Here is a 72,089-nt window from a genome sequence, read left to right as displayed (position 1 = left end):
TGCTATGTTTATGTTGTGGGTATGTGTGGCTGTGTCTCTATATATACTGCAGATATATGCTAGGTTTATGTTGTGGGTATGTGTGTCTGTGTCTCTATATAGATATATGCTATGTTTATGCTGTGGGTATGTGTGTCTGTGTCACTATATATACTGCAGATATATGCTATGTTTATGCTGTGGGTATGTGTGTCTGTGTCTCTATATAGATATATGCTATGTTTATGCTGTGGGTATGTGTGTCTGTGTCACTATATATACTGCAGATATATGTTATGTTTATGTTGTGAGTATGTGTGTCTGTGTCTCTATATATACTGTAGATATGTGCTATGTTTATGCTGTGGGTATGTGTGTCTGTGTCTCTATATAGATATATGCTATGTTTATGCTGTGGGTTTGTGTGTCTGTGTCTCTATATATACTGCAGATATATGCTATGTTTATGTTGTGGGTATGTGTGTCTGTGTCTCTATATATACTGCAGATATATGCTATGTTTATGTTGTGGGTATGTGTGGCTCTGTCTCTATATATACTGCAGATATATGCTATGTTTATGTTGTGGGTATGTGTGTCTGTGTCTCTATATATACTGCAGATATATGCTATGTTTATGTTGTGGGTATGTGTGTCTGTATCTCTATATAGATATATGCTATGTTTATGTTGTGGGTATGTGTGTCTGTGTCTCTATATATACTGCAGATATATGCTATGTTTATGTTGTGTGTCTGTGTGTCTGTGTCTCTATATAGATATATGCTATGTTTATGCTGTGGGTATGTTTGTCTGTGTCTCTATATATACTGCAGATATATGCTATGTTTATGTTGTGAGTATGTGTGTCTGAGTCTCTATATATACTGCAGATATATGCTATGTTTATGTTGTGGGTATGTGTGTCTGTGTCTCTATATATACTGCAGATATATGCTATGTTTATGTTGTGGGTATGTGTGTCTGTGTCTCTATATAGATATATGCTATGTTTATGTTGTGAGTATGTGTGTCTGTGTCTCTATATAGATATATGCTATGTTTATGTTGTGGGTATGTGTGTCTGTGTCTATATATACTGCAGATATATGCTATGTTTATGCTGTGGGTATGTGTGTCTGTGTCTATATATACTGCAGATATATGCTATGTTTATGTTGTGGGTATGTGTGTCTGTGTCTATATATATACTGCAGATATATGCTATGTTTATGTTGTGGGTATGTGTGTCTGTGTCTCTATATATACTGCAGATATATGATATGTTTATGTTGTGTGTCTGTGTGTCTGTGTCTCTATATATACTGCAGATATATGCAATGTTTATGTTGTGGGTATGTGTGTCTGTGTCTCTATATAGATATATGCTATGTTTATGTTGTGGGTATATGTGTATGTGTCTCTATATATAATGCAGATATATGCTATGTTTATGTTGTGAGTATGTGTGTCTGTGTCTCTATATATACTGCAGATATATGCTATGTTTATTTTGTGGGTATGTGTGACTGTATCTCTATATATACTGCAGATATATGCTATGTTTATGCTGTGGGTATGTGTGTCTGTGTCTATATATACTGCAGATATATGCTATGTTTATGTTGTGGGTATGTGTGTCTGTGTCTATATATACTGCAGATATATGCTATGTTTATGCTGTGGGTATGTGTGTCTATGTCTCTATATATACTGCAGATATAAGCTATGTTTATGTTGTGGGTATGTGTGTCTGTGTCTCTATATATACTGCAGATATATGCTATGTTTATGTTGTGGGTATGTGTGTCTGTGTCTCTATATATACTGCAGATATATGCTATGTTTATGTTGTGGGTATGTGTGTCTGTGTCTCTATATATACTGCAGATATATGCTATGTTTATGCTGTGGGTATGTGTGTTTATCTCTATATAGATATATGCTATGTTTATGTTGTGGGTATGTGTGTCTGTGTCTCTATATATACTGCAGATATATGCTATGTTTATGCTGTGGGTATGTGTGTCTGTGTCTCTATATATACTGCAGATACATGCTATGTTTATGTTGTGGGTATGTGTGTCTGTGTCTCTATATATACTGCAGATATATGCTATGTTTATGCTGTGGGTATGTGTGTCTGTGTCTCTATATATCTGCAGATATATGCTATGTTTATGTTGTGAGTATGTGTGTCTGTGTCTCTATATATACTGCAGATATATGCTATGTTTATGTTGTGGGTATGTGTGTCTGTGTCTCTATATATACTGCAGATATATGCTATGTTTATGCTGTGGGTATGTGTGGCTGTGTCTCTATATATACTGCAGATATATGCTATGTTTATGCTGTGGGTATGTGTGTCTGTGTCTCTATATATACTGCAGATATATGCTATGTTTATGCTGTGGGTATGTGTGTCTGTGTCTCTATATATACTGCAGATATATGCTATGTTTATGCTGTGGGTATGTGTGTCTGTGTCTCTATATATACTGCAGATATATGCTATGTTTATGCTGTGGGTATGTGTGTCTGTGTCTCTATATATACTGCAGATATATGCTATGTTTATGTTGTGGGTATGTGTGGCTGTGTCTCTATATATACTGCAGATATATGCTATGTTTATGTTGTGGGTATGTGTGTCTGTGTCTCTATATATACTGCAGATATATGCTATGTTTATGCTGTGGGTATGTGTGTCTGTGTCTCTATATAGATATATGCTATGTTTATGCTGTGGGTATGTGTGTCTGTGTCTCTATATATACTGCAGATATATGCTATGTTTATGTTGTGGGTATGTGTGTCTGTGTCTCTATATATACTGCAGATATATGCTATGTTTATGTTGTGAGTATGTGTGTCTGTGTCTCTATATATACTGCAGATATATGCTATGTTTATGTTGTGGGTATGTGTGTCTGTGTCTCTATATATACTGCAGATATATGCTATGTTTATGTTGTGGGTATGTGTGTCTGTGTCTCTATATATACTGCAGATATATGCTATGTTTATGTTGTGGGTATGTGTGTCTGTGTCTCTATATAGATATATGCTATGTTTATGCTGTGGGTATGTGTGTCTGTGTCTCTATATATACTGCAGATATATGCTATGTTTATGTTGTGAGTATGTGTGTCTGTGTCTCTATATAGATATATGCTATGTTTATGCTGTGGGTATGTGTGTCTGTGTCTATATATACTGCAGATATATGCTATGTTTATGCTGTGGGTATGTGTGTCTGTGTCTATATATATACTGCAGATATATGCTATGTTTATGCTGTGGGTATGTGTGTCTGTGTCTCTATATATACTGCGGATATATGCTATGTTTATGTTGTGGGTATGTGTGTCTGTGTCTCTATATATACTGCAGATATATTCTATGTTTATGCTGTGGGTATGTGTGTCTGTGTCTCTATATATACTGCAGATATATGCTATGTTTATGCTGTGGGTATGTGTGTCTGTGTCTCTATATATACTGCAGATATATGCAATGTTTATGTTGTGGGTATGTGTGTCTGTGTCTCTATATATACTGCAGATATATGCTATGTTTATGCTGTGGGTATGTGTGTCTGTGTCTCTATATATACTGCAGATATATGCTATGTTTAAGTTGTGGGTATGTGTGTCTGTGTCTCTATATATACTGCAGATATATTCTATGTTTATGCTGTGGGTATGTGTGTCTGTGTCTCTATATATACTGCAGATATATGCTATGTTTATGTTGTGGGTATGTGTGTCTGTGTCTCTATAAATACTGCAGATATATGCTATGTTTATGTTGTGGGTATGTGTGTCTGTGTCTATATATATACTGCAGGTATATGCTATGTTTATGTTGTGGGTATGTGTGTCTATGTCTCTATATATACTGCAAATATATGCTATGTTTATGTTGTGGGTATGTGTGTCTGTGTCTATATATATACTGCAGATACATGCTATGTTTATGTTGTGGGTATGTGTGTCTGTGTCTCTATATATACTGCAGATATATGCTATGTTTATGCTGTGGGTATGTGTGTCTGTGTCTCTATATATACTGCAGATATATGCTATGTTTAAGTTGTGGGTATGTGTGTCTGTGTCTCTATATATACTGCAGATATATTCTATGTTTATGCTGTGGGTATGTGTGTCTGTGTCTCTATATATACTGCAGATATATGCTATGTTTATGTTGTGGGTATGTGTGTCTGTGTCTCTATAAATACTGCAGATATATGCTATGTTTATGTTGTGGGTATGTGTGTCTGTGTCTATATATATACTGCAGGTATATGCTATGTTTATGTTGTGGGTATGTGTGTCTATGTCTCTATATATACTGCAAATATATGCTATGTTTATGTTGTGGGTATGTGTGTCTGTGTCTATATATATACTGCAGATACATGCTATGTTTATGTTGTGGGTATGTGTGTCTGTGTCTCTATATATACTGCAGATATATGCTATGTTTATGCTGTGGGTATGTGTGTCTGTGTCTCTATATATATACTGCAGATATATGCTATGTTTATGTTGTGAGTATGTGTGTCTGTGTCTCTATATATACTGCAGATATATGCTATGTTTATGTTGTGGGTATGTGTGTCTATGTCTCTATATATACTGCAAATATATGCTATGTTTATGTTGTGGGTATGTGTGTCTGTGTCTATATATATACTGCAGATATATGCTATGTTTATGTTGTGGGTATGTGTGTCTGTGTCTCTATATATACTGCAGATATATGCTATGTTTATGTTGTGGGTATGTGTGTCTGTGTCTCTATATATACTGCAGATATATGCTATGTTTATGTTGTGGGTATGTGTGTCTGTGTCTCTATATATACTGCATATATATGCTATGTTTATGCTGTGGGTATGTGTGTCTGTGTCTCTATATATATACTGCAGATATATGCTATGTTTATGTTGTGAGTATGTGTGTCTGTGTCTCTATATATACTGCAGATATATGCTATGTTTATGTTGTGGGTATGTGTGTCTGTGTCTCTATATATACTGCAGATATATGCTATGTTTATGCTGTGGGTATTTGTGTCTGTGTCTCTATATATACTGCAGATATATGCTATGTTTATGTTGTGGGTATGTGTGTCTGTGTCTCTATATAGATATATGCTATGTTTATGTTGTGGGTATGTGTGTCTGTGTCTCTATATATACTGCAGATATATGCTATGTTTATGCTGTGGGTATGTGTGTCTGTGTCTCTATATAAACTGCAGATATATGCTATGTTTATGTTGTGAGTATGTGTGTCTGTGTCTCTATATAGATATATGCTATGTTTATGTTGTGGGTATGTGTGTCTGTGTCTCTATATATACTGCAGATATATGCTATGTTTATGTTGTGGGTATGTGTGTCTGTGTCTCTATATATACTGCAGATATATGCTATGTTTATTTTGTGGGTATGTGTGTCTGTGTCTATATATACTGCAGATATATGCTATGTTTATTTTGTGGGTATGTGTGTCTGTGTCTATATATACTGCAGATATATGCTATGTTAATGCTGTGAGTATGTGTGTCTGTGTCTCTATATATACTGCAGATATATGCTATGTTTATGTTGTGAGTATGTGTGTCTGTGTCTCTATATATACTGCAGATATATGCTAGGTTTATGTTGTGGGTATGTGTGTCTGTGTCTCTATATAGATATATGCTATGTTTATGCTGTGGGTATGTGTGTCTGTGTCTCTATATATACTGCAGATATATGCTATGTTTATGCTGTGGGTATGTGTGTCTGTGTCTCTATATATACTGCAGATATATGCTATGTTTATGCTGTGGGTATGTGTGTCTGTGTCTCAATATATACAGGGAGTGCAGAATTATTAGGCAAATGAGTATTTTGACCACATCATCCTCTTTATGCATGTTGTCTTACTCCAAGCTGTATAGGCTCGAAAGCCTACTACCAATTAAGCATATTAGGTGATGTGCATCTCTGTAATGAGAAGGGGTGTGGTCTAATGACATCAACACCCTATATCAGGTGTGCATAATTATTAGGCAACTTCCTTTCCTTTGGCAAAATGGGTCAAAAGAAGGACTTGACAGGCTCAGAAAAGTAAAAAATAGTGAGATATCTTGCAGAGGGATGCAGCACTCTTAAAATTGCAAAGCTTCTGAAGCGTGATCATCGAAGAATCAAGCGTTTCATTCAAAATAGTCAACAGGGTCGCAAGAAGCGTGTGGAAAAACCAAGGCGCAAAATAACTGCCCATGAACTGAGAAAAGTCAAGCGTGCAGCAGCCAAGATGCCACTTGCCACCAGTTTGGCCATATTTCAGAGCTGCAACATCACTGGAGTGCCCAAAAGCACAAGGTGTGCAATACTCAGAGACATGGCCAAGGTAAGAAAGGCTGAAAGACGACCACCACTGAACAAGACACACAAGCTGAAATGTCAAGACTGGGCCAAGAAATATCTCAAGACTGATTTTTCTAAGGTTTTATGGACTGATGAAATGAGAGTGAGTCTTGATGGGCAAGATGGATGGGCCCGTGGCTGGATTGGTAAAGGGCAGAGAGCTCCAGTCCGACTCAGACGCCAGCAAGGTGGAGGTGGAGTACTGGTTTGGGCTGGTATCATCAAAGATGAGCTTGTGGGGCCTTTTCGGGTTGAGGATGGAGTCAAGCTCAACTCCCAGTCCTACTGCCAGTTTCTGGAAGACACCTTCTTCAAGCAGTGGTACAGGAAGAAGTCTGCATCCTTCAAGAAAAACATGATTTTCATGCAGGACAATGCTCCATCACACGCGTCCAAGTACTCCACAGCGTGGCTGGCAAGAAAGGGTATAAAAGAAGAAAATCTAATGACATGGCCTCCTTGTTCACCTGATCTGAACCCCATTGAGAACCTGTGGTCCATCATCAAATGTGAGATTTACAAGGAGGGAAAACAGTACACCTCTCTGAACAGTGTCTGGGAGGCTGTGGTTGCTGCTGCACGCAATGTTGATGGTGAACAGATCAAAACACTGACAGAATCCATGGATGGCAGGCTTTTGAGTGTCCTTGCAAAGAAAGGTGGCTATATTGGTCACTGATTTGTTTTTTGTTTTGTTTTTGAATGTCAGAAATGTATATTTGTGAATGTTGAGATGTTATATTGGTTTCACTGGTAAAAATAAATAATTGAAATGGGTATATATTTGTTTTTTGTTAAGTTGCCTAATAATTATGCACAGTAATAGTCACCTGCACACACAGATATCCCCCTAAAATAGCTAAAACTAAAAACAAACTAAAAATTACTTTCAAAAATATTCAGCTTTGATATTAATGAGTTTTTTGGGTTCATTGAGAACATGGTTGTTGTTCAATAATAAAATTAATCCTCAAAAATACAACTTGCCTAATAATTCTGCACTCCCTGTACTGCAGATATATGCTATGTTTATGTTGTGAGTATGTGTGTCTGTGTCTCTATATATACTGCAGATATATGCTATGTTTATGTTGTGGGTATGTGTGTCTGTGTCTCTATATATACTGCAGATATATGCTATGTTTATGTTGTGGGTATGTGTGTCTGTGTCTCTATATATACTGCAGATACATGCTATGTTTATGTTGTGGGTATGTGTGTCTGTGTCTCTATATAGATATATGCTATGCTTATGTTGTGGGTATGTGTGTCTGTGTCTCTATATAGATATATGCTATGTTTATGTTGTGGGTATGTGTGTCTGTGTCTCTATATAGATATATGCTATGTTTATGTTGTGGGTATGTGTGTCTGTGTCTCTATATATACTGCAGATATATGCTAGGTTTATGTTGTGGGTATGTGTGTCTGTGTATCTATATAGATATATGCTATGTTTATGCTGTGGGTATGTGTGTCTGTGTCTCTATATATACTGCAGATATATGCTATGTTTATGTTGTGGGTATGTGTGTCTGTGTCTCTATATAGATATATGCTATGCTTATGTTGTGGGTATGTGTGTCTGTGTCTCTATATATACTGCAGATATATGCTATGTTTATGTTGTGGGTATGTGTGTCTGTGTCTCTATATAGATATATGCTATGCTTATGTTGTGGGTATGTGTGTCTGTGTCTCTATATATACTGCAGATATATGCTATGTTTATGTTGTGGGTATGTGTGTCTGTGTCTCTATATAAATATATGCTATGTTTATGCTGTGGGTATGTGTGTCTGTGTCTCTATATATCTGCAGATATATGCTATGTTTATGTTGTGGGTATGTGTGTCTGTGTCTCTATATATACTGCAGATATATGCTATGTTTATGTTGTGGGTATGTGTGTCTGTGTCTCTATATAGATATATGCTATGTTTATGCTGTGGGTATGTGTGTCTGTGTCTATATATATACTGCAGATATATGCTATGTTTATGTTGTGGGTATGTGTGTCTGTGTCTCTATATAGATATATGCTATGTTTATGCTGTGGGTATGTGTGTCTGTGTCTATATATACTGCAGATATATGCTATGTTTATGCTGTGGGTATGTGTGTCTGTGTCTCTATATAGATATATGCTATGTTTATGTTGTGGGTATGTGTGTCTGTGTCTCTATATATGCTGCAGATATATGCTATGTTTATGTTGTGTGTCTGTGTGTCTGTGTCTCTATATATACTGCAGATATATGCTATGTTTATGTTGTGGGTATGTGTGTCTGTGTCTCTATATATACTGCAGATATATGCTATGTTTATGTTGTGGGTATGTGTGTCTGTGTCTCTATATATACTGCAGATATATGCTATGTTTATGTTGTGGGTATGTGTGTCTGTGTCTCTATATATACTGCAGATATATGCTATGTTTATGTTGTGAGTATGTGTGTCTGTGTCTCTATATATACTGCAGATATATGCTATGTTTATGTTGTGGGTATGTGTGTTTGTGTCTCTATATATACTGCAGATATATGCTATGTTTATGTTGTGGGTATGTGTGTCTGTGTCTCTATATATACTGCAGATATATGCTATGTTTAAGTTGTGGGTATGTGTGTCTGTGTCTCTATATATACTGCAGATACATGCTATGCTTATGTTGTGGGTATGTGTGTCTGTGTCTCTATAAAGATATATGCTATGTTTATGTTGTGGGTATGTGTGTCTGTGTCTCTATATAGATATATGCTATGTTTATGCTGTGGGTATGTGTGTCTGTGTCTCTATATATACTGCAGATATATGCTATGTTTATGTTGTGAGTATGTGTGTCTGTGTCTCTATATATACTGCAGATATATGCTATGTTTATGTTTTGGGTATGTGTCTGTGTCTCTATATAGATATATTCTATGTTTATGCTGTGGGTATGTGTGTCTGTGTCTCTATATATACTGCAGATATATGCTATGTTTATGCTGTGGGTATGTGTAACTATGTTTATGTTTTGGGTATGTGTCTGTGTCTCTATATAGATATATTCTATGTTTATGCTGTGGGTATGTGTGTCTGTGTCTCTATATATACTGCAGATATATGCTATGTTTATGTTGTGGGTATGTGTCTGTGTCTCTATATAGATGTATGCTATGTTTATGCTGTGGGTATGTGTGTCTGTGTCTCTATATATACTGCAGATATATGCTAGGTTTATGTTGTGGGTATGTGTGTCTGTGTCTCTATATATACTGCAGATATATGCTATGTTTATGCTGTGGGTATGTGTGTCTGTGTCTATATATACTGCAGATATATGCTAGGTTTATGTTGTGGGTATGTGTGTCTGTGTCTCTATATAGATATATGCTATGTTTATGCTGTGGGTATGTGTGTCTGTGTCTCTATATATACTGCAGATATATGCTATGTTTGTGCTGTGGGTATGTGTGTCTGTGTCTCTATATATACTGCAGATATATGCTATGTTTATGCTGTGGGTATGTGTGTCTGTGTCTCTATATATACTGCAGATATATGCTATGTTTATGTTGTGAGTATGTGTGTCTGTGTCTCTATATATACTGCAGATATATGCTATGTTTATGTTGTGGGTATGTGTGTCTGTGTCTCTATATAGATATATGCTATGTTTATGCTGTGGGTATGTGTGTCTGTGTCTCTATATATACTGCAGATATATGCTATGTTTATGTTGTGGGTATGTGTGTCTGTGTCTCTTTATAGATATATGCTATGTTTATGCTGTGGGTATGTGTGTCTGTGTCTCTATATATACTGCAGATATATGCTATGTTTATGTTGTGGGTATATGTGTCTGTGTCTCTATATATACTGCAGATATATGCTATGTTTATGTTGTGGGTATGTGTGTCTGTGTCTCTATATATACTGCAGATATATGCTATGTTTATGTTGTGAGTATGTGTGTCTGTGTCTCTATATATACTGCAGATATATGCTATGTTTATGCTGTGGGTATGTGTGTCTGTGTCTCTATATATACTGCAGATATATGCTATGTTTATGTTGTGGGTATGTGTGTCTGTGTCTCTATATAGATATATGCTATGTTTATGTTGTGGGTATGTGTGTCTGCGTCTCTATATAGATATATGCTAGGTTTATGCTGTGGGTATGTGTGTCTGTGTCTCTATATAGATATATGCTATGTTTATGTTGTGGGTATGTGTGTCTGTGTCTCTATATATACTGCAGATATATGCTATGTTTATGTTGTGGGTATGTGTGTCTGTGTCTCTATATAAATATATGCTATGTTTATGCTGTGGGTATGTGTGTCTGTGTCTCTATATATCTGCAGATATATGCTATGTTTATGTTGTGGGTATGTGTGTCTGTGTCTCTATATATACTGCAGATATATGCTATGTTTATGTTGTGGGTATGTGTGTCTGTGTCTCTATATATACTGCAGATATATGCTATGTTTATGCTGTGGGTATGTGTGTCTGTGTCTCTATATATACTGCAGATATATGCTATGTTTATGTTGTGGGTATGTGTGTCTGTGTCTCTATATATACTGCAGATATATGCTATGTTTATGTTGTGAGTATGTGTGTCTGTGTCTCTATATATACTGCAGATATATGCTATGTTTATGCTGTGGGTATGTGTGTCTGTGTCTATATATATACTGCAGATATATGCTATGTTTATGTTGTGGGTATGTGTGTCTGTGTCTATATATACTGCAGATATATGCTATGTTTATGCTGTGGGTATGTGTGTCTGTGTCTCTATATAGATATATGCTATGTTTATGCTGTGGGTATGTGTGTCTGTGTCTCTATATATACTGCAGATACATGCTATGCTTATGTTGTGGGTATGTGTGTCTGTGTCTCTATAAAGATATATGCTATGTTTATGTTGTGGGTATGTGTGTCTGTGTCTCTATATAGATATATGCTATGTTTATGCTGTGGGTATGTGTGTCTGTGTCTCTATATATACTGCAGATATATGCTATGTTTATGTTGTGAGTATGTGTGTCTGTGTCTCTATATATACTGCAGATATATGCTATGTTTATGTTGTGGGTATGTGTGTCTGTGTCTCTATATATACTGCAGATATATGCTATGTTTATGTTGTGGGTATGTGTGTCTGTGTCTCTATATATACTGCAGATATATGCTATGTTTATGTTGTGGGTATGTGTGTCTGTGTCTCTATATATCTGCAGATATATGCTATGTTTATGTTGTGAGTATGTGTGTCTGTGTCTCTATATATACTGCAGATATATGCTATGTTTATGTTGTGAGTATGTGAGTCTGTCTGTGTCTCTATATATACTGCAAATATATGCTATGTTTATGTTTTGGGTATGTGTCTGTGTCTCTATATAGATATATTCTATGTTTATGCTGTGGGTATGTGTGTCTGTGTCTCTATATATACTGCAGATATATGCTATGTTTATGCTGTGGGTATGTGTAACTATGTTTATGTTGTGGGTATGTGTGTCTGTGTCTCTATATATACTGCAGATATATGCTATGTTTATGTTGTGGGTATGTGTCTGTGTCTCTATATAGATGTATGCTATGTTTATGCTGTGGGTATGTGTGTCTGTGTCTCTATATATACTGCAGATATATGCTAGGTTTATGTTGTGGGTATGTGTGTCTGTGTCTCTATATATACTGCAGATATATGCTATGTTTATGCTGTGGGTATGTGTGTCTGTGTCTATATATACTGCAGATATATGCTAGGTTTATGTTGTGGGTATGTGTGTCTGTGTCTCTATATAGATATATGCTATGTTTATGCTGTGGGTATGTGTGTCTGTGTCTCTATATATACTGCAGATATATGCTATGTTTGTGCTGTGGGTATGTGTGTCTGTGTCTCTATATATACTGCAGATATATGCTATGTTTATGCTGTGGGTATGTGTGTCTGTGTCTCTATATATACTGCAGATATATGCTATGTTTATGTTGTGAGTATGTGTGTCTGTGTCTCTATATATACTGCAGATATATGCTATGTTTATGTTGTGGGTATGTGTGTCTGTGTCTCTATATAGATATATGCTATGCTTATGTTGTGGGTATGTGTGTCTGTGTCTCTATATATACTGCAGATATGTGCCATGTTTATGTTGTGGGTATGTGTGTCTGTGTCTCTTTATAGATATATGCTATGTTTATGCTGTGGGTATGTGTGTCTGTGTCTCTATATATACTGCAGATATATGCTATGTTTATGTTGTGGGTATATGTGTCTGTGTCTCTATATATACTGCAGATATATGCTATGTTTATGTTGTGGGTATGTGTGTCTGTGTCTCTATATATACTGCAGATATATGCTATGTTTATGTTGTGAGTATGTGTGTCTGTGTCTCTATATATACTGCAGATATATGCTATGTTTATGTTGTGGGTATGTGTGTCTGTGTCTCTATATATACTGCAGATATATGCTATGTTTATGCTGTGGGTATGTGTGTCTGTGTCTCTATATATACTGCAGATATATGCTATGTTTATGTTGTGGGTATGTGTGTCTGTGTCTCTATATAGATATATGCTATGTTTATGTTGTGGGTATGTGTGTCTGCGTCTCTATATAGATATATGCTAGGTTTATGCTGTGGGTATGTGTGTCTGTGTCTCTATATAGATATATGCTATGTTTATGTTGTGGGTATGTGTGTCTGTGTCTCTATATAGATATATGCTATGTTTATGCTGTGGGTATGTGTGTCTGTGTCTCTATATAGATATATGCTATGTTTAAGTTGTGGGTATGTGTGTCTGTGTCTCTATATAGATATATGCTATGTTTAAGTTGTGGGTATGTGTGTCTGTGTCTCTATATAGATATATGCTATGTTTATGCTGTGGGTATGTGTGTCTGTGTCTCTATATATATTGCAGATATATGCTATGTTTATGTTGTGGGTATGTGTGTCTGTGTCTCTATATAGATATATGCTATGTTTATGATGTGGGTATGTGTGTCTGTGTCTCTATATATATTGCAGATATATGCTATGTTTATGTTGTGGGTATGTGTGTCTGTGTCTCTATATAGATATATGCTATGCTTATGTTGTGGGTATGTGTGTCTGTGTCTCTATATATACTGCAGATATATGCTATGTTTATGTTGTGGGTATGTGTGTCTGTGTCTCTATATATACTGCAGATATATGCTATGTTTATGTTGTGGGTATGTGTGTCTGTGTCTCTATATATACTGCAGATATATGCTATGTTTATTTTGTGGGAATGTGTGTCTGTGTCTATATATACTGCAGATATATGCTATGTTTATTTTGTGGGTATGTGTGTCTGTGTCTATATATACTGCAGATATATGCTATGTTTATTTTGTGGGTATGTGTGTCTGTGTCTATATATACTGCAGATATATGCTATGTTTATTTTGTGGGAATGTGTGTCTGTGTCTATATATACTGCAGATATATGCTATGTTTATTTTGTGGGTATGTGTGTCTGTGTCTATATATACTGCAGATATATGCTATGTTTATGTTGTGGGTATGTGTGTCTGTGTCTCTATATATACTGCAGATATATGCTATGTTTATGTTGTGAGTATGTGTGTCTGTGTCTCTATATATACTGCAGATATATGCTAGGTTTATGTTGTGGGTATGTGTGTCTGTGTCTCTATATATACTGCAGATATATGCTAGGTTTATGTTGTGGGTATGTGTGTCTGTGTCTCTATATATACTGCAGATATATGCTATGTTTATGTTGTGGGTATGTGTGTCTGTGTCTCTATATATACTGCAGATATATGCTAGGTTTATGTTGTGGGTATGTGTGTCTGTGTATCTATATAGATATATGCTATGTTTATGCTGTGGGTATGTGTGCCTGTGTCTCTATATATACTGCAGATATATGCTATGTTTATGCTGTGGGTATGTGTGTCTGTGTCTCTATATATACTGCAGATATATGCTATGTTTATGTTGTGGGTATGTGTGTCTGTGTCTCTATATAGATATATGCTATGCTTATGTTGTGGGTATGTGTGTCTGTGTCTCTATATATACTGCAGATATATGCTATGTTTATGTTGTGGGTATGTGTGTCTGTGTCTCTATATAGATATATGCTATGCTTATGTTGTGGGTATGTGTGTCTGTGTCTCTATATATACTGCAGATATATGCTATGTTTATGTTGTGGGTATGTGTGTCTGTGTCTCTTTATAGATATATGCTATGTTTATGTTGTGGGTATGTGTGTCTGTGTCTCTATATAGATATATGCTATGTTTATGCTGTGGGTATGTGTGTCTGTGTCTCTATATAGATATATGCTATGTTTATGCTGTGGGTATGTGTGTCTGTGTCACTATATATACTGCAGATATATGCTATGTTTATGTTGTGGGTATGTGTGTCTGTGTCTATATATACTGCAGGTATATGCTATGTTTATGCTGTGGGTATGTGTGTCTGTGTCTCTATATAGATATATGCTATGTTTATGCTGTGGGTATGTGTGTCTGTGTCTCTATATATACTGCAGATATATGCTATGTTTATGTTGTGAGTATGTGTGTCTGTGTCTCTATATATACTGCAGATATATGCTATGTTTATGCTGTGGGTATGTGTGTCTGTATCTCTATATATACTGCAGATATATGCTATGTTTATGTTGTGGGTATGTGTGTCTGTGTCTCTATATATACTGCAGATATATGCTATGTTTATGTTGTGGGTATGTGTGTTTGTGTCTCTATATATACTGCAGATATATGCTATGTTTATGTTGTGGGTATGTGTGTTTGTGTCTCTATATATACTGCAGATATATGCTATGTTTATGTTGTGAGTATGTGTGTCTGTCTGTGTCTCTATATATACTGCAGATATATGCTATGTTTATGTTGTGGGTATGTGTCTGTGTCTCTATATAGATATATGCTATGTTTATGCTGTGGGTATGTGTGTCTGTGTCTCTATATATACTGCAGATATATGCTATGTTTATGCTGTGGGTATGTGTGGCTATGTTTATGTTGTGGGTATGTGTGTCTGTGTCTCTATATATACTGCAGATATATGCTATGTTTATGTTGTGGGTATGTGTCTGTGTCTCTATATAGATATATGCTATGTTTATGCTGTGGGTATGTGTGTCTGTGTCTCTATATATACTGCAGATATATGCTAGGTTTATGTTGTGGGTATGTGTGTCTGTGTCTCTATATATACTGCAGATATATGCTATGTTTATGTTGTGGGTATGTGTGTCTGTGTCTCTATATATACTGCAGATATATGCTATGTTTATGTTGTGGGTATGTGTGTCTGTGTCTCTATATATACTGCAGATATATGCTATGTTTATGTTGTGGGTATGTGTGTCTGTGTCTCTATATATACTGCAGATATATGCTATGTTTATGTTGTGGGTATGTGTGTCTGTGTCTCTATATAGATATATGCTATGTTTATGTTGTGGGTATGTGTGTCTGTGTCTCTATATATACTGCAGATATATGCTATGTTTATGTTGTGGGTATGTGTGTCTGTGTCTCTATATATACTGCAGATATATGCTATGTTTATGTTGTGGGTATGTGTGTCTGTGTCTCTATATTTATATATGCTATGTTTATGCTGTGGGTATGTGTGTCTGTGTCTCTATATAGATATATGCTATGCTTATGTTGTGGGTATGTGTGTCTGTGTCTCTATATATACTGCAGATATATGCTATGTTTATGTTGTGGGTATGTGTGTCTGTGTCTATATATACTGCAGATATATGCTATGTTTATGTTGTGGGTATGTGTGTCTGTGTCTCTATATAGATATATGCTATGCTTATGTTGTGGGTATGTGTGTCTGTGTTTATATATACTGCAGATATATGCTATGTTTATGTTGTGGGTATGTGTGTCTGTGTCTCTATATAGATATATGCTATGTTTATGCTGTGGGTATGTGTGTCTGTGTCTCTATATATACTGCAGATATATGCTATGTTTATGTTGTGGGTATGTGTGTCTGTGTCTCTATATAGATATATGCTATGTTTATGCTGTGGGTATGTGTGTCTGTGTCTCTATATATACTGCAGATATATGCTATGTTTATGTTGTGGGTATGTGTGTCTGTGTCTCTATATAGATATATGCTATGTTTATGCTGTGGGTATGTTTGGCTGTGTCTCTATATATAGTGCAGATATATGCTATGTTTATGTTGTGAGTATGTGTGTCTGTGTCTCTATATATACTGCAGATATATGCTATGTTTATGTTGTGGGTATGTGTGTCTGTGTCTCTATATATACTGCAGATATATGCTATGTTTATGCTGTTGGTATGTGTGTCTGTGTCTCTATATATACTGCAGATATATGCTATGTTTATGTTGTGGGTATGTGTGTCTGTGTCTCTATATAGATATATGCTATGTTTATGCTGTGGGTATGTGTGGCTATGTTTATGTTGTGAGTATGTGTGTCTGTGTCTATATATATACTGCAGATACATGCTATGTTTATGTTGTGGGTATGTGTGTCTGCGTCTATATATATACTGCAGATACATGCTATGTTTATGTTGTGGGTATGTGTGTCTGTGTCTCTATATATGCTGCAGATATATGCTATGTTTATGTTGTGGGTATGTGTGTCTGTGTCTATATATATACTGCAGATATATGCTATGTTTATGTTGTGAGTATGTGTGTCTGTGTCTATATATATACTGCAGATATATGCTATGTTTATGCTGTGGGTATGTGTGTCTGTGTCTATATATATACTGCAGATATATGCTATGTTTATGTTGTGAGTATGTGTGTCTGTGTCTATATATATACTGCAGATATATGCTATGTTTATGTTGTGAGTATGTGTGTCTGTGTCTATATATATGCTGCAGATATATGCTATGTTTATGCTGTGGGTATGTGTGTCTGTGTATATATATATACTGCAGATACATGCTATGTTTATGTTGTGGGTATGTGTGTCTGTGTCTCTATATATACTGCAGATACATGCTATGTTTATGTTGTGGGTATGTGTGTGTGTCTCTATATAGATATATGCTATGTTTATGCTGTGGGTATGTGTGTCTGTGTCTCTATATATACTGCAGATATATGCTATGTTTATGTTGTGGGTATGTGTGTCTGTGTCTATATATATACTGCAGATACATGCTATGTTTATGTTGTGGGTATGTGTGGCTGTGTCTATATATAACCCTTTAACAAATAAGAGAATGGGGAGTTAATTTGGATAGAATGAGAAGAGACAAAATGTATGAAAATAGAGAAAGTATTCATAGAGAGGAGAGAGAAATATGGCTAAAAGGAGTAGCAATGAATAGTAAAGAAAGCTGGGATTGCAGTGTAAATAAACCAGATATGTTGCATTTAGTTCTCAAGGGATGACACAGGTCAGGATTTCACAATCTCTCTGCATGAGCAAAGCTTCATTAATCAGGTTTAGGTACTTTGATGAATGCATCTCTTCTTTGATTAACCAACAACCATTTAACCCTACAGTTGCTAAATGGTTAATCCTTTCTGGTTTACAGACCTCATAGCAATAGCAATCTCTATTTCCATGATAATGTGTTTGATAAAAACAAGGTATAAGAAAAACACAAACACGGAATGTAACCAGTGGTATAGATCACTGAAAACACATTACTTTAAATCTAATTAAAAAGTATATTTTATAATTCTTTATTTTATAAAAGTTACATCATTTTTAAACAGTTGCCATTAAATTTGTACAATACCCAAAATTAAAACCAACCCAACAAATGGGTGATCACTTCCTCAACAAACAATACGTAGACAAAAGTATGTCAGAAACACGGCACTCGGGTGAGGGATCCTTTACAATGTTACAGCACTATATTAAGCAGACAATCCAATAGCTCTTATACTCACCTCCATCCCAAAAAGAGGATAAAAAAATGCTTCCACAAAGAGACCTGAGCGTTCCTTACTTGAGGTTGATCCTATTCCAGTTGAAAAACGTATAAACCAAAAAGGTACCAAAAAATCCACATACAGTTTTTCATAAAGATTTTTTTAGAAAAAAATATATTTTTCAACTAGAATAGGGGCCCCCCCCCCCCACAGCTATTTATTCTACTGGAGTTATATAAGGGAAATCCAAATGTATACACATAATCGAGAACTTGTCATTTTTATACATTATTATTTCTGTTATATACATATATATCTGTCTTGTCTTCAAATGTACTAATAATATTTCATTTGTACTGTGACATATGAATTAAATGTGTAATATTCAATGTTTGTATATTTGCACAATTCAAAAAACACGTACCGTATTGGATTTCAAGCAAATTTGGTAATATAAGTCAACTCCATTTGAAGAACGTTTAGATTTGGCACACACTGTAACATGTATGGTTGCACACGCATACAGGAATATGTATACCCACACACATAGACAGTAATAATGATGGCAGTGTGTACAGCACACACAAGTAACATATACAGCGATACATTTACACTGTGAGGTTTGTGAATTGCAGTGCACACATGGGAATATGTATGGCAGTAAGATATATATATGGCAGTGTGTGACTGTATTGCACACATAGATATGTTTTGCAGTAATTCTACACACAGTCTATAACAGGTCTTTATGGGATAATTCAGTTGGTGACTTAAGATCCATAGTCAAAAATTGTCAACTTAAATAATTATTATTTTAGTAAGAATGATTAATTATGTGGTGTTGACCCTCTAATATGAGATCTGGGTATATTTAGGTTCATAGTTACTTGGTCTCTGTGCTTAAATTTAGGACTAGTTATCTACATTCAGATTTGGGGCTGCTCCTCTATATGATCATATACTATGCAGCTGTAGACTTTTAGGGTTATTAATGTTCTTTACTTATATTGGGGACCACTGCCTCCCAAAATTTATATTTAGTATGCTGCTCTGATTTGTGGGACACAGCCACCCTAGACTCAGAATATAGTTTGTGGTTCTATGCTTATATGGAGCATTGACTCTCTTTGCTCAGATTTGTTCTCCATGCCACTGCCTTCACAGAGTGATTTTGTGATGCTACAAGGCCAAATTCAGATCTGAAAGTGCTCTGTCCCATCATTAAGACTTGGGTATGCTATCTCTATATGTCCTGTTGCGGCTTTGTACACTGGGATACAGAGATGTGGGTCTTTCCCCTGTAATGTACGTTTTAGGAATGATGATTACCTTCATTCATGTTCAGAGGTGCTGAGTCTTCATGCTCCAGTCTAGTTCTCTATAACAGCCAGTAATATAATAGGAACAGTTCATTATGGGTACTGGCACAGATACCCAATGAAATGTATCCTTATTACAATTCTTGGCATCATTTTTTCTCCTTTTATGGTTTCCAGTCCAAGCTGCACTTAACCTTGCCAGAGCCCTGCTGAATGTATCTAACTACCTGCTAGATAAATTAGCTTATCAATATTCAGTAAGGGATTATTGCATGTTAGACAGCTATTACCTGCAGGAGGACATGTATAAAGCCATTGAGATTTATATTGTACAACAAGAGTGCACTGATCTGTAGTGTTCGATATGTATGATGTTCTAATGATGTGTATACACATAATCACTGTTGTGTGTGTGCAAATACATGGTGTGAGTTTTTTCACTGCTCAGGATCTGCTATGGGCTATATTTACTAAAATAAGCTCCATCACAAGTCATCTCTAAGGACAGCTTAGGAATCATGGCATCATGGAGGGTAGCTTGTGGAGAAACCTGTGTCAGTCAATATAGCACAATATAGACAGAGAATATATAACAAATGTCTCCTCCAGTAACTAGTAATCTGGATAAGGTGCCCCAGGGATGTCCAGTCAGCTATATTACACAAGTCCAACACATTTACAGTGCAGAGGAATAGTGCCCTGTACACCAGTTATTTGCCGTAATAAGAGAATGTGAGTTGCTGAATATCCTTAAGGCTTTACTGGGAACAGATTGCATTCTCATCTCAGATTTGAGGCCACATAGATTTTCCATCTCTTATTTTGTTTTCTATAGAGTAGAACATAAGCCAGACAGGATGGTGTCTTTGTAAAGCAGCAGCATTGCAAAAAGTTTCCATAGAATGGGTAAGTTAGCAGGTTTCAGTAGATGAGACAATGCAGCGGCTTAGAAATGATGCTCCCACAGTCAGCATCAGCTGGGCTTGCACCTCCCTTTTTAGATTTCTTGGTGATATTTTAACAACTGTTGCTGTAGAGCCATCTACGATGATGTGCATTATGTATCCCTGTGTTAGGGAGATAGTTGTTAGGTTGCTTTCTGTAAGTGCAGTGTCACTTGGTTGCAGATAAGGAGGGGAACAATCTTTATGTGCAAAGTCCTTGATAAAAAACATCCATTGTGATCCAGACATGACGAGAGATGCACAATATATATATATATATAATGTAAACCCACAGACCAGTAATAAACTGCCCTTTGCACTACCAGTGTCTCTAGTCCATTAACTGTGTAGTGGAAGCAAAGTAGTCTCTTTCTTATATCCTTGGAATGCACAAAATCTTCACAGGCAAAAATTAGACCAACAATAAAGAAAAAAATAAAAATAATTCCAGGACAAGAAATTCCAGTGTTTTGGGACAAGGAATGGAGGAAGGCAGCATACATGTGTGCGTGCACGTGCGTGTAAGATGATGGTGCATGGGGTGTAAGTTGGCATAGACGGGAACCACAACATCTCTCTTTGCTTTGAAGTGTGTTTTGAGAGATATGCATCTGTATGTCTCAATGCAGTGCATATATCAGTAACCCTGATGTTTGTGTATCCTATATTCTAGTGCTGCCATATGTGCGTTTAACTGTGCTATGATGTATTACACTACTGGTTTCTAAACAAGTGCATTGCTGAGTGTTATTGCATGCTGTTATGAACAAATAATAGTGTTATAAACACCATAAGTAAGGGTATTCTGCATTTTTTTGTGTATGTATCACAGCATAGCTCCGCAGAACTGCATAGCACAATTCTGTGTTAGTATACTAGATGTCATGTTGTGAACCAGTATATAGGAATGTTGGATATACATGTGCCTGCAATCTCTCCTGGTTTCATGGGCCCTGCTATTGTGATTCATATAAAACGATAAGATTATATTCATATATATCCAAATACAAAAGTAAGCTCTGATCATGTAATCATCACTCCCCCTTGTCCCTGCCTTAGGTCTCTCCCCAGCTCAGGGGTTAGGGCATGAATGTGCGTCCATCTGCATGTGTCTGTGGGTCCATTACACCCCTCTCACACATACCACTCCTTCTTCGAAATGAAGGACCCATCATTTTGTGGCACCAAGTTGTCAGGCAGATCCTCTGGCTCATACTGGTACCCTAGCGTTCTATCCTCACCGTAGCCACGCCTGTCCCCCTCTTCCACTGTAAAATATGGGCGTTTTGATTCATCATCATATTTAGGACCCAACTTGCGCCCCTCTAGTCCCTCATCATCCTCCTCTTCATAACTGCTGCTCCCTATTGGACCTGGCTTTTTCTCATCATCAGAATCCTCTGGGTACTGCAGACTCTGGGCCATGGGTGGGTGCTGTGCCACTCCCGCTTTGCTGTATCCATTACCATAGACATGCTTCTTGGTGTTGTAGTCCCCCTTGAAGGTGTGATGCCTTCTCCTCACCAACAGAAAAATGATGACTGAAACGATCACAAGGAACACGACTCCTCCCACTATGCCCCCGATCACTGCCATTGAGAACATGGAGGTTGCGCTCCGCTCATGCTGCCCTGGAGGAGTCGGGGTGAAAGGGAATTCTGGGTAGGAAAAGACAAGGAGAGGGACAAAGTCAGGCTCAGGCTACATGCTAAAAACCCAAGAGCAGTGACGCAAACCGAGATGGTTGACCACTGTCACCCATGCTACTATCTCTGGTTATTGTATATTTTTACCCAAACTGGTCCTATCACTACTTATCCTAAACTAAAGTTTGGTTCACAAAGACATCTTCGGTTAGTCAGTCATAATCCACTGGGACACTTGAAACCAATTTAACATTCACTTTCAATAGATAAAATAGAATTATAAATTGTATTAAATATATGTCTGGGTTATGCATTTATCCATACTAACAATACTGACGTCAGACATGAATGTCTGTTTGATTTGCATCAATAAAAACGTTTGAGTTAAAATATAATACTACCAAATGGGTAAAGACTGAGTGGGTAATGCCAAACATTTTCAATTATATTTACTATGTTTTCATGTTTTATTTGCAACATTTTGAGAGTTTAACGTATTATTAAAGGAATATTCTAGTACAAAATTAATCTTTCATGATTCAGATAGATGCAATTTTAAGCAACTTTCTAATTTACTCCTATTATCAAATTTTCTTTATTTTTTTGTATCTTTATTTGAAAAAGCAAGAATGTAAGCTTAAGAACCGGACCATTTTTGATTCAGCACCTGGGTAGTGCTTGCTAATTAGTGGCTACATTTAGACACCAATCCGCAAGCACTACCCAGGTGCTGAACCAAATATGGGCCGGCTCCTAAGCTTACATTATTTCTTTTTAAAATAAAGATACCAAGAGAATGAAGAAAAATTAATAAAAAGAGTAAATTGGAAAGTTGCTTAAAATTGCATCTATCTGAATCATGAAAGTTGACTAGACTATCCCATTAATATAACAGAACAAAGTTTAAGTTGGTATACAGCATCCCTATATCTATTATATTAATGAATTATGTCCTCCCATCTTTTTCTGGTATTACTTTAATTTCAAAACCTGCATATTCCACACACAAAAAAAGTTCACATATCAGGTTGCTACTCAAAATATTCCTGTTTCTATATTAAACATGAATGTCTTAATACAGCAAGATGAAATTACAGCTATTTTTTTTGTTTTGTTACTGCCTTTGTTGCCCACACGGTTGCGTCCCTGCTTGGGTGAAAAAGGTAGGAGTGGGAAAAGGAGGAAAAAGTTTAGGTTGTTGGGAAGGAGGTAAAGGGAGATAATGGGTTCCATCCAAAGCCATGAGAATGCTGGACAAACAATAATGACAACCAGTTGGAAGATTAGAATCATCCACCAAAAGATAAACCAAACAGACCTTCACCAGCCACCAAGCAGACAGAAAACTATGTGAAAGAAGAAGCCAATAAGAAGACAGTATCGAAGATGCATTCCAATCAGCAGTCATCATAAAATCACACAAACCTAGACAGAAAAAAAACCTTTCATATCTATACCCATGGGAAGACCAGAGATAAGTTCCTTGAAAGGTTATTGAGATAGAAAAGCCATCAAAAAGAGACTAGACAAGAGCTAATAAAGAAAGTAGCCAAAGCTAAAATAGGAGACCAGCACAAATGTGACCCATGCAATTTACTCTATGCCAAACAGATTCATAACATCTAAGAAACCAGAGATCCCAACACAGTGACCAATAAACTTGTTACTTAAGGTCTTTTGTGTGCATGTACTATCTAACTTCCTGTTTGTACGGCTAGAAAGACATCAGGGTCTGTCTCCTATACTGAAGCACTGGTTATTAAAGGCTTACTCATGCGCACAGAACATTGTCACTCTCACCATAAAGAATCATATATACAGAACATGTAACAATAATGAAGTCACACAACTTTAATTTAGCTCTATCCTGAACAGCTTAATGTTTTTTTGCTGTTGTGTAGAGAGATGCATCCACTTCAAACAATCACAGTACAGTTGTTTTAAAGGCACCTATAAGTAATTGACTGCATTCAACACATCACACTCCATACAAAGCAAGTACACAGGGGAGGTGAATAACCAGACTCTCCCTAGGGGGATCCTGCCCCTCCCTTCTGTTCCTTTTACAAAGGGCTTTGTGTGTGACATGTGCAGGCTTGTGTGCGTTTCCTGGCTCAGGGGAGGGCTGGGCAGCTCATAATGTTACATGCTCTGTCTGTTTCCTGGGCTAGGCCTCGATCTGCACCCTCCGGGAACCCAGGAAATGTAGTGTATTGTTCTGTATGACTGCAGAGGTGTGCAGCAGCTGTGGCACTATGTGTAGGCAGTGCCAGCTAACAAACAACCTGACTGACATGGCCCTACAGAGTCACAAACTAACAAATCTGCATTACACAAAAAAACGCAATTTACATAATATACACAATACATATATGCACCCTGCAACTTCCAAACTACAACACAAAGCACACAGCAAATCACACAAGCACAATGAACACTACATAAGCCAATACAATGTAGCATCTCCTATAACACACATTAAAATAAACAGCATCCACAACATGTCCTCTCAAAGGAAGTGAACAACCACTTACAATACATAGACCACTTAGCTCCACAACCACTTACAATACATAGACCACTTAGCTCCACAACCACTTACAATACATAGACCACTTAGCTCCACAACCACTTACAATACATAGACCACTTAGCTCCACAACCACTTACAATACATAGACCACTTAGCTCCACAACCACTTACAATACATAGACCACTTAGCTCCACAACATACAAACATGTCATCAGAGTAAAGCTGCTTTTATAACACAAAGTGATTCAGACATACACTAAACTGATTTCAGTATTTCTTACTTAGAAACCTTCCTATAGCATTGCTCACTCTAGTTATTTCTCCATCAGTGCTGCACAACTGGCATCACTCAACCTGTATTCCTCACTCAGTATTGTTCACTTTCACTCTATCCCTCAACTCTTTAGTATTCCTCTCTATCCTTCAGTATGTCTCTGTCTCAGTGTGCCTTATTCAGTATTTTCCTCAATAAGTCCATCATTATTGCTCTCTCTAGATCCCACTCTCTTACCATCTTCCTCCCTTACTGTGTCAGTATGGTTTATGTGCTCACTACACCCTCACACTCTCAGAATCCCTCTGTCCATGTTTGTTTTGCCTGTTCCACCCTTATGACTCTCTCCACCCTCTCTCACATCTTGTTCTCCCCAATCTTCTATATCTTCTAGCGTCTCTCCTATAACGCGTCTCCTCCCAATTTCTGTGTCTATCATTGGTTGGACACTCCTAGCTTAAAGAGCAGACAGTGTGGAGTCAGAAAAGATGTGGTGAGATTGTCTTGCTTACCTGTCACATTTACCTCCACTTGACCCGTTTGACTTCCTATAGCATTTTTGGCCTCACAGATGTATGTCCCAGACAGACTGTAAGTGACTGGTCCTCTGAATAGCAGAGTGTTGTTTACTATCTCTGTGCCATCTGGTAGAGAACCATTTGCCCTGTGGAAAGAAGGATACAGAAGTTAAGAGCCCTCCACAGCATGTTGAATAAAGGGTTCAGACATATCTGTATTGCGCACGTACAACTCTACTTCTCAATATTCTTTAAGTGGCTATAGTTTGTAAAAAATCCAAACAATGGAATAGAAGAAATCAATGCGAATAATACTCAAATTTTCTTCTATTATCTAATTTACTTCTTTCACTTGCTATCCTTTGTTGAAGGAGCAGTAATGCATTATTGGGAGCTAGCTGAAAGCCAATGATAAGAGGCATGTGCAGCCACCAATCGGCAGCTTCTAAGTCTACCTAGGTATTCTCTTCAATTAGTATACAAAGAGAACCATTCCAATTAGTTAATAGAAATAAATTGGAAAGTCATTTAAATTGCATGCTCGGTCTGAATCATGAAAGAAAAAAATGGGTTTCTATTTAAACTGACAATATAGTGATCTGCTCATTAGGCAAACGTCAATGTAAACTTAAAATGTTCTTTATAAAAAGAGTAAACTCTCCAGGATATTACAACCAGAATATCAGATCCTCAAAACAATTACCAAAAGCAGAAAAGTTTACATTTTGTAAGCACATATTTAGAGAGACCACTATCACTCCACCAAATAATAATACATTTATTATAAGTGCACATTGCAAGTAAATCTAGCTCTTTATTTCTTTCCTAAGATATGGAGAGTTCACAACGTCATTCAGTTACTAGTGGAAATATCACTCCTGGCCAGCAAGAGGAGGCAAAGAGCACCACAGCAAAGCTGTTAAGTGTCACTCCCCTACCCATAATCCCCAGTCATTCTCTTTGCCTCTGTCAATGGAGGAGGTGAAGTTTGGTGTCTGAAGAAATTAATTCCTTTTTTGGGTACTTTTCCCTGCAAGCAAAGACTTGGGTTTAGCTGAGTCCACGTCAATCTCTTCAGTAAAGTAGTGGTGGCTTTTAAGCAGTTAGGAAGTTGTGAGGTAGTCCTTGCTTTGTTTCCTAACACATTGCTGCCCATGGTACAGAAAGCCAGTGTTGGTTACTCTGTTCTTTCTTTTTCTAGAGGTCTCTGTAAGGAGTATGTGTCCTTTCACACCTTGTGAGCTGTCTTCCTGCCGGACACCTAGACTGCAGATAAGGGCTTTTGTCTTCTAGGTCTTGGAGACTTGCACTTCAGAAGAATATGTCATATGCAGTAGATGGGGACATTTTTAAATTCCTTTATACAGGATTTTCATTGACAGTGGGCAGGCACATTATGTATGTTGAGACTAGGGGCTCTATTTATCAAGGTCTGTCGGACCTGATCCAACAGTGCAGATCAGGTCCGACAGACCTCGCTGAATAAGGCGAGCAATACGCTCGCCGTATTCAGCATTGTACCAGCAGCTCACAAGAGCTGCTGGTGCAACGCCGCCCCCTGCAGACTCGCGGCCAATAGGCCGTCAGCAGTGGGGTGTCAATCAACCCGATCGTACTCGATCTGGTTGATTTCCGGCAATGTCTGTCCGCCTGCTCAGAGCAAGCGGACAGGTTATGGAGCAGTGGTCTTTGTAACCGCTGCTTCATAACTGCTGTTTCGCTGTTTCTGGCGAGCCTGCAGGCTCGCCAGAAACATGGGGCATCAAGCTCCTTTCGGAGCTTGATAAATATGCCCCTAGGGGTCAATCTTCCCTTTATTGGGACATTTTTCCTATTTGGGCTAATTTTGTTGAAATACTTTACTAGTATGTGTGTGGCTTATGTTTTATACAGGGATTTATGTATAAACTTAAAATTTGGCAGTTGGTTTTCTTTGCTTTCTTAGCTAGAACAGGCTAACTGACAGACTGCTTGCTTAGCTAGAACAGGCTAACTGACACACTGCTTGCTTAGCTAGAACAGGCTAACTGACAGACTGCTTGCTTAGCTAGAACAGGCTAACTGACAGACTGCTTGCTTAGCTAGAACAGGCTAACTGACAGACTGCTTGCTTAGCTATAACAGGCTAACTGACAGACTGCTTGCTTAGCTAGAACAGGCTAACTGACAGACTGCTTGCTTAGCTAGAACAGGCTAACTGACAGACTGCTTGCTTAGCTAGAGCAGGCTAACTGACAAACTGCTTGCTTAGCTAGAACAGGCTAACTGACAGACTGCTTGCTTAGCTAGAACAGGCTAACTGACAGACTGCTTGCTTAGCTAGAACAGGCTAACTGACAGACTGCTTGCTTAGCTATAACAGGCTAACTGACAGACTGCTTGCTTAGCTAGAACAGGCTAACTGACAGACTGCTTGCTTAGCTAGAACAGGCTAACTGACAGACTGCTTGCTTAGCTAGAGCAGGCTAACTGACAAACTGCTTGCTTAGCTAGAACAGGCAAACTGACAAACTGCTTGCTTAGCTAGAACAGGCTAACTGACACACTGCTTGCTTAGCTAGAACAGGCTAACTGACACACTGCTTGCTTAGATAGAACAGGCTAACTGACACACTGCTTGCTTAGCTAGAACAAGCTAACTGACAAACTGCTTGCTTAGCTAGAGCAGGCTAACTGACAAACTGCTTGCTTAGCTAGAACAGGCTAATTGACAAACTGCTTGCTTAGCTAGAACAGGCTAACTGACAGACTGCTTCCTTAGCTAGAGCAGGCTAACTGACAAACTGCTTCCTTAGCTAGAACAGGCTAACTGACAGACTGCTTGCTTAGCTAGAACAGGCTAACTGACAGACTGCTTGCTTAGCTAGAACAGGCTAACTGACAGACTGCTTGCTTAGCTAGAGCAGGCTAACTGACAAACTGCTTGCTTAGCTAGAACAGGCAAACTGACAAACTGCTTGCTTAGCTAGAATAGGCTAATTGACACACTGCTTGCTTAGCTAGAACAGGCTAACTGACACACTGCTTGCTTAGATAGAACAGGCTAACTGACACACTGCTTGCTTAGCTAGAACAAGCTAACTGACAAACTGCTTGCTTAGCTAGAGCAGGCTAACTGACAAACTGCTTGCTTAGCTAGAACAGGCTAATTGACAAACTGCTTGCTTAGCTAGAACAGGCTAACTGACAGACTGCTTCCTTAGCTAGAACAGGCTAACTGACAGACTGCTTCATTAGCTAGAACAGGCTAACTGACACACTGCTTGCTTAGCTAGAACAGGCTAACTGACACACTGCTTGCTTAGCTAGAACAAGCTAACTGACAAACTGCTTGCTTAGCTAGAGCAGGCTAACTGACAAACTGCTTGCTTAGCTAGAACAGGCTAACTGACACACTGCTTGCTTAGCTAGAACAGGCTAACTGACACACTGCTTGCTTAGCTAGAACAGGCTAACTGACACACTGCTTGCTTAGCTAGAACAAGCTAACTGACAAACTGCTTGCTTAGCTAGAGCAGGCTAACTGACAAACTGCTTGCTTAGCTAGAACAGGCTAATTGACAAACTGCTTGCTTAGCTAGAACAGGCTAACTGACAAACTGCTTGCTTAGCTAGAACAGGCTAACTGACACACTGCTTGCTTAGCTAGAACAGGCTAACTGACAGACTGCTTCCTTAGCTAGAACAGGCTAACTGACACACTGCTTGCTTAGCTAGAACAGGCTAACTGACACACTGCTTGCTTAGCTAGAACAGGCTAACTGACACACTGCTTGCTTAGCTAGAACAGGCTAACTGACACACTGCTTGCTTAGCTAGAACAAGCTAACTGACAAACTGCTTGCTTAGCTAGAACAGGCTAACTGACAAACTGCTTGCTTAGCTAGAACAGGCTAATTTACAAACTGCTTGCTTAGCTAGAACAGGCTAACTGACAGACTGCTTCCTTAGCTAGAACAGGCTAACTGACACACTGCTTGCTTAGCTAGAACAGGCTAACTGACAGACTGCTTGCTTAGCTAGAACAGGCTAACTGACAGACTGCTTGCTTAGCTAGAACAGGCTAACTGACAGACTGCTTGCTTAGCTAGAACAGGCTAACTGACAGACTGCTTGCTTAGCTAGAACAGGCTAACTGACACACTGCTTGCTTAGCTAGAACAGGCTAACTGACAGACTGCTTGCTTAGCTAGAACAGGCTAACTGACACACTGCTTGCTTAGCTAGAACAGGCTAACTGACAGACTGCTTGCTTAGCTAGAACAGGCTAACTGACACACTGCTTGCTTAGCTAGAACAGGCTAACTGACACACTGCTTGCTTAGCTAGAACAGGCTAACTGACACACTGCTTGCTTAGCTAGAACAGGCTAACTGACACACTGCTTGCTTAGCTAGAACAGGCTAACTGACACACTGCTTGCTTAGCTAGAACAGGCTAACTGACACACTGCTTGCTTAGCTAGAACAGGCTAACTGACAGACTGCTTGCTTAGCTAGAACAAGCTAACTGACAGACTGCTTGCTTAGCTAGAACAGGCTAACTGACAGACTGCTTGCTTAGCTATAACAGGCTAACTGACAGACTGCTTGCTTAGCTATAACAGGCTAACTGACAGACTGCTTGCTTAGCTAGAACAGGCTAACTGACAGACTGCTTGCTTAGCTAGAGCAGGCTAACTGACAGACTGCTTGCTTAGCTAGAACAGGCTAACTGACAAACTGCTTGCTTAGCTAGAACAGGCTAACTGACACACTGCTTGCTTAGCTAGAACAAGCTAACTGACAAACTGCTTGCTTAGCTAGAACAGGCTAACTGACAAACTGCTTGCTTAGCTAGAACAGGCTAACTGACAGACTGCTTGCTTAGCTAGAACAGGCTAACTGACAGACTACTTGCTTAGCTAGAACAAGCTAACTGACAAACTGCTTGCTTAGCTAGAACAGGCTAACTGACAAACTGCTTGCTTAGCTAGAACAGGCTAACTGACAGACTGCTTGCTTAGCTAGAACAGGCTAACTGACAGACTGCTTGCTTAGCTAGAACAGGCTAACTGACACACTGCTTGCTTAGCTAGAACAGGCTAACTGACACACTGCTTGCTTAGCTAGAACAGGCTAACTGACACACTGCTTGCTTAGCTAGAACAGGCTAACTGACGCACTGCTTGCTTAGCTAGAACAGGCTAACTGACACACTGCTTGCTTAGCTAGAACAGGCTAACTGACAGACTGCTTGCTTAGCTAGAACAAGCTAACTGACAGACTGCTTGCTTAGCTAGAACAGGCTAACTGACAGACTGCTTGCTTAGCTAGAACAGGCTAACTGACAGACTGCTTGCTTAGCTATAACAGGCTAACTGACAGACTGCTTGCTTAGCTAGAACAGGCTAACTGACCGACTGCTTGCTTAGCTAGAACAGGCTAACTGACAGACTGCTTGCTTAGCTAGAACAGGCTAACTGACAAACTGCTTGCTTAGCTAGAACAGGCTAACTGACAGACTGCTTGCTTAGCTAGAACAGGCTAACTGACAGACTACTTGCTTAGCTAGAACAAGCTAACTGACAAACTGCTTGCTTAGCTAGAACAGGCTAACTGACAAACTGCTTGCTTAGCTAGAACAGGCTAACTGACAGACTGCTTGCTTAGCTAGAACAGGCTAACTGACAGACTGCTTGCTTAGCTAGAACAGGCTAACTGACACACTGCTTGCTTAGCTAGAACAGGCTAACTGACACACTGCTTGCTTAGCTAGAACAGGCTAACTGACACACTGCTTGCTTAGCTAGAACAGGCTAACTGACGCACTGCTTGCTTAGCTAGAACAGGCTAACTGACACACTGCTTGCTTAGCTAGAACAGGCTAACTGACAGACTGCTTGCTTAGCTAGAACAAGCTAACTGACAGACTGCTTGCTTAGCTAGAACAGGCTAACTGACAGACTGCTTGCTTAGCTAGAACAGGCTAACTGACAGACTGCTTGCTTAGCTATAACAGGCTAACTGACAGACTGCTTGCTTAGCTAGAACAGGCTAACTGACAGACTGCTTGCTTAGCTAGAACAGGCTAACTGACAGACTGCTTGCTTAGCTAGAACAGGCTAACTGACAAACTGCTTGCTTAGCTAGAACAGGCTAACTGACAGACTGCTTGCTTAGCTAGAACAGGCTAACTGACACACTGCTTGCTTAGCTAGAACAGGCTAACTGACACATTGCTTGCTTAGCTAGAATAGGCTAACTGACAAACTGCTTGCTTAGCTAGAACAGGCTAACTGACAAACTGCTTGCTTAGCTAGAACAGGCTAACTGACAGACTGCTTGCTTAGCTAGAACAGGCTAACTGACACACTGCTTGCTTAGCTAGTACAGGCTAACAGAGACACTGCTTGCTTAGCTAGAACAGGCTAACTGACACAATGCTTGCTTAGCTAGAACAGGCTAACTGACAGACTGCTTGCTTAGCTAGAACAGGCTAACTGACACACTGCTTGCTTAGCTAGAACAGGCTAACTGACAGACTGCTTGCTTAGCTAGTACAGGCTAACTGACACACTGCTTGCTTAGCTAGTACAGGCTAACTGACAGACTGCTTGCTGACTGCTTGCTTAGCTAGAACAGGCTAACTGACACACTGCTTGCTTAGCTAGAACAGGCTAACTGACAGACTGCTTGCTTAGCTAGAGCAGGCTAACTGACAAACTGCTTGCTTAGCTAGAACAGGCTAACTGACAGACTGCTTGCTTAGCTAGAACAGGCTAACTGACACACTGCTTGCTTAGCTAGAACAGGCTAACTGACACACTGCTTGCTTAGCTAGAACAGGCTAACTGACACACTGCTTGCTTAGCTAGAACAGGCTAACTGACACACTGCTTGCTTAGCTAGAACAGGCTAACTGACAGACTGCTTGCTTAGCTAGAACAGGCTAACTGACACACTGCTTGCTTAGCTAGAACAGGCTAACTGACAGACTGCTTGCTTAGCTAGAACAGGTTAACTGACACAATGCTTGATCGTTTGTGTAAATTAAGCTCCGGTGTTGTAGGCAGAGGGAAACGTGCCTTTTACTTGCTGCTCAGTTTCCTCGCTATGCAGGTCATGTGACTTCTCTCTGCTGTTATATATAATAGCAGAGCGGAGCGGAGTCTTTGAATTTCAGTTTCTTCAGTGTTGATCTACTATATGATCGTCTTAGAGACATCTGGCAGCCAAATTGTGTATAAGTGTTATGGTAAGGCACCTCAGCCTGTCTAAGGTGTAGGGGGCCTATATGGTTTATTATTTTAAAGAATTTTTTGCATAACGTTAAGCGGCTGTGGTATTAAAAATTCTTACAGTGACAGTGTATTTAAGAAAAATTCTACAATTTGGGGAATTTTTATATTTAGTATTATGGACATTGACAAGACAAATACTTTTGAATATGCAATTCTGTGCTGCATGCTTAGCTAGAACACTTCACTTTGAAGATAAATTGTTGCCCTCTGAGCCCAATGTCTCTCAGGATGATGCTGTTCAGGCAATGCCACAACTTTCTGCTCAAACGTCCCAAGCCTCTATGGCATCACATACAGTGCCCTGCAGTTTCTCTCATCCTCCTGGAGGAGTTTATTTGCCTGAAGATTTTGCTGCACAGGTATCTTCTGTGGTATCTGCGGCATTATCTACTTTTCCTATGCTGGGAAAATGCAAGAGGAAAATTAGACATTCAGATAGTAAGGTTTCTGTTCCAGCTACTGCTATGCAGGTTGCCCCCCCCCCTCATAAGTCTGATGAGGAGGATACGTTGTAGTCTCTGAGGGTGAAATCTCAGATTCGGACAGTATTATTCCTTCATCTGATACTGAAAAAGTAAACTTCATATTTAAGCTTGAACGCCTTTGTGTACTGTTAAAGGAGGTATTGGGTACTTTGGACAACACCGATACTTCTGTCATTGTCAACCCTAAGAAGTCTAGTAAACTTAATAAATGCTATGATGTTCCTTCCTCTGTAGAAGTTTTTTCCTGTCCCGGACCATGTGACTGAGATTATTTTACAGGAATGGGAGAAGCCATGGATTCCTTTCTCCCCGTCTCCTGTATTTAAATAGATTTTTCCTGTTGCTGACTCCATTAAAGATTCTTGGCGTACGGTGCCTAAAGTAGAAGGGGCTATTTCTACTCTGGCTAAGTGAACAACAATTCCTATAGAGGATAGCTGCTCCTTTAAGAATCCCATGGACAAAAAGCTGGAAGCTTATTTGAAGAAGATGTATGTTCATCAAGGTCTTTAATGGCAACCTGCAGTTTGTATTGCCACAGTAGCAAGTGCAACATATTATTGGTGCAACGCCTTGTCTGAATCAATTTTATTAGAGACTCCGTTGGAGGAGATACAAGATAGAATTAAGGCTCCCAAACTACCCAATTCCTTTATTTCTGATGCTAACATGCAAGTTATTAGACTGGGAGCCAAGATGTCTGGCTTCTCTGTCCTAGCCCGTAGGGCATTGTGCCTAAAATCTTGGTCAGCTGATGTTAGCTCCAAGTCCAAGCTTCTGGGGTTTCCTTACAAGGGTAAGACCTTGTTCGGACCTGGTCTGGCAGAAATAATTTCTGAAATTAAGGGTGGAAAAGGGTCTTTTCTACCGCAAGACAAGCAGAACAAACTCAAAGGCCGTCAAAGTAATTTTTGTTCCTTTCGTAAGTTCAAAGGTCAAATGTCTCCCTCTTCCAAGCAGGAGCAGGCCAAGTCTTCTTGGAATCCCAATCAGTCTTGGAATAAGGAGAAGCAATCAAAGAAACCCTCAGCTGAGTCTAAGTCAACATGAAGGGTCGGTCCCCGGTCCGGAATTGGATCAAGTGGGGGGCAGACTTTCTCTGTTTTGTGAAGCGTGGAGACGAGATGTCCCAGAACCTTGGGCTGTGGACATAGTATATCAGGGTTACAAAATAGAATTCAAAACTATTCCTCCCAGGGGCAGATTCCACCTCTCAAGATTATCTGAAGACTAGGTAAAAAGAGAGGCATTCTTGAACTGCGTTCAGTACCTTTCCTCCCTGGGAGTGATTGTTCCAGTTCCATTAAGGGAACAGGGTCTAGGATTCTATTTAAATCTGTTCGTGGTTCCCAAAAAAGAGGGAACCTTTCAACCCATTTTAAACCTAAAGTGCCTCAAAAAGTTTCTCAGGGTACCATCCTTCAAAATGGAAACCAATCGTTCCATTCTTCTTTTGGTCTAAGAGGGTCAGTTCATGACGACCATAGACCTGAAGCACACATATCTTCATATTCCCATCCACAGGGATCATCAAAATTCCTGAGATTTGCCTTTCTAGACAAACACTTTCAGTTTGTGGCTCTTCCGTTTGGACTTGCCACAGCTCCCAGAATTTTTTCAAAGATTCTGGGGGCTCTCTTGGCAGTGATCAGGTCTCGAAAATTGCAGTGGCACCATACCTGGATAACATATTGGTTCAGGCGCTCTCTTTTCAACAAGCAAACTCTATAGATCTTGTTGTCTTTTCTACGTTCCCATGGTTGGAAAGTGAATCTGGAAAAGAGTTCTCTTGTTTCAGCTACAAGGGTGGTTTTCTTAGGGACCATAGTAGTTTCCCTATCTATGAAAAATTTTCTGATGGAGGTCAGAAAATTCTAAATTCTCTCCTCTTGCCTCTCTCTTCAGTCTACTGTTCGGCCATCAGTGGTTCAATGTATGGAGGTAATTGGTCTGATGGTCGCTTCCATGGACATAATTCCCTTTGCTTGATTCCATTTGAGAGCTCCGCAATTATGCATGCTCAGACAATGGAATGGAGACTATTCGGATCTGTCTCAGAGGATAGATCTAGACCAGTCGACAAGAGACTCTATCCCGTGGTGGCTTTCTCAGGACCATCTGTCTCAGGGCACATGTTTCCGAAGACCCTCCTGGATGATTGTGACCATGGACACCAGCCTGCTAGGCTGGGGAACAGTCTGGGACTATGGACTCGGGAGGAGTCTCCTCTCCCCATAAACATCTTGGAGTTGATAGTGATTTACAAATGCCCTGATGGCTTGGCCTCAATTTTCTTTAGCCCAGTTTATCAGGTTTCAGTCGGACAACATCACCTCAGTGACTTACATCAACCACCAGGAGGAACTCAGAGTTTCTTAGCCATGAAGGAGGTGGCAAGGATTATTCAGTGGGTGGAAGCTCACAATTGTTGTTTATCTGACATCCACATTCCTGGAGTGGACAACTGGGAAGTGGATTTCCTGAGCAGATAGGCATTTCATCCCAGGGAGTGGGCTCTCCATTCGGAGATGTTCTCCAGGCAGAAGGCCAAGCTTCCAAGGTACAGTTCAAGGTCAAGAGATCCTCGGCTGCTCTAATAGATGCTCTGGTGGTTCCTTGGAATTTTGGTCTAGCATACCTGTTTCTTCCATTTGCGCTCCTTTCACGAGTTATTGCTCGTATCAAACCAGAGAGAGCATCTGTAATTCTAATAGCTCCTGCATGGCCTCGCAGGATCTGGTATGCAGACCTAGTGAAGATGTCATCTCGGCCGCCTTGGAGGTTGCCTCTGAGGAAGGACCTTCTAACTCAGGGTCCATTCCTCCATCCAAATCTCATTTCTCTGAAGCTGACTGCTTGTAGATTGAATGTTTAGTTCTGTCTAAGGGGTATATTTATTATAGTGCGATTGGACATGATACCATGTAGCGTGTCATGTCCGCTGCACATCCATAAATGCAGACAACATACGCTGTCACCATTTATAACTGCACCAGCAGTTCTTGTGAACTGCTGGTGCAATGTCACCCCCTGCAGATTCGCGGCCGATCGGCCACTAGCAATCAACCCAATCATATTCGATCGGGTTCATTTCTGTCCGCGGCCTCAGAGCAGACGGCCAAGTTATGTAGCAGTGGTCTTAATCTTGTTCTTAAAGTTTTGCAGCAGGCTCCGTTTGAGCCAATGAATTCCATAGATATTAAGTTGCTATCTTGGAAGGTTTTGTTTCTTATTGCTATCTCTTCTGCTCTGAGAGTTTCGGAACTCTCGGCTTTGCAGTGTGATTCGCCTTACCTTATCGTTCATGCGGATAAGGCGGTTCTTCGTACTAAATTGGGGCTTCTTCCTAAAGTGGTTTCGCAATGAAAAATTAATCAGGAAATTGTTGTTCCTTCTCTCTGTCCCAATCCTTCTTCTCATAAGGAACGTCTGTTGCACAACTTGGATGTTGTGAGTGCTCTAAAATTCTACCTACAGGCGACTAATGATTTTCACCAGTCTTCTGCCATGTTTGTTTATCAGGAAATGTAAGGGTCAGAAGGCTACTTCTACTTCTCTTTCCCTCTGGTTGAGAAATATGATTTGTTTTGCTTATGAGACTGCTGGACAGCAACCTCCTGAGAGAATAACAGCTCATTTCACTAGGGCTGTCTCCTCTTCTTGGGCTTTCAAAAATGAAGCTTCTGTGGAACAGATTTGCAAGGCTGCAACTTGGTCCTCTCAGCATACTTTTCCAAATTTTCCAAATTTGATACTTTTGCCTCGGCTGAGGTCTGCCTGTCTTGTTCTCCCTTCCTGTTCATTCTGTGTCCTCTAGCTTGGGTATTGGTTCCCATTACTAATTGAATGACGTTGTGGACTCTCCATATCTTAATCTTAATGCTTACCTGATAAATTTCTTTCTTTCCGGATATGGAGAGTCCACGACCCCACCCTTTATTAAGACAGTTATTTTTTACTAAACCTCAGGCACCTCTACACCTTTGTGTTTTTCCTTTTCCATTTCCCTTCGGTCGAATGACTGGGGATTATGGGTAGGGAAGTGACACTTAACAACTTTGCTGTGGTCCTCTTTGCCTCCTCCTGCTGGCCAGGACTGATATTCCCACTAGTAATTGAATGACGTTGAGGACTCTCCATATCTGGAAATAAATACATTTATCAAGTAAGCATAAATTTTGTTTTTCACAATTATCTTTTTTTAAAAGTCACTCTTTATGGAACATAGAACTAAAACCACTTAGAATGTCCATAGTTTCAAAATGCCCAACACCAAAACTTGCACAGCTGCAAAGTTCCCTTAATTAAAAAATGGAAATTTGGCAATGTAAAACAATCAACTTAAAAGTGTTTGTCTTTTTATTCTTCAACACTATTAAAAAAACATTGAAAATGGAGCATGCCTAAAGAATAAGATTTGTTTGCAATATCCACACCTCAAATCCAAACACTGTGCTGTTGTTCCACTACAAGCTATCCCCGATAAAAAGCCGATTTTACTCCCAGCTTTGTACTCTACTACTCAGTGGGCTATTCCTTTTTCTCGTACCGTTCACTAAGAATTTGAGATTTCTTTTTTTTGCAACTATAGGTAATTGTAAAAGTAGACCTTTAGGGGTAGATTAATTAATGGTCGAGCGGAATTCGCTGTAGCAAATCATGTCTGCTCAACCTCGCTAAATGCCGGCAGCAAATGCTGTCGGCATTTAACATTGCACAAGCATTTCTGGTGAACTGCTAGTGCAATGCTGCCCCCCTGCTCACTGGCGGCCAATTGGCCCCTAGCAGGGGCCGTCAATCATCCTGATCGTATCGGATCGGGATTATTTCAGTCAACTAAAAGGACCAGCATCCGCTGCTTAATAATTTGACCTTCTTGTGTCTAAAATAGAAGACCCAGAACCTAAAATATAAACATGTAAATAAGGTGACAGGCAACAGAAAATAGCTAAAAAATCACATGTATTAAAAGAGAATAAAATTAAAGTCTGAATAGAAAAAGTTCAAGGGTGAACAAGAGCAAAAGCAAACACCCAGGCCTACTCCAGTATGATTTAGCACACTATTTGTAAGGAAACTGCAATAAGGATACAAAAGGTGCCACATAGCCTACAAATCAATACATATAAGAAAGGATCAAACCAACTTACAACTGAGAAACATCCCTAGGTACCAATCCAAGCATGTTGGGTTCTCTCTGTCCCACAGCTAAAATGAACCTTTAGTAATCAGTTCACTGGAGCTGATGGCCTCTATTTAACAAAGGTCTTGCGGACCTGATCTGACAGTGCGGATCAGGTCCGCAAGACCTCGCTGAATGTGGAGAGCAATACGCTCTCCGTATTCAGCATTGCACCAGCAGCTGACAAGAGCTGCTGGTGCCACGCCGCCCCCTGCAGACTCACGGCCAATCGGCCACCAGCAGGGAGGTGTCAATCAACCCGATCATACTCGATCGGATTGAATTCCGGGGATGTGTGTCCGCCTGCTCAGAGCAGGAGGACAGGTTATGGAGCAGTGTTGTTTGTGACCGCTGCTTCATAACTGCTGTTTCTGGTGAGTCTGATAGATAGGCCCCGATGAGTGGACTGTTTACTGGAATTTTGGTTTAGCCTGGGGGGCCGAGAGAGCCCATCATGCTTAGCAACTGGACGTCTGATGCTCATTTTATTTATTTATTTAAGGGGCAGTCTAATGTAAAATAATCTCCCCTTTCATGTGTTCCTAATGATCACTTTTACCTGCTTGAGTGTATTAAATTGTTTGCAAACAGCTCCTTTACATTTATTATTTTATTTGTCAAATGTTTTGCCTGTTGAAACTTCCACCTATACTGGAAGTGTGAATACTTAGCGCTGCGGAATCTGTTGGCGCTCTACAAATAACCGATAATAATAATACTGCAGCATTCTTTATGGAAAAGTTATGTAAGCAAGAGACAGAGAGTGGGGTCGAAGATGGAGATTTTTGTATCTGAAATAGTTGGTTTTGCTCTTTAAACCTCACTCATAATTAACATTTCAATACTTATTAGACTTTGTGCATATAGAGAGAGATAACATGCCTGTTCTTCCTGCAGAGTCAGCTCATTTAAATGAGCATGTTCTTGAGTACAATGAGTGAAGGTTTCAATTAGCAAAAACAGTGTCCCTTTAACAAGAAGCTATCACTCCGTGTGGTATTTTCTTCAGTTCTTACTGTTATTGGTTAATGCATTTGCTCTTAAATAAACTCCATTGGAGGAGAGGATTCGATACACCTGAAATATTACTTGTAATTAATTGGCAGAAAAAAGATCTAACATATAAACACCCTTATTGTGAACCAGAGAAAAAGTCTGCATGGAATGTTTTTTAGTTAATTGATGGAGTTGCATGATTTTGTTACACTTACATTCTCCACTGGTACGAAGAAGGAAGAGGGTTGGCATCTGCTAAGCAGGTCAGCTTTACATCAGCCCTTTTCACATACCAGTTCCCATCAAAACCTTCAATGGAAACCTGAGGTTCATCTGGGGAGAAAGAGAGAGAAGGGAAAAATGTATTAAATGTTTGTCGCACATAGAACTCCAGACACTGATAATCTACTCACTATGTCCATACTAAGGCCTCTATGTATCAAGCCGTCTACTTACCTGCATTCGCCGGCCCAATACGCTCGCCTACCATCGCCGCCGCAGACCTGAATCCGTTCGCCAAAGTTATCAAGAAAGCTGTCAAGAAGCCGCGCACCAAGTACGGAGCGATGAGCAGCCGACTGTTGTTAACTGACAGTCATCGATCTCGCTGCTCATCGGCTTCTTCGCAGCTTTCTTGCTAGCCTGTCACTAAGCACCCACACTAAACTATACTGTTTAACCCCCTAAACTGCCGCTCCTGGAGCCCCCCGCACCTAAATAAAGTTATTACCCCCTAAACCGCCGCTCCCGGACCCTGCCGCCACCTACATTATACCTATTAACCCCTAATCTGCCCCCCTACACCGCCGCCACCTACTTTATACTTATTAACCCCTAAACCGCCGCTCCCGGACCCCGCCGCAACTGAATGAATATATTAACCCCTACACCGCCGCTCCCGGACCCTGCCGCCACCTACATTATACCTATTAACCCCTAATCTGCCGCCCCCTATACCGCCGCCACCTGCATAAATTTATTAACCCTTATCCTGCCGATCCCGGACCCCGCCGCAAATAAATTAATTGTTGAACCCCTAAACCGCCGCACCCGGACCCCGCCGCCACCTACATTACATTTATTAACCCCTATCCTGCCCCCCCTACACTGCCGCCACCTACAGTACATTGATTAACCCCTAATCTACCCCCCTACACCGCCGCCAATATATTAAATGAATTTACCCCAAAACCTAAGTCTAACCCTAACACTCCCCTAACTTAAATATTATTTAAATTAATCTTAATATTCCTATAATTAAATAAATTACTCCTATTTAAAACTAAATACTTACCTATAAAATAAACCCTAAGATAGCTACAATATAATTAATAATTACATTATAGCTATTTTAGGATTTATTTTTATTTTACAGGCAACTTTGTATTTATTTTAACTAGGTACAATAGCTATTAAATAGTTATTAACTATTTAATAGCTACCTAGCTAAAATAACTTCAAAATTACCTGTAAAATCCTAACCTAAGTTACAAATACACCTAACACTACACTATCAATAAATTAATTAAATAAATTAACTATAATTATCTATAATAAAATACAATTAAATAAACTAAACTATATTACAAAAAAAACACTAAATTACAAAAAATAAAAAAATATTACAAGAAGTTTCATCTAATTACACCTAATTTAAGCCCCCTAATAAAATAAAAAAGCCCCCCAAAATAATAAAATTCCCTATCCTAAACTAAATTACAAATAGTAGTAATCAGCTCTTTTACCAGCCCTTAAAAGGGCCTTTTGCTGGGCATTGCCCCAAAGTAATCAGCTCTTTTACATGTAAAAAAAAGAAATACAATACCCCCCCAACATTACAACCCACCACCCACACACCCCTACTCTAAAAGACACCCGATCCCCCCTTAAATAAACCTAAAACTACCCCATTGAAGATCACCCTACCTTGAGCCGTGTTCACCCAGCCGGGCACCACTGGTCATCCGATGTGGCAGAAGAGGACATCCGGACCGGCAGAAGTCTTCATCCGATCGGGGCAGAAGAGGTCCTCCATCCGGCAGAAATCTTCATCCATGCGGCATCTTCTATCTTCATCCTTGCGGCGATGAGCGGCTCCATCCTGAAGACCTCTGGTGCGGAACATCCTCCTTGGCCGACGACTACCCGACAAATGACTGGTCCTTTAAATGATGTCATCCAAGATGGCGTACCTCGAATTCCGATTGGCTGATAGGATTCTATCAGCCAATCGGAATTAAGGTAGGAAAAATCCGATTGGCTGATGTAATCAGCCAATCGGATTGACGTTCAATCCGATTGGCTGATTGGATCAGCCAATAGAATGCGAGCTCAATCCGATTGGCTGATACAATCTATCAGCCAATCGGAATTCGAGGGAAGCCATCTTGGATGACGTCATTTAAAGGACCAGTCATTCGTCGGGTAGTAGTCGGCCAAGGAGGATGTTCCGCACTGGAGGTCTTCAGGATGGAGCTACTCATCGCCGCAAGGATGAAGATAGAAGATGCCGCTTGGATGAAGATTTCTGACGGATAAAGGACCTCTTCTGCCCCGATCGGATGAAGACGTCTGCCGGTCCGGATGTCCTCTTCTGCCGCATCGGGTGACCAGTGGTGCTCGGCTGGGTGAACACGGCTCAAGGTAGGGTGATCTTCAATGGGGTAGTGTTAGGTTTATTTAAGGGGGGATCGGATGGGTTTTAGAGTAGGGGTGTGTGGGTGGTGAGTTGTAATGTTGGGGGGGTATTGTATTTCTTTTTTTTTACAGGTAAAAGAGCTGATTACTTTGGGACAATGCCCCGCAAAAGGCCCTTTTAAGGGCTGGTAAAAGAGCTGATTACTACTATTTGTAATTTAGTTTAGGATAGGGAATTTTATTATTTTGGGGGGCTTTTTTATTTTATTAGGGGGCTTAGATTAGGTGTAATTAGATTAAACTTCTTGTAATATTTTTTATTTTTTTGTAATTTAGTTTAGTTTATTTAATTGTATTTTATTATAGATAATTGTAGTTAATTTATTTAATTAATTTATTGATAGTGTAGTGTTAGGTGTATTTGTAACTTAGGTTAGGATTTATTTTACAGGTAATTTTGAAGTTATTTTAGCTAGGTAGCTATTAAATAGTTAATAACTATTTAATAGCTATTGTACCTAGTTAAAATAAATACAAAGTTGCCTGTAAAATAAAAAATAAATCCTAAAATAGCTATAATGTAATTATTAATTATATTGTAGCTATCTTAGGGTTTATTTTATAGGTAAGTATTTAGTTTTAAATTGGAATAATTTATTTAATTATAGGAATATTTATTAAGATTAATTTAAATAATATTTAAGTTAGGGGGGTGTTAGGGTTAGGGTTAGACTTAGGTTTTGGGGTTAATTCATTTATTATATTGGCGGCAGTGTAGGGGGGTAGATTAGGGGTTAATCAATGTACTGTAGGTGGCAGCGGTGTAGGGGGGCAGGATAGGGGTTAATAAATGTAATGTAGGTGGCGGCGGGGTCCGGGAGCGGCGGTTTAGGGGTTAATAGGTTTATTATAGTTGCGGCAGGGTTTGGGAGTGGCAGTTTAGGGGTTAATACGTATAAAGTAGGCGGCGGTGGTGTAGGGTGGGCAGATTAGGGGTGTTTAGACTCGGGGTACATGTTAGGTTGTTAGGTGCAGACGTTCCCTTAGAAATCAATGGGATATCGGGCAGCAGCGAACATGAGCTCTCGCTGCTGTCAGACTCCCATTGATCCCTATGGCATTCGCCGCCTCCAGGGCGGCGGATTGAAAACCAGGTACGCTGGCCCGGAATAGTGGCAAGCGTAGCTGGTAGGTATTTGATAACTAGCAAAAGTAGTCAGATTGTGCAGAACTTGCGTTCGGAACATCTGTAGTGACGTAACCATCGATCTGTGTCCGACTGAGTCCGGCGGATCGTATGTTACATCACTCAATTCTACTTTTGCCGGGCTGTAGGGCTTGATAACTATGGCGAATCTGCCTCGCCACAATTACACTGAGGAATTCCAGCGTATTTGCGGTTGACGGCTTGATAACTAGAGGCCTATGTCCTTCTATCCAGTAACTCACCAGTCATACCCTAATTAGTTTTTATGCTGCACCAAAAACTCCCATATTTAATGTTTCTACATCTGCTTTAATCTTTAAAGGGCCATAATATTCAAAAAATGATATCTGGTACTTGCATTCTTGATTTTCAAATAAAGATACCAGGAGAATTAAGAAAATTTGATAATAGGAGTAAATTAGACAGTTGCCTAAAATTGCTGCTCTATCTGAATCACGAAAAAAAAAATGTGGGTTTAATGTCCCTTTAATGTCCATAAAGCAGTGTGCCCGTCATATTGTAGCTTAGTTATGGTTATAAATGGCGCAACCAATGACTTCCATATAGAAAGCCCACAATAGTTAGAATTCAATTACAGGAAAGGAGAACAAAATAAATAATGATAATATATTGTAACATGTAATTAAACAATTTATATTAATATCTTGAGGGGTTTAATGTCCCTTTAACACCTTGTGTTGGAGCCTTTCCTAACCTTTTAAGGGTTTAAGCACGTTTTATTATTTATCTGATACAATTTACTCTCTTACACCTACAATAATCATTTTTTTCTATTTCTATTTATTTATTTAACCGTTTTGGTACTACACTTATATCATTAGTCTTGTCTTACTTAAAGGGTTACAGTCAACACAATAATTGCTATTGTTTAAAAGATAGCTAACACCTTTAATACTCATTTCCCAGCTTTGCACAACCAACGTGGTTATATTAACATATTTTATAACCTTTAAACCTCTACATTTCCGTCTGTTTCTAAGTCCCTAAAGACAGCCCCATGATCACAGGCTTTTGTATTTGCTTTTCACATCAGGGGAAGCTAGTTTATGTGAGGCATATAGATAATATTGTGCTCACGCCCGTGGATTCTAAAAACACAGCACTAATTGGGGCAGTCAGAAGATGCTTAGATACAAGGTAATCACAGAGGTAAAAGGTATATTAATATAACAGAGATAAGGGGCAGTCTGCAGAGGCTTAGATACAGGGTAATCACAGAAGTAAAAAGTATATTAATATAACTGAGATAAGGAGCAGTCTGCAGAGGCTTAGATACAAGGTAATCACAGAGGTAAAAAGTATATTAATATAACTGAGATAAGGAGCAGTGTGCAGAGGCTTAGATACAAGGTAATCACAGAGGTAAACAGTATATTAATATAACTGAGATAAGGGGGCAGTCTGCAGAGGCTTAGATACATGGTAATCCCAGAGATAAAAAGTATATTAATATAACTGAGATAAGGGGCAGTCTGCAGAGGCTTAGATACAAGGTAATCACAGAGGTAAAAAGTATATTAATATAACTGAGATAAGGAGCAGTCTGCAGAGGCTTAAATACAAGGTAATCACAGAGGTAAAAAGTATATTAATATAACTGAGATAAGGGGCAGTCTGCAGAGGCTTAGATACAAGGTAATCACAGAGGTAAAAAGTATATTAATATAACTGAGATAAGGAGCAGTCTGCAGAGGCTTAAATACAAGGTAATCACAGAGGTAAAAAGTATATTAATATAACTGAGATAAGGAGCAGTCTGCAGAGGCTTAGATACAAGGTAATCACAGAGGTAAAAAGTATATTAATATAACAGTCTGCAGAGGCTTAGATACAAGGTAATCACAGAGGTAAAAAGTATATTAATATAACTGAGATAAGGGGCAGTCTGCAGAGGCTTAGATACAAGGTAATCACAGAGGTAAAAAGTGTATTAATATTACTGAGATAAGTGGGCAGTCTGCAGAGGCTTAGATACAAGGTAATCACAGAGGTAAAAAGTATATTAATATAACTGAGATAAGGAGCAGTCTGCAGAGGCTTAGATACAAGGTAATCACAGATGTAAAAAGTATATTAATATAACTGAGATAAGGGTGCAGTCTGCAGAGGCTTAGATACAAGGTAATCACAGAGGTAAAAAGTATATTAATATAACTGAGAAAAGGGGCAGTCTGCAGAGGGTTAGATACAGGGTAATCACAGAGGTAAAAAGTATATTAATATAACTGAGATAAGGGGCAGTCTGCAGAGGCTTGGATACAGGTTAATCACAGAGGTAAAAAGTATATTAATGTAACTGAGATAAGGAGCAGTCTGCAAAGGCTTAGATACAGGGTAATCCCAGAGATAAAAAGTATATTAATATAACTGAGATAAGGGGCAGTCTGCAGAGGCTTAGATACAAGGTAATCACAGAGATAAAAATTATATTAATATAACTGAGATAAGGGGCAGTCTGCAGAGGCTTAGATACATGGTAATCCCAGTGAAAAAAAGTATATTAATATAACTGAGATAAGGGGCAGTCTGCAGAGGCTTAGATACAAGGTAATCACAGAGGTAAACAGTATATTAATATTACTGAGATAAGGAGCAGTCTGCAGAGGCTTAGATACAAGATAATCACAGAGGTAAACAGTATATTAATATAACTGAGATAAGGGGCAGTCTGTAGAGGCTTAGATACAAGGTAATCACAGAGGTAAAAAAGTATATTAATATAACTGAGATAAGGAGCAGTCTGCAGAGGCTTAGATACAAGGCAATGACAGAGGTAAAAAGTATATTAATATAACTGAGATAAGGGGCAGTCTGCAGAGGCTTAGATACGAGGTAATCACAGAGGTAAACAGTATATTAATATTACTGAGATAAGGAGCAGTCTGCACAGGCTTAGATACAAGATAATCACAGAGGTAAACAGTATATTAATATAACTGAGATAAGGGGCAGTCTGTAGAGGCTTAGATACAAGGTAATCACAGAGGTAAAAAGTATATTAATATATCTGAGAAAAGGGCCATCTGCAGAGGGTTAGATACAGGGTAATCACAGAGGTAAAAAGTATATTAATATAACTGAGATAAGGGGCAGTCTGCAGAGGCTTGGATACAGGTTAATCACAGAGGTAAAAAGTATATTAATGTAACTGAGATAAGGAGCAGTCTGCAAAGGCTTAGATACAGGGTAATCCCAGAGATAAAAAGTATATTAATATAACTGTGATAAGGGGCAGTCTGCAGAGGCTTAGATACAAGGTAATCACAGAGATAAAAATTATATTAATATAACTGAGATAAGGGGCAGTCTGCAGAGGCTTAGATACATGGTAATCCCAGTGAAAAAAAGTATATTAATATAACTGAGATAAGGGGCAGTCTGCAGAGGCTTAGATACAAGGTAATCACAGAGGTAAACAGTATATTAATATTACTGAGATAAGGAGCAGTCTGCAGAGGCTTAGATACAAGATAATCACAGAGGTAAACAGTATATTAATATAACTGAGATAAGGGGCAGTCTGTAGAGGCTTAGATACAAGGTAATCACAGAGGTAAAAAAGTATATTAATATAACTGAGATAAGGAGCAGTCTGCAGAGGCTTAGATACAAGGCAATGACAGAGGTAAAAAGTATATTAATATAACTGAGATAAGGGGCAGTCTGCAGAGGCTTAGATACGAGGTAATCACAGAGGTAAACAGTGTATTAATATTACTGAGATAAGGAGCAGTCTGCAGAGGCTTAGATACAAGATAATCACAGAGGTAAACAGTATATTAATATAACTGAGATAAGGGGCAGTCTGTAGAGGCTTAGATACAAGGTAATCACAGAGGTAAAAAGTATATTAATATAACTGAGATAAGGAGCAGTCTGCAGAGGCTTAGATACAAGGTAATCACAGAGGTAAAAAGTATATTAATATAACTGAGATAAGGGGCAGTCTGCAGAGGCTTAGTTACAAGGTAATCACAGAGGTAAAAAGTATATTAATATAACTGAGATAAGGAGCAGTCTGCAGAAGCTTAGATACAAGGTAATCACAGAGGTAAAAAGTATATTAATATAACTGAGATAAGGAGCAGTCTGCAGAGGCTTAGATACAAGATAATCACAGAGGTAAACAGTATATTAATATAACTGAGATAAGGGGCAGTCTGTAGAGGCTTAGATACAAGGTAATCACAGAGGTAAAAAGTATATTAATATAACTGAGATAAGGAGCAGTCTGCAGAGGCTTAGATACAAGGTAATCACAGAGGTAAAAAGTATATTAATATAACTGAGATAAGGGGCAGTCTGCAGAGGGTTAGATACAAGGTCATCACAGAGGTAAAAAGTATATTAATATAACTGAGATAAGGGGCAGTCTGCAGAGGGTTAGATACAAGGTCATCACAGAGGTAAAAAGTATATTAATATAACTGAGATAAGGGGCAGTCTGCAGAGGCTTAGATACAAGGTAATCACAGAGGTAAAAAGTATATTAATATAACTGAGATAAGGAGCAGACTGCAGAGGCTTAGATACAAGATAATCACAGAGGTAAACAGTATATTAATATAACTGAGATAAGGGGTAGTCTGTAGAGGCTTAGATACAAGGTAATCACAGAGGTAAAAAGTATATTAATATAACTGAGATAAGGAGCAGTCTGCAGAGGCTTAGATACAAGGTAATCACAGAGGTAAAAAGTATATTAATATAACTGAGATAAGGGGCAGTCTGCATAGGGTTAGATACAAGGTCATCACAGAGGTAAAAAGTATATTAATATAACTGAGATAAGGGGCAGTCTGTAGAGGCTTAGATACAAGGTAATCACAGAGGTAAAAAGTATATTAATATAACTGAGATAAGGGGCAGTCTGCATAGGGTTAGATACAAGGTCATCACAGAGGTAAAAAGTATATTAATATAACTGTGTTTTCTGTGCAAAACTCGGGAATGGGTAATAAAGGGATTATCTATCGTTTAAAACAATAACAAACTTTGAGTTGACTGTCCCTTTAAAGGGACATGAAACCCATTTTTTTTTCTTGATTCCGATAGATCATATAATTTTAAACAACTTTCCAATTTACTTCTTCTATTATCAAATTTGCTTCATTCTCTTGGTATTCTTTTTGGAAGAAGCAGCAATGTACAGGGAGCTAGCTGAACACATTAGGTGAACCAATGACAATAGGCATATATGAGTATCCAGCCACCAATCAACAACTTGCTCCCAGTAGTGGATTGCTGCTCTTGAGCCTACCTAGGAATGCTTTTCAATAAAAGGACACCAAGAGAGCAAAGCAAATGAGATAATAGACATATATTGAAAATGGTTTAAACTGTATGCAATTGGGTTTCATGCCCCTCTAATTATCCTGAGACATCTGCTTGCTCATTTAACAACATGCTTATAGATCTTTAGTCCATCTAAGGCACCCATTTATTCCAATTTCTTTCTATTTCCCCTTCTGCCTCAAACACACCATGCTTAATTCTATCCTGAAAGCTTGCATATTTTTCATGCATGACCCTTGTACACTTTGTTGCATTTTATAAATGTGCCTCACAAACTTTATGCACAAATTCCCCACATACACATATCCATTACTTGCTCACACACAAATAATCCTTTGCTTTCCACTAATTTGCCTTAGCCGTGCTCCTACTTACATTGCACATTCAGTGTCATGGTCTTGGCATCCCTTTCTGTCTGGTAGTTGATGACACAGGTTAGTGACTGGCGGTGGGCCTCTCGGTTTGGAACCAGAAGATATTGGCTTATCACAGTGACAGTCCCGTTATCGTTTTTTAGCTCCTGGAACACTGATTCCCCCTTTAGTTTTGTCTCCCAGCTCAAGCTGCTTGAAGGTTTCCCATTGGCTGATGTACAGGTAGCTACAACAACCTTTGCATTTGACGCAGGCACTGCAACCAGTGGCTTCGTAGTCTCATCCATATGATTTCTTGGTTTAGCTAAAAAGTTAAATTAGATAATTAATTATGATGATAGTTGCTAAACATTTTTATTACAATTATTTCATAAATATTGATGAACTAGTGCATTTTATTATCTCACCATCTATCATATTATCTATCTATCTATCTATCTATCTATCTATCTATCTATCATCTATCTATCATCTATCTATCATCAAAGTGTCAGAATTCTTGAGCTGTTTGTATATCGCACATTGCTGCACCGTCCACTTACCATACTGAGCAGACTAATTTATGTGTGAAACACTGTAATGTATTTTATATTGGATGTATTTAAATATCAAATAAAATCTAACAAATAATATAACAAAATAATCATTAATAAAAACAGAGGGTATAAGAACTCCCTAAGAAACATCCTCCTTGCCAATGTACACACGTGACAAACACATAATGTGAGCCTGGTGAAGGTTACTATAGTTATGCAGAATGCACATCTAGGCCTCTATTTAACAAGGTCTGGCGGACCTGATGCGACAGTGCGGATCAGGTCCGCCAGACCTCGCTGAATACGGAGAGCAATACGCTCTCCATATTCAGCATTGCCCCAGCAGCTCACAAGAGCTGATGGTGCAACGCCGCCCCCTGCAGACTCGCGGCCAATGGGCTGCCAGCAGGGGGTGTCAATCAACCCGATCATACTCGATCGGGTTGATTTCCGGCGATGTCTGTCCGTCTGCTCAGAGCAGGTGGACAGGTTATGGAGCCGTAGTCTTTGTGACCGCTGCTTCATAACTGCTGTTTCTGGCGAGTCTGGAGGCTCGCCAGAAACACGGGCCGTCAAGCTCCTTTCAGAGCTTGATAGATAGGCCCCTTTATGTATAGTGCTTTAAAAAAATATATCTTGCATAGTACAAAATTATTTCTGCTTTACAAAATGTAAAAACTCTTGCAAAATGGGGCTTAGGATTCCGTGATTCTAGAATGTGACCAACTGGATAATCTTTGATAAATGGCTTACACAATACATCTTATAATAGTATATTTGTTGGCATGAATCTTCTGTGTATGCCTAGACAAAGCTTAGACCATTCATTAGTGCAAGAATAATTCTGAAGCAGTGGTTCCAAGCCTCCTTAGTTTTGAAATCCAAGAAAAGATGAATGTCCAGTTTGGGCAGTAGCTCATCAACAAATCTTTGAACAAACTTCTTATAAAGAGAAGCTATCAGTAGAGAGCTAAACAAGGTCTGAAGCTCTGATGGTAGTCTGGTCGATTCAAATATTTTTTTAGCAAATAAAAATAATCTATTTTTGAGTTAAGAATACAACAGAAACCCAAACTAACTTAGGACATCCAAAAGGATGGTCCCAGGGAGGAACTATTTTCCAAAGTCATGGCTTGATACAAGACTTGGCTCTGAAAAACAATGAGAAACCCAGATAGTTTCATAAGGCTAGATACATGTATCTGCAAACAAAATAACAAAATCATACTTAGATACTTGAACTATCCATTTTAGAATATCAGACATTACAGTGCGTGAAAGAAGAAATATTTTTCCTGTATTCAGGAGGAGAAAGTAAAGAAGAGGAGATGGTTCATTTCTGATTCTTTAACAAAATGCCCTTTTAAAGAGTCAATCCTAAATTTCTTAGGGACAGTAAAGTCATAATAAATATTCATGAATCAGATAAAACATGTACTTTTACTTTACTTCTATTGCTCTCTTAGTATCTTTTGTTCAAAAATAAATCTAGGAAGGCTGATAAGTGCTCAGGAGTGTGCACGTGTCTTTAGCAGTCTATGGCAGCATTGTATGCAACTATGTATCACATGGCTATAAATAATGTTGCAAATACTGCTGCTATATGGCTTAAGACACATGAACGCTCCTGAGCTCACCCATTCTTAGTTTTTAACAAAGAATACCATGAGAACTAAGCAAAATTGATAATAGAAGTAAATTGGATAGTTGTTTAAAATGTCATGCTCTATATCATCTATGTAAGCATAAATTTGATTTTACTGTCCCTTTAAATAGTTCCTTGCAATATGAGGGTCATTCCTTATTTTAATTCAGTGGGTTATTATAAAGACCGTGATTATATAAAAGATACTAACTCAGACGGTTGCATACTTGGAATATCTTTATCCGTTGATAAAACCACCATAATAACTGTGTAATAAAGAACACAAAGGGTTGCAATAACTTCCCGTTTTATCTAATGTTTACCAGTGAATAATTGGGTCTTATTCTGAGCTTATAAAGTCTAGAGGATGTTGATTAACCAAACAAGAGGACTAAGGAGTGAGAAGAAGAGCTGAGATTTAACTCACAAACAAATAAAACAAATATATGTCTGAATTTTCAACCCACCGTGACCATTTTACCACTAATGTGCACTCCTAACCAACAGATATACATTGACAACCACGGTTAAAGATCACCTAAAAGTGATGCAGCTTAGCTCTAAAATGCTGACCTATACAACTCTATGTAAAAAAGGAAGATATTTGTATTTACTCAGTAGCCACATCCCATTGTAAAGAGACTTTTAGCAGCCAATCAGGATGCTTGTCCCAGGTATGCAAGAGAGCATGCAGTCATGTTATTTCACTCAACAGTTTAAGGAATTTTACTATGAAATCTCGCAAGATCACAGAAAAGCAAAGTATGAATTTGCATTAATTAAGCTGATTGGTTGTTTTTTTACTTTTTTTTTAACATGCAGCTGACTCTTGTGAGCTGAACACATTTTGAAGTAAACTAAGTTCCTTTTCTAAAGAGAGATGTGACATTTGCAGTTATTCCTCTGCCTCAATTGCAAGTGATTTAGCATATGGCTATTATGTCTCTTTAAGTCTCTGGAGAGTGTAATGCAGAAGTTTTATCACTTGACTACTCTGTATAGTCTCTAATTTGGCCCTGGGTTTGGGGAACTAAGGCTGAAGAATAAGTGTGAGAAGGGTGCTAGGTATAAAAAGCCTGTCAATCATATTGTTAGTACACAAGTATTGCACAGTATGTCAAGTCATTGCTTACCTAAAACTGTGAGGTTGAGTTGACTTTCCCTGTTCCCTGTGGGGAAGGTTGCAAATTCACAGATGTATGCTCCTTCATCCTCCAGTTGTAACTGACTCAGAAGGATGGTACCATCCCGATATGAGGGGCTTTGAAACTTTACTCGTCCCCTGTAAGGGGGTAGGTAGGACATTCCCATATTTGGGTTATAAATAGCAACATTCTGCTTGGAGCCGTTAGTGTATTTCTGCCAAGTGACCTGAGTGATTTTTACACTTGGTAGAGGGTTAACAAAGCTACAATGGAGGATGATGTCGGTACCAATGTACCCCGAAACTGTGTCATTCACCAGCACCATTTCACCTTGCACTCCTAAAAGAGAAGAAACATAACTGTGAAATTGGAAACAAATATACAGGAGAAAAAAACTCAGCACAACGAGAGTTATCTCCTAAATATAGCTCTGAGACTCCAAATATAAAAAACAATAGAACATAAAGTGCACCAAAAGATATACATAAACAAATTCAGCATAGTGAGGATGTGCCCATAAACAGGAGGATGAGTGCAAAACATTAACTCTCCATCCCAAAACAGAGTGAGATTACAGCAGACGTTGTGATATCAGGAGTAAGTTATTGTGCACATACAGGATAGTGAGGATGTAAGAGAGAGGTTAGAGAGAGGTGGTAGACGTCATACTAGACGGTACACATTTTGGACAGTATGTATGATGTGTGTGTCAGACAGAGGGGGGTGTCACACACACAGATTGGATGTTGGTAAAAGGTCAGCCTGCAGGGTTAGAGAGAGGTAGTAGACGTCATACTAGACGGTACACATTTTGGACAGTCTGTATGATGTGTGTGTCAGACAGAGGGGGGTGTCACACACACAGGTTGGAAGTTGGTAAAAGGTCAGCCTGCAGGGTTAGAGAGAGGTGGTAGACGTCATACTAGACGGTACACATTTTGGACAGTCTGTATGATGTGTGTGTCAGAGGGGGGTGTCACACACACAGATTGGATTTTGGTAAAAGGTCAGCCTGCAAGGTTAGAGAGAGGTGGTAGACGTCATACTAGACGGTACACATTTTGGACAGTCTGTATGATGTGTGTGTCAGACAGAGGGGGGTGTCACACACACAGATTGGATGTTGGTAAAAGGTCAGCCTGCAAGGTTAGAGAGAGGTGGTAGACGTCATACTAGACGGTACACATTTTGGACAGTATGTATGATGTGTGTGTCAGACAGAGGGGGGTGTCACACACACAGGTTGGAAGTTGGTAAAAGGTCAGCCTGCAAGGTTAGAGAGAGGTAGTAGACGTCATACTAGACGGTACACATTTTGGACAGTCTGTATGATGTGTGTGTCAGAGGGGGGTGTCACACACACAGATTGGATGTTGGTAAAAGGTCAGTCTGCAAGATTAGAGAGAGGTGGTAGACGTCATACTAGACGGTACACATTTTGGACAGTCTGTATGATGTGTGTGTCAGACAGAGGGGGGTGTCACACACACAGATTGGATGTTGGTAAAAGGTCAGCCTGCAGGGTTAGAGAGAGGTGGTAGACGTCATACTAGACGGTACACATTTTGGACAGTCTGTATGATGTGTGTGTCAGACAGAGGGGGGTGTCACACACACAGATTGGATTTTGGTAAAAGGTCAGCCTGCAAGGTTAGAGAGAGGTGGTAGACGTCATACTAGACGGTACACATTTTGGACAGTCTGTATGATGTGTGTGTCAGACAGAGGGGGGTGTCACACACACAGATTGGATGTTGGTAAAAGGTCAGCCTGCAAGGTTAGAGAGAGGTGGTAGACGTCATACTAGACGGTACACATTTTGGACAGTCTGTATGATGTGTGTGTCAGAGGGGGGTGTCACACACACAGATTGGATGTTGGTAAAAGGTCAGCCTGCAAGGTTAGAGAGAGGTAGTAGACGTCATACTAGACGGTACACATTTTGGACAGTATGTATGATGTGTGTGTCAGACAGAGGGGGGTGTCACACACACAGGTTGGATGTTGGTAAAAGGTCAGCCTGCAAGGTTAGAGAGAGGTGGTAGACGTCATACTAGATGGTACACATTTTGGACAGTCTGTATGATGTGTGTGTCAGAGGGGGGTGTCACACACACAGATTGGATGTTGGTAAAAGGTCAGTCTGCAAGGTTAGAGAGAGGTGGTAGACGTCATACTAGACGGTACACATTTTGGACAGTATGTATGATGTGTGTGTCAGACAGAGGGGGGTGTCACACACACAGATTGGGTTTTGGTAAAAGGTCAGCCTGCAGGGTTAGAGAGGTGGTAGACATCATACTAGATGGTACACATTTTGGACAGTCTGTATGATGTGTGTGTCAGACAGAGGGGGGTGTCACACACACAGATTGGATGTTGGTAAAAGGTCAGCCTGCAGGGTTAGAGAGAGGTGGTAGACGTCATACTAGACGGTACACATTTTGGACAGTCTGTATGATGTGTGTGTCAGAGGGGGGTGTCACACACACAGGTTGGATGTTGGTAAAAGGTCAGCCTGCAGGGTTAGAGAGAGGTGGTAGACGTCATACTAGACGGTACACATTTTGGACAGTCTGTATGATGTGTGTGTCAGACAGAGGGGGGTGTCACACACATAGGTTGGATGTTGGTAAAAGGTCAGCCTGCAGGGTTAGAGAGGTGGTAGACGTCATACTAGACGGTACACATTTTGGACAGTATGTATGATGTGTGTGTCAGACAGAGGGGGGTGTCACACACACAGGTTGGATGTTGGTAAAAGGTCAGCCTGCAAGGTTAGAGAGAGGTGGTAGACGTCATACTAGACGGTACACATTTTGGACAGTCTGTATGATGTGTGTGTCAGATTGGATGTTGGTAAAAGGTCAGCCTGCAAGGTTAGAGAGAGGTGGTAGACGTCATACTAGACGGTACACATTTTGGACAGTATGTATGATGTGTGTGTCAGACAGAGGGGGGTGTCACACACACAGGTTGGAAGTTGGTAAAAGGTCAGCCTGCAAGGTTAGAGAGAGGTAGTAGACATCATACTAGATGGTACACATTTTGGACAGTCTGTATGATGTGTGTGTCAGACAGAGGGGGGTGTCACACACACAGATTGGATGTTGGTAAAAGGTCAGCCTGCAGGGTTAGAGAGAGGTGGTAGACGTCATACTAGACGGTACACATTTTGGACAGTCTGTATGATGTGTGTGTCAGACAGAGGGGGGTGTCACACACACAGGTTGGATGTTGGTAAAAGGTCAGCCTGCAGGGTTAGAGAGGTGGTAGACGTCATACTAGACGGTACACATTTTGGACAGTATGTATGATGTGTGTGTCAGACAGAGGGGGGTGTCACACACACAGGTTGGATGTTGGTAAAAGGTCAGCCTGCAAGGTTAGAGAGAGGTGGTAGACGTCATACTAGACGGTACACATTTTGGACAGTCTGTATGATGTGTGTGTCAGATTGGATGTTGGTAAAAGGTCAGCCTGCAAGGTTAGAGAGAGGTGGTAGACGTCATACTAGACGGTACACATTTTGGACAGTATGTATGATGTGTGTGTCAGACAGAGGGGGGTGTCACACACACAGGTTGGAAGTTGGTAAAAGGTCAGCCTGCAAGGTTAGAGAGAGGTAGTAGACGTCATACTAGACGGTACACATTTTGGACAGTCTGTATGATGTGTGTGTCAGAGGGGGGTGTCACACACACAGATTGGATGTTGGTAAAAGGTCAGTCTGCAAGATTAGAGAGAGGTGGTAGACGTCATACTAGACGGTACACATTTTGGACAGTATGTATGATGTGTGTGTCAGACAGGGGGGGGGTGTCACACACACAGGTTGGATGTTGGTAAAAGGTCAGCCTGCAGGGTTAGAGAGGTGGTAGACATCATACTAGATGGTACACATTTTGGACAGTCTGTATGATGTGTGTGTCAGACAGAGGGGGGTGTCACACACACAGGTTGGATGTTGGTAAAAGGTCAGCCTGCAGGGTTAGAGAGAGGTGGTAGACATCATACTAGATGGTACACATTTTGGACAGTCTGTATGATGTGTGTATCAGACAGAGGGGGGTGTCACACACACAGATTGGGTTTTGGTAAAAGGTCAGCCTGCAAGGTTAGAGAGAGGTAGTAGACGTCATACTAGACGGTACACATTTTGGACAGTCTGTATGATGTGTGTGTCAGACAGAGGGGGGTGTCACACACACAGGTTGGATGTTGGTAAAAGGTCAGCCTGCAGGGTTAGAGAGAGGTGGTAGACGTCATACTAGACGGTACACATTTTGGACAGTCTGTATGATGTGTGTGTCAGACAGAGGGGGGTGTCACACACACAGGTTGGATGTTGGTAAAAGGTCAGCCTGCAGGGTTAGAGAGAGGTGGTAGACGTCATACTAGATGGTACACATTTTGGACAGTCTGTATGATGTGTGTGTCAGACAGAGGGGGGTGTCACACACACAGATTGGATGTTGGTAAAAGGTCAGCCTGCAGGGTTAGAGAGGTGGTAGACATCATACTAGACGGTACACATTTTGGACAGTCTGTATGATGTGTGTGTCAGAGGGGGGTGTCACACACACAGATTGGATGTTGGTAAAAGGTCAGCCTGCAGGGTTAGAGAGAGGTGGTAGACGTCATACTAGACGGTACACATTTTGGACAGTCTGTATGATGTGTGTATCAGACAGAGGGGGGTGTCACACACACAGATTGGATGTTGGTAAAAGGTCAGCCTGCAAGGTTAGAGAGAGGTGGTAGACATCATACTAGACGGTACACATTTTGGACAGTCTGTATGATGTGTGTGTCAGACAGAGGGGGGTGTCACACACACAGGTTGGATGTTGGTAAAAGGTCAGCCTGCAAGGTTAGAGAGAGGTGGTAGACGTCATACTAGACGGTACACATTTTGGACAGTCTGTATGATGTGTGTGTCAGACAGAGGGGGGTGTCACACACACAGATTGGATGTTGGTAAAAGGTCAGCCTGCAAGGTTAGAGAGAGGTAGTAGACGTCATACTAGACGGTACACATTTTGGACAGTCTGTATGATGTGTGTGTCAGAGGGGGGTGTCACACACACAGATTGGATGTTGGTAAAAGGTCAGCCTGCCGGGTTAGAGAGAGGTGGTAGACGTCATACTAAACGGTACACATTTTGGACAGTCTGTATGATGTGTGTGTCAGACAGAGGGGGGTGTCACACACACAGATTGGATGTTGGTAAAAGGTCAGCCTGCAGGGTTAGAGAGAGGTGGTAGACGTCATACTAGACGGTACACATTTTGGACAGTCTGTATGATGTGTGTGTCAGAGGGGGGTGTCACACACACAGATTGGATGTTGGTAAAAGGTCAGCCTGCAGGGTTAGAGAGAGGTGGTAGACGTCATACTAGACGGTACACATTTTGGACAGTCTGTATGATGTGTGTGTCAGACAGAGGGGGGTGTCACACACACAGATTGGATGTTGGTAAAAGGTCAGCCTGCAAGGTTAGAGAGAGGTAGTAGACGTCATACTAGACGGTACACATTTTGGACAGTCTGTATGATGTGTGTGTCAGAGGGGGGTGTCACACACACAGATTGGATGTTGGTAAAAGGTCAGCCTGCAGGGTTAGAGAGAGGTGGTAGACATCATACTAGATGGTACACATTTTGGACAGTCTGTATGATGTGTGTGTCAGACAGAGGGGGGTGTCACACACACAGATTGGATGTTGGTAAAAGGTCAGCCTGCAGGGTTAGTGAGAGGTGGTAGACATCATACTAGACGGTACACATTTTGGACAGTCTGTATGATGTGTGTGTCAGACAGAGGGGGGTGTCACACACACAGGTTGGATGTTGGTAAAAGGTCAGCCTGCAGGGTTAGAGAGAGGTGGTAGACGTCATACTAGACGGTACACATTTTGGACAGTCTGTATGATGTGTGTGTCAGACAGAGGGGGGTGTCACACACACAGATTGGATGTTGGTAAAAGGTCAGCCTGCAAGGTTAGAGAGAGGTGGTAGACGTCATACTAGACGGTACACATTTTGGACAGTCTGTATGATGTGTGTGTCAGACAGAGGGGGGTGTCACACACACAGGTTGGAAGTTGGTAAAAGGTCAACCTGCAAGGTTAGAGAGAGGTCGTAGGCGGCATAATAGACGGTACATATTTTGGACAGTCTGTATGATGTGTGTGTCAGAAGGGGGTGTCACACACACAGATTGTATGTTGGTAAAAGGTCAGTCTGCAGGGTTAGAGAGGTCATAGATGGCATACTAGATGGTACACATTTTGGACATTCTGTATGATGTGTATGTCAGACAGAGGGGGGTGTCACACACACAGATTGGAAGTTGGTAAAATGTTAGGGTTAGGTCCGGGGTGCTATAGACATACTGGATTGTGGGAAAGGGACAGTTTGCAGGGCTAGTGACAAACACTGAGCTTACTGTTTGCACACACTCATTTGTCATTGTATTTATATTTTACATATCGTTAAACAAGAGAAGAAAATCCAGTTCTACCTCTTGAGAGTGAAACACAGAAGAATGGGAGGGGTGGGAGAGTGATACAGATGAGGACAGAAAAGGAGAGAGAGGGTGGGAGACGATTGGAGAGGGAGAGAGGAGTGTGAGGTTTTAGAACATGAAAATGACATACAGATATGAGGAAAACAAATGAGAGAATGAATGTAAAAGCAAGAGGGAGAACTAGAAGAGACATAAAGGGAGTTATAGGTGGAGAAGACTGAGGGGCTTAGAAACAGTTCAAGATATACTAAGAATTCAGAGACCTCACCAGTGACTCAAATCTCTGAAACGTATATCCTATGGACCTGATTCAGTAAGATGAGGGAAAATGTCATAAGCCAATCAATTAACTCGATAAAATGAAAATGTGAAAGATCTTTCTAAAATGCCAAACCGTGCCTAGTGATTACAGAGTCACACAAAGAGGAAGAGCAGGTGTGCAGCTGGTGAGCAGTAGCACCATTCACCTGTGTGATTACAGAGTCACACAAAGAGGAAGAGCAGGTGTGCAGCTGGTGAGCAGTAGCACCATTCACCTGTGTGATTACAGAGTCACACAAAGAGGAAGAGCAGGTGTGCAGCTGGTGAGCAGTACTTGTGCACCATTCACCTGTGTGATTACAGAGTCACACAAAGAGGAAGAGCAGGTGTGCAGCTGGTGAGAAGTACTTGTGCATCATTCACCTGTGTGATTACAGAGTCACACAAAGAGGAAGAGCAGGTGTGCAGCTGGTGAGCAGTACTTGTGCACCATTCACCTGTGTGATTACAGAGTCACACAAAGGGGAAGAGCAGGTGTGCAGCTGGTGAGAAGTACTTGTGCACCATTCACCTGTGTGATTACAGAGTCACTCAAAGAGGAAGAGCAGGTGTGCAGCTGGTGAGCAGTACTTGTGCACCATTCACCTGTGTGATTACAGAGTCACTCAGAGGAAGAGCAGGTGTGCAGCTGGTGAGAAGTACTTGTGCACCATTCACCTGTGTGATTACAGAGTCACACAAAGAGGAAGAGCAGGTGTGCAGCTGGTGAGCAGTACTTGTGCATCATTCACCTGTGTGATTACAGAGTCACTCAAAGAGGAAGAGCAGGTGTGCAGCTGGTGAGCAGTACTTGTGCACCATTCACCTGTGTGATTACAGAGTCACACAAAGAGGAAGAGCAGGTGTGCAGCTGGTGAGCAGTACTTGTGCACCATTCACCTGTGTGATTACAGAGTCACACAAAGAGGAAGAGCAGGTGTGCAGCTGGTGAGCAGTACTTGTGCACCATTCACCTGTGTGATTACAGAGTCACTCAAAGAGGAAGAGCAGGTGTGCAGCTGGTGAGAAGTACTTGTGCACCATTCACCTGTGTGATTACAGAGTCACACAAAGAGGAAGAGCAGGTGTGCAGCTGGTGAGCAGTACTTGTGCACCATTCACCTGTGTGATTACAGAGTCACACAAAGAGGAAGAGCAGGTGTGCAGCTGGTGAGCAGTACTTGTGCACCATTCACCTGTGTGATTACAGAGTCACTCAAAGAGGAAGAGCAGGTGTGCAGCTGGTGAGCAGTACTTGTGCACCATTCACCTGTGTGATTACAGAGTCACTCAAAAAGGAAGAGCAGGTGTGCAGCTGGTGAGCAGTACTTGTGCACCATTCACCTGTGTGATTACAGAGTCACTCAAAGAGGAAGAGCAGGTGTGCAGCTGGTGAGCAGTACTTGTGCACCATTCACCTGTGTGATTACAGAGTCACTCAAAAAGGAAGAGCAGGTGTGCAGCTGGTGAGCAGTACTTGTGCACCATTCACCTGTGTGATTACAGAGTCACACAAAGAGGAAGAGCAGGTGTGCAGCTGGTGAGCAGTACTTGTGCACCATTCACCTGTGTGATTACAGAGTCACTCAAAGAGGAAGAGCAGGTGTGCAGCTGGTGAGAAGTACTTGTGCACCATTCACCTGTGTGATTACAGAGTCACACAAAGAGGAAGAGCAGGTGTGCAGCTGGTGAGCAGTACTTGTGCACCATTCACCTGTGTGATTACAGAGTCACACAAAGAGGAAGAGCAGGTGTGCAGCTGGTGAGCAGTACTTGTGCACCATTCACCTGTGTGATTACAGAGTCACACAAAGAGGAAGAGCAGGTGTGCAGCTGGTGAGCAGTACTTGTGCACCATTCACCTGTGTGATTACAGAGTCACACAAAGAGGAAGAGCAGGTGTGCAGCTGGTGAGCAGTACTTGTGCACCATTCAGCTGTGTGATTACAGAGTCACACAAAGAGGAAGAGCAGGTGTGCAGCTGGTGAGCAGTAGCACCATTCACCTGTGTGATTACAGAGTCACACAAAGGGGAAGAGCAGGTGTGCAGCTGGTGAGCAGTACTTGTGCACCATTCACCTGTGTGATTACAGAGTCACACAAAGGGGAAGAGCAGGTGTGCAGCTGGTGAGCAGTAGCACCATTCACCTGTGTGATTACAGAGTCACACAAAGGGGAAGAGCAGGTGTGCAGCTGGTGAGCAGTACTTGTGCACCATTCACCTGTGTGATTACAGAGTCACACAAAGAGGAAGAGCAGGTGTGCAGCTGGTGAGCAGTAGCACCATTCACCTGTGTGATTACAGAGTCACTCAAAGAGGAAGAGCAGGTGTGCAGCTGGTGAGCAGTACTTGTGCACCATTCACCTGTGTGATTACAGAGTCACACAAAGGGGAAGAGCAGGTGTGCAGCTGGTGAGCAGTAGCACCATTCACCTGTGTGATTACAGAGTCACTCAAAGAGGAAGAGCAGGTGTGCAGCTGGTGAGCAGTACTTGTGCACCATTCACCTGTGTGATTACAGAGTCACACAAAGAGGAAGAGCAGGTGTGCAGCTGGTGAGCAGTACTTGTGCACCATTCACCTGTGTGATTACAGAGTCACACAAAGAGGAAGAGCAGGTGTGCAGCTGGTGAGCAGTACTTGTGCACCATTCACCTGTGTGATTACAGAGTCACACAAAGGGGAAGAGCAGGTGTGCAGCTGGTGAGCAGTACTTGTGCACCATTCACCTGTGTGATTACAGAGTCACACAAAGAGGAAGAGCAGGTGTGCAGCTGGTGAGCAGTACTTGTGCACCATTCACCTGTGTGATTACAGAGTCACACAAAGAGGAAGAGCAGGTGTGCAGCTGGTGAGCAGTACTTGTGCACCATTTACCTGTGTGATTACAGAGTCACACAAAGAGGAAGAGCAGGTGTGCAGCTGGTGAGCAGTACTTGTGCACCATTCACCTGTGTGATTACAGAGTCACACAAAGGGGAAGAGCAGGTGTGCAGCTGGTGAGCAGTAGCACCATTCACCTGTGTGATTACAGAGTCACACAAAGAGGAACAGCAGGTGTGCAGCTGGTGAGCAGTACTTGTGCACCATTCACCTGTGTGATTACAGAGTCACACAAAGAGGAAGAGCAGGTGTGCAGCTGGTGAGAAGTACTTGTGCACCATTCACCTGTGTGATTAAAGAGTCACACAAAGAGGAAGAGCAGGTGTGCAGCTGGTGAGAAGTACTTGTGCACCATTCACCTGTGTGATTACAGAGTCACACAAAGAGGAAGAGCAGGTGTGCAGCTGGTGAGCAGTACTTGTGCACCATTCACCTGTGTGATTACAGAGTCACACAAAGAGGAAGAGCAGGTGTGCAGCTGGTGAGCAGTAGCACCATTCACCTGTGTGATTACAGAGTCACACAAAGAGGAAGAGCAGGTGTGCAGCTGGTGAGCAGTACTTGTGCACCATTCACCTGTGTGATTACAGAGTCACACAAAGAGGAAGAGCAGGTGTGCAGCTGGTGAGCAGTACTTGTGCACCATTCACCTGTGTGATTACAGAGTCACACAAAGAGGAAGAGCAGGTGTGCAGCTGGTGAGCAGTAGCACCATTCACCTGTGTGATTACAGAGTCACACAAAGAGGAAGAGCAGGTGTGCAGCTGGTGAGCAGTACTTGTGCACCATTCACCTGTGTGATTACAGAGTCACACAAAGAGGAAGAGCAGGTGTGCAGCTGGTGAGAAGTACTTGTGCACCATTCACCTGTGTGATTACAGAGTCACACAAAGAGGAAGAGCAGGTGTGCAGCTGGTGAGCAGTAGCACCATTCACCTGTGTGATTACAGAGTCACACAAAGAGGAAGAGCAGGTGTGCAGCTGGTGAGCAGTACTTGTGCACCATTCACCTGTGTGATTACAGAGTCACACAAAGAGGAAGAGCAGGTGTGCAGCTGGTGAGCAGTAGCACCATTCACCTGTGTGATTACAGAGTCACACAAAGAGGAAGAGCAGGTGTGCAGCTGGTGAGCAGTACTTGTGCACCATTCACCTGTGTGATTACAGAGTCACACAAAGAGGAAGAGCAGGTGTGCAGCTGGTGAGCAGTACTTGTGCACCATTCACCTGTGTGATTACAGAGTCACACAAAGAGGAAGAGCAGGTGTGCAGCTGGTGAGCAGTACTTGTGCACCATTCACCTGTGTGATTACAGAGTCACACAAAGAGGAAGAGCAGGTGTGCAGCTGGTGAGCAGTACTTGTGCACCATTCACCTGTGTGATTACAGAGTCACACAAAGAGGAAGAGCAGGTGTGCAGCTGGTGAGCAGTACTTGTGCACCATTCACCTGTGTGATTACAGAGTCACACAAAGAGGAAGAGCAGGTGTGCAGCTGGTGAGCAGTACTTGTGCACCATTCAGCTGTGTGATTACAGAGTCACACAAAGAGGAAGAGCAGGTGTGCAGCTGGTGAGCAGTAGCACCATTCACCTGTGTGATTACAGAGTCACACAAAGGGGAAGAGCAGGTGTGCAGTTGGTGAGCAGTAGCACCATTCACCTGTGTGATTACAGAGTCACACAAAGGGGAAGAGCAGGTGTGCAGTTGGTGAGCAGTAGCACCATTCACCTGTGTGATTACAGAGTCACTCAAAGAGGAAGAGCAGGTGTGCAGCTGGTGAGCAGTACTTGTGCACCATTCACCTGTGTGATTACAGAGTCACACAAAGAGGAAGAGCAGGTGTGCAGCTGGTGAGCAGTACTTGTGCACCATTCACCTGTGTGATTACAGAGTCACACAAAGAGGAAGAGCAGGTGTGCAGCTGGTGAGCAGTACTTGTGCACCATTCACCTGTGTGATTACAGAGTCACACAAAGGGGAAGAGCAGGTGTGCAGCTGGTGAGCAGTAGCACCATTCACCTGTGTGATTACAGAGTCACACAAAGGGGAAGAGCAGGTGTGCAGCTGGTGAGCAGTAGCACCATTCACCTGTGTGATTACAGAGTCACACAAAGAGGAACAGCAGGTGTGCAGCTGGTGAGCAGTACTTGTGCACCATTCACCTGTGTGATTACAGAGTCACACAAAGAGGAAGAGCAGGTGTGCAGCTGGTGAGAAGTACTTGTGCACCATTCACCTGTGTGATTACAGAGTCACACAAAGAGGAAGAGCAGGTGTGCAGCTGGTGAGCAGTAGCACCATTCACCTGTGTGATTACAGAGTCACACAAAGAGGAAGAGCAGGTGTGCAGCTGGTGAGCAGTACTTGTGCACCATTCACCTGTGTGATTACAGAGTCACACAAAGAGGAAGAGCAGGTGTGCAGCTGGTGAGCAGTACTTGTGCACCATTCACCTGTGTGATTACAGAGTCACACAAAGAGGAAGAGCAGGTGTGCAGCTGGTGAGCAGTAGCACCATTCACCTGTGTGATTACAGAGTCACACAAAGGGGAAGAGCAGGTGTGCAGCTGGTGAGAAGTACTTGTGCACCATTCACCTGTGTGATTACAGAGTCACACAAAGGGGAAGAGCAGGTGTGCAGCTGGTGAGCAGTACTTGTGCACCATTCACCTGTGTGATTACAGAGTCACACAAAGAGGAAGAGCAGGTGTGCAGCTGGTGAGCAGTACTTGTGCACCATTCACCTGTGTGATTACAGAGTCACTCAGAGGAAGAGCAGGTGTGCAGCTGGTGAGCAGTACTTGTGCACCATTCACCTGTGTGATTACAGAGTCACACAAAGAGGAAGAGCAGGTGTGCAGCTGGTGAGCAGTACTTGTGCACCATTCACCTGTGTGATTACAGAGTCACACAAAGAGGAAGAGCAGGTGTGCAGCTGGTGAGCAGTACTTGTGCACCATTCAGCTGTGTGATTACAGAGTCACACAAAGAGGAAGAGCAGGTGTGCAGCTGGTGAGCAGTAGCACCATTCACCTGTGTGATTACAGAGTCACACAAAGAGGAAGAGCAGGTGTGCAGCTGGTGAGAAGTACTTGTGCACCATTCACCTGTGTGATTACAGAGTCACACAAAGGGGAAGAGCAGGTGTGCAGCTGGTGAGCAGTAGCACCATTCACCTGTGTGAGTCACTACAAAGAGCTGTAGATGCTGAGGTGTGAGTTGCTATGGGCAGCAGACAAGGTTTGTGACACAAAGGCCAGGTGTAATGAATGTCACTTCCTACACTAGGTGATCAGTGTAGAGGACACTGACGTCTCACATATTCTTGACCACTGATGACCCTCCACCTGCAGCCTCTCCCACTGTGACACAATAATATAAAAAAGGTAGAATCCAGCACTGCAATCCAATAGGAGTAACCAACCTGGAGCTACTACCAAGCTCACGAAATATAAAGTGAAAACAAAGTACGGAAGGTCTCCAATAATGCAAAATTTATTTTATTGTAAACTGATGCTCATAACAGGGTCAAAAGAACACAACATTTCAGGGTAGACGCCCCTTAATCACATGATTAAGGGGTATGTACCCCAAAACGTTGTGCTCTTTTGACCCTGTTATGAGCATCAGTTTACAATAAAAGAAATTTTGCATTATTGGAGATCGTTTTCATTCCTCAGTGACACAACAGGTCTTATATTAAGGTGCCCACTTGTTATACAGTTTATCTTTATATGGAATTACCTGTGCTGGCCATAATGGCACAGTGTGATGCACAACACTTGTATGATGCAAAGGATAAGCAAGGAAGATAAGGCAACATCAGTACTCTACATCATGTTACAAACTAACTGAAGGGCATGCCTGAGAAATGTATACTGCAGACGGAGCATGTGCAAGTATTGTTAATGCTGACTCAGGGGTGGTTCTAGACTAGGTTGCAACAAGTTGACCAGGATGCTAAATTTTGAGGATGCAGAGTGCATTGAAGAATGAGCCTTATATTGAATGACCTATTCCTAGCTTTACGTATGTATAACTACACCCACTATCTCTCTGAGTAAAGTGCTGAACAGTATTATCTTTATTTGTACCCCTTTTGTAGGGGGCCCAATAACTAAAGATAGACAGACTGGGATAGGGTGATTACAGGGCCCTTAACCTAGAGAGGTAATATGTAAAAAAAAATACTGGCTTGCCTATGTGGAGCATATCACAGCATTGAGATTTGGGGAGCTACAGAAATTAAAGAGATGCTCTAGGAACCTCTACCCCGATGGGCTGTGGAACTGTTACTGAGAATTTATAATAATAGTAACAATGATATTGTAAGTACGGATTCCTACATTATATTAATATCACACAAAGTAAATGAGGCACCTACCTATGTTACTTTACCTTGTTACTCATTATATATAATACGTTGTAGCCCTCTCTTGACTCACAGGAGGTCATTATTGAATAATGGAATCAAAGCATAACCAATACATATTAGAATAAAAATATAACCTTATCCGCTAGCATGCTCTAAGTGTAATATCACAAATACAGAGTAATTAAGGACTCTAACCCAATCGTTCTTTCATTGGGTCATCACACCATCTTCTTCAAACTCAAAGCCATTCCAGTCCTTTAAAAAGCTATTTTCATCCTTTTGACCATTTTTGTATGTTATAAATAGGCTTTTCATACTTTTTGGAGGTTTCAGTCTTGGGCAGTTCATATTTGTGAACAAAATTATTTCCCCAATTTTTTAAACTATAAAATATGATCAGACATAAAATACAGATTATATGTTCATGTTTGCATCTGTGTTCAGGTTTCAAAATGTTACTTTAAATTTAACGCAAAATGATGTCAAATGAATACATCTACAGACCTACTACATTTCCTGGGGGCCACCTCGGACAGGAGGCTTTGGCTGAATCCAGTACACCTGTAGTGTTTCTTGGGGTGCAGTTGTTGGCATTATGTGGGCAGAGCATGCCATGAGTGGAGTTGGCACATGGGCGTGTGTAGGCAATCTCTGGTTTTACTATGGAAACTGGTACATTTATAACCCAGAGAGAGCTGCGGGGGGAACAAACAGAGCAGTTGGAGCTCATCATATCATGATCTGAGTTTGTAAGGAGACTCTAACAAACTTCACTAAATAGTGCAAGACAGGGTCAGTAATAATGACCCCATTTCTGAATGGTATTGTCCTTTCTCGTTGACTGGGATTTTTTGCTTTCATGCAATAATGCAGAATGGCTGTGAAACCTCCTGTAATGTGAATGGATTTTTTTTTTGTGCTTTTCAAATCCAAGTTTCTAAAATCCAGACTGAGATTGACGTTTTCACATAGCAATTCTAAAAGACTGCAATGGAGTCCTAATATATATATTAGCCATCTGAAATATTGAGGAGACAGAAATATTTTAATGGCCCAAGGAAGGATTTTATGTATAGATAAATAAATAATAATAATAAACGGCTAGATTACTAGTTTTGCGTTATGAGTAAAAAAGCAGCGTTATGGGTTATAACGCTGCTTTTTCACTACCGCTCCTATTACAAGTCTTGTAGGTACAGCTGTACTGCACACTTTTTTGGCCATACCGCAAATTAACTTATGCAATTTGCGTAAAGTCTTTTTTCAATGGGACTTCCATAGCGCCGATATTACAAGCTTTTTCTGTGAGGCCAAAAAGTGAGCGGTACAGTCCATCCGGCAAGATTCGTAACGCATTCTAAAGTCAGTAGTTATGAGCATTACGCTACAAAGCTGTAGCATAAAACTCATAACTAAAGTGCTAAAAAGTACACTAACAACCATTAACTACCTATTAACCCCTAAACTGAGGCCCTCCCACATTGCAAACACTAAAATAAAATTATTAACCCCTAATCTGCCGCTCCGGACCTCGCCGCCACTGTAATAAACATATTAATCCCTAAACCGCCGCACTCCCGCATCGCAAACACTAGCTAAATATTATTAACCCCTAATCTGCCGCCCGTAACATCACCGCCACCTACCTACATTTATTAACCCCTAATCTGCTGCCCCTAACATCACCGCCACTATACTAAATGTATTAACCCCTAAACCTAAGTCTAACCATAACTCTAACACCCCCTAACTTAAATATAATTAAAAGAAATCTAAATAAAAATTCCTATCATTACCTAAATTATACCTATAAAATAAACCCTAAGCTAGCTACAATATAACTAATAGTTACATTGTATCTAGCTTAGGGTTTATTTTTATTTTACAGGCAAATTTGTATTTATTTTAACTAGGTAGAATAGTTAGTAAATGGTTATTAACTCTTTACTAACTACCTAGCTAAAATAAATACAAATTTACCTGTAAAATAAAACCTAACCTAAGTTACACTAACACCTAACATTACACTACAATTAAATCAATTAGATTAATTAAATACAATTACCTAAATTACAAAAAAAACCTCACTAAATTACACAAAATAAAATACAAATTATCAGATATTTAAACTAATTACACCTAATCTAATAGAATTCTATCAGCCAATCGGAATTCAAGGGACGCCATCTTGGATGACTTCATTTAAATGAACCTTCATTCGTCGTTAGCCGTCAGCAGAAGAGGATGCTCCGCGCCGGATGTCTTGAAGATGGACCCTCTCCGCTCCGGATGGATGAAGATAGAAAATGCTGTCTGGATGAAGACTTCTGCCCATCTGGAGGACCACTTCTGCCGGCTTAGATGAAGACTTCTCCCGGCTTTGTTGAGGACTTCTTGCCGCTTCGCTGAGGACTTCTCCAGGCTTCGTTTTGGATGGATGTCCGGTCTTCAAAACTGTAAGTGGATCTCCGGGGGTTAGTGTTAGGTTTTTTTAAGGGTTTATTGGGTGGGATTTAGTTTTAGATTAGGGTTTGGGCAGCAATAGAGCTAAATACCCTTTTAAGGGCAATGCCCATCCAAATGCCCTTTTCAGGGCAATGGGGAGCTTAGGTTTTTTAGTTAGGATTTTATTTGGGGTGGTTGGTTGTGTGGGTGGTGGGTTTTACTGTTGGGGGGTTGTTTGTATTTTTTTTTTACAGGTAAAAGAGCTGATTTCTATGGGGCGATGCCCCGCAAAAGGCCCTTTTAAGGGCTATTGGTAGTTTAGGCTAGGGTTTTTTTTTATTTTGGGGGGGCTTTTTTAATTTTCATAGGGCTATTAGATTAGGTGTAATTAGTTTAAATATCTGATAATTAGTTTTTTATTTTGTGTAATTTAGTGTTTTTTGTTGTTGTAATTTAGGTAATTGTATTTAATTAATTTAATTTATTTAATTGTAGTGTAATGTTAGGTGTTAGTGTAAGACAGGTTGGGTTTTATTTTACAGATAAATTTGTATTTATTTTAGCTAGGTAGTTAGTAAATAGTTAATAACTATTTAGTAACTATTCTACCTAGTTAAAATAAATACAAACTTGCCTGTAAAATAAAAATAAACCCTAAGCTAGATACAATGTAACTATTAGTTATATTGTAGCTAGCTTAGGGTTTATTTTACAGGTAAGTAATTAGTTTTAAATAGGAATCATTTAGGTAATAATAGGAATTTTTATTTAGATTTCTTTTAATTATATTTAAGTTAGGGGGTGTTAGGGTTAGAGGTTAGGGTTAGATTTAGGTATAGGGGTTAATAAATTTAGTACAGTGGCGGCGACGTTGGGGGCGGCAGATTAGGGGTTAATAAATATAGCTAGGTGGTGGCGATGTTAGGGGGAGCAGATTAGGGGTAAATAATATTTAACTAGTGTTTGCGATGCGGGAGTGCGACGGTTTAGGGGTTAATATGCTTATTATAGTGGCAGCGATGTCCGGAGCAGCAGATTAGGGGTTAATAAGTGTAGGTAGGTTGCAGAGACATTGGGGGCGGGAGATTAGGGGTTAATAAATATGTCAGCGATGTTGGTGGCAGCAGATTAGGGGTTAATAAGTATAATGTAGGTGTCGGCGATGTCGGGGGTGGCAGATTAGGGGTTAATAAGTGTAAGATTAGGGGTGTTTGGACTCGGGGTTCATGTTAGGGTGTTAGGTGTAAACATAAATTTTATTTCCCCATAGGAATCAATAGGGCTGCGTTACGGAGCTTTACGGTGCTTTATTGCAGGTGTTAGACTTTTTCTCAGACGGCTCTCCCCATTGATGTCTATGGGGAAATCGTGCACGAGCATGTACAACCAGCTCACCGCTGACTTAAGCAACGCTGGTATTGGAGTGCGGTATGGAACTCAATTTTGCTTTACGCTCGCTTCTTGCCTAATAACGCCGGGTTTATAAAAACCTGTAATACCAGCGCTGTACGGAAGTGAGCGGTGAGAATAACGTGCAAGTTAGCACCGCAGCCCTCATAACGCAAAACCCGTAATCTAGCCAAACTTTAGGACCTAGAAGTACTCTTTTAGTAGCTTTGGCTTCATGGCTACCAGGGTTTATTAAAGGGACATGAAACCCATGATTCAGATAGAGCATAAAGCTTTTTAACATCTTTCAATTTACTTCTATTATCAAATTTGCTTAATTCTCTCTGTATCCTTTGTTGAAGGAGCAAAAAGTGTACTACTGTGAGCTAGCTCAACAAACTGGGTGAGAATGACAGAGGCAGCTAGCTCCCAGTAGTGCATTGCTGCTCCTGAGCCTACTTAGGTATGCTTTTTAATAAGACACCAAGAGAACAAAGTAAATTAGATAATAGAAGTAAATGAGAAAGTTGCATAAAATGCTCTACCTGAGAAGTTTATTTATGAATTTACTGCTGCCCCTTTAACTCTATATTAATATGCAAACTGCCTTTGAATGAGATAATTGTGCACCCTATTATGGCAGAAGGTAATGGATATATACAAAGCTACAAATTGCATTTCAGATATATCTCTGCACAGAAGCTACACATTGCATTTCAGATATATCTCTGCACAGAAGCTACAAATTGCATTTCAGATATATCTCTGCACAGAAGCTACACATTGCATTTCAGATATATCTCTGCACAGAAGCTACACATTGCATTTCAGATATATCTCTGCACAGAAGCTACACATTGCATTTCAGATATATCTCTGCACAGAAGCTACAAATTGCATTTCAGATATAGCTCTGCACAGAAGCTACACATTGCATTTCAGATATATCTCTGCACAGAAGCTACACATTGCATTTCAGATATATCTCTGCACAGAAGCTACACATTGCATTTCAGATATATCTCTGCACAGAAGCTACACATTGCATTTCAGATATATCTCTGCACAGAAGCTACACATTGCATTTCAGATATAGCTCTGCACAGAAGCTACACATTGCATTTCAGATATATCTCTGCACAGAAGCTACACATTGCATTTCAGATATATCTCTGCACAGAAGCTACACATTGCATTTCAGATATAGCTCTGCACAGAAGCTACACATTGCATTTCAGATATCTGCACAGAAGCTACACATTGCATTTCAGATATATCTCTGCACAGAAGCTACAAATTGCATTTCAGATATATCTCTGCACAGAAGCTACACATTGCATTTCAGATATAGCTCTGCACAGAAGCTACAAATTGCATTTCAGATATAGCTCTGCACAGAAGCTACACATTGCATTTCAGATATATCTCTGCACAGAAGCTACACATTGCATTTCAGAGATATCTCTGCACAGAAGCTACACATTGCATTTCAGATATATCTCTGCACAGAAGCTACACATTGCATTTCAGATATATCTCTGCACAGAAGCTACACATTGCATTTCAGATATATCTCTGCACAGAAGCTACACATTGCATTTCAGATATCTGCACAGAAGCTACACATTGCATTTCAGATATATCTCTGCACAGAAGCTACACATTGCATTTCAGATATATCTCTGCACAGAAGCTACACATTGCATTTCAGATATATCTCTGCACAGAAGCTACACATTGCATT

The 72,089-nt window shown here is 40.4% G+C and overlaps 1 protein-coding gene across 1 annotated transcript; it reads right to left on the bottom strand.

The window, feature by feature from the left end:
• Positions 1-18,169: 18,169 nt before the first annotated feature.
• NECTIN1 (nectin cell adhesion molecule 1) lies at positions 18,170-53,090 on the bottom strand. Its single transcript, XM_053689821.1, has 5 exons — positions 52,406-53,090; positions 49,093-49,395; positions 39,773-39,890; positions 25,607-25,758; positions 18,170-22,298 (listed from the first exon to the last, which is right to left on the bottom strand). The coding sequence occupies exons 1-5, from the start codon at positions 52,740-52,742 to the stop codon at positions 21,775-21,777; spliced, it is 1,434 nt and encodes a 477-aa protein (XP_053545796.1). The 5' UTR covers positions 52,743-53,090; the 3' UTR covers positions 18,170-21,774.
• Positions 53,091-72,089: the final 18,999 nt, after the last annotated feature.

This window comes from Bombina bombina, chromosome 8 (genome assembly GCF_027579735.1).
Source record: "Bombina bombina isolate aBomBom1 chromosome 8, aBomBom1.pri, whole genome shotgun sequence".
NCBI lineage: Eukaryota > Metazoa > Chordata > Amphibia > Anura > Bombinatoridae > Bombina > Bombina bombina.
The sequence above is the reverse complement of the archived record's forward strand: the minus strand, read 5'-3'. Positions and strand labels throughout refer to the sequence as shown.

Bases quoted from the DNA above. Each gene is read 5' to 3' on its own strand.
- NECTIN1 (XM_053689821.1), bottom strand. From the start codon at position 52,742: ATGGTGCTGGTGAATGACACAGTTTCGGGGTACATTGGTACCGACATC. The intron at 49,396-52,405 runs GTAAGCAATGAC...TTAACTTTTTAG, and splicing joins ACTCAACCTCACAGTTTTAG to CTAAACCAAGAAATCATATG. The intron at 22,299-25,606 runs GTAAGCAAGACA...TTTCCTACCCAG, and splicing joins AGTGGAGGTAAATGTGACAG to AATTCCCTTTCACCCCGACT.